The following is a 60,948-nucleotide window of genomic DNA, read 5'->3' as shown; positions in this document are numbered from 1 at the left end:
AACCCCAGGGACAGGGGAGCCTGGCAGGCTATACAGTCCATGGAGTCGCAAAGAGTTGGACACGACTTGGCGACTAAAAACAAACAATAACCAAAACCAGAAGTTGGGCTTCCCTCCAGGGCAAGAGTATAAATCCCGGAGCCGCCTCCTCCAGCACCCTTCCCCCTGGTCTCTCTGGAACTGGATTCTTTCTGGGATGAGCCTGCGGCGGGAACCTTAGGGTGAGAAGAGTCAGCTGGGCTCAAGTCACTGTCCTTCCACGTGTTACCTGTGCGGCCTTGAGCCTCGGTCAATTGGGGATTTTTCAGTTCAGTTCAGTTCAGTCGCTCAGTCGTGTCCGACTCTCTGCGACCCCACGGACTGCAGCACGCCAGGCCTCCCTGTCCATCACCAGCTCCTGCAGTTTACTCAAACTCATGTCCACTGAGTCGGTGATGCCATCTAACCATTTCATCCTCTGTTGTTCCCTTCTCCTCCCACCCTCAATCTTTTCCAGCATCACGGTCTTTTCAAATGAGTCAGTTCTTCGCATCAGGTGGCCAAAGTATTGGAGTTTCAAATTCAGCATCAGTCCTTCCAATGAACACTTAGGACTGATTTCCTTTAGGATGGACTGGTTGGATTTCCTTGCAATCCAAGGGACTCTCAAGAGTCTTCTCCAACACCACAGTTCAAAAGCATCAATTCTTGGGTGCTCAGCTTTCTTTATAGTCCAACTCTCACAACCATACATGACCACTGGAAAAACCATAGCCTTGACTAGATGGACCTTTGTCGGTAAAGTAATGTCTCTGCTTTCTAATGTGCTGTCTAGGTTGGTCATAGCTTTTCTTCCAAGGAGCAAGCGTCTTTTAATTTCATGGCTGCAGTCAGCATCTGCAGTGATTTTGGAGCCCCTAAAGATAAAGTCTGCCACTGTCTCCCCATCAGTCAGCACCTGCCCTTCTCCTCCCAAGCCCTCAGGTAAGGGGCAGGGGCACGCCACGCTGTTACTGGTGTCTCCAGGCGTGTCACAGTGCTGAGCCTCAGGGACTGAGGACCAAGTACATCAGTGAGTTAGACCGCATGACAAACCACACCGAAACTTAATGTAAACAGGGCCTTTATTTAGCTTGTACTTCCGCAAGGTGGTGGCTTCGCCAGAGCTCAGCTGGGCGGTTCTTTTGGCTTCACTGAGGTTCTCTGGGTCTGTGGTCATCTGTGAGCTGGCTTTGCTGATCCTTGCCGAGCACTCTCATAGGTCTGAGGTCTCAGCCCAGACAGCTGGGTGGATGACCCTGACCCTGACCTCCCTCCTCCTGCAGGCTGCCCTGGGCTTTTTCTCTCGGCAGTGGCAGAGTTCCGAAGGAGGGTGTGCACTGGGCCTCCTGAGTCCTCGAGGCGGAACTGGTGGACCACCGCTTTCATCATGTTTTATGGACCATACTAAGTCACAAGATCAGTTCAGAGTTCAGATTCACAGTGTGGGGGAAACAGACTCTACCTCTTGATGGGAAAAGCTGAGCATTAGGACAAAGAAGCCTGGCACACTGCACCCCATGGGGTCACAGAGAGTCGGAGGTAACTAAGCAGTTGAACAACAGACTGAGAGGTGAGGATACAGAGAGGTGAGAACAGTGGTGGCTTTTTTTTAACCAGAGTCGTCTTTATTATTATTTTTTAACGATTGGGCTTCCTCTGGTCTTAGTTGTGGCACACGGGCTTAATTACCCTGTGGCTTTTGGGATCTTAGTTCCCTGACCAGGGATCAAACCCACATTCCCCACATTGAGAGGCAGAGTCTTAACCACTGGGTCCCGGGGAAATCTCCAGTTGTGGTCATTTCTGCAGTCTTCCCTACAAGCTGGCTGTCAGAATGATCAGAGTCCGCCCAGACTGGTTCGCTTTAATATTTATTAGAATTTATGCCTCGTGACCAGGGGCTTCTAAACGTGACCAGCAACCTTGGATACCCCTGACTCGCCTGCCCCCACTCTCTCTCCATTGCTCTGGCGTCTTCCTGGCCGTGACATCCAGTGGCAGCCGTGGGCATGGATGTTCCCAGGCTCTGTCTCCTGAGAGGTGAGAATGGCACCGATGTTTTCCTACCTTGAGGTTTTCAGAAGGCAGAACTCCAGCAAAACGAGAAAAGAGTCCAGGTGCACCTCTCGGGGCCTTGGCATGTGCCCAAGACCTTGGCTCCAGCTGGATCTGGGAGGTGGGTCTGGTACCCAAGTCTGCCCAGCATCCCGATCTTGGGGTGGAGATGAAGGGGGCACTTAAGGCAGATGCCAGGGCCATCTCCCCTTTTGGAATCTTCCTGGGATGGGGGTACGGGATATCTCTCTACCTCGTCACTTTGTTTTATAGCTTCTTAGCACTTACTGTGGTTGGAACATATTGTTTATTTATATTTATGGTCTGTCTCCCTCAATCGAAGGCCCAGATTCTGTCTTTTGCACTTTTGATCTCCAGCCCTCTGATGCTGAGTGACAAAGGAGCACCCTGGGCCTGACCAGGGACCCTGTGGCCTCGCTAGCACTGGAGTTTGTGCTTGCCGCAGTGGGGCCGGCTGGAGAGCTGCTTGAAGTTCTTCTCGTAGGTGGGCAGGTTCTCTTTGAAGCAGTAGGCAGACTGAGTGTCACACTCGCAGGCCCGCAGCCCACAGAGGCAGCTGACGCCAGGACCAAGGGCACATTCACCTGCAGGGAGACAGAGGGTCACCAGGGGGCTTCCAGCCACCCCCAGGGTGTGGTTCTAAGGTTGGGGAGAGCTGGGAGCTCGTGGCAAGGGGTCAAGGGTTGAAAATTGGAAGGAAAAAGGAACTGGGAGTCCTTCTCCTTCATCTCAAGCCCTTCCACCATCACAGCTGGACAGGCCCTGAAGAGACACCTGGAAAGAAACAGGAGAAGGGGCAGGTGTGGGCTGCACGTGGGTGGGGGGAGCACTGAGTTAGTGCCCCCAAGCAGCTCCCAGGGCAAGGACACAGAGCCCATCTTCCCAGAACTCAGCTCCTATTTCCAGCAGCCTACCTGGCATCTCAACGTGGAAATCAATAGCATCGCCAGTATAAGATGCCCCAAAGGAAGCCCTTGAAGTAAGTGCCCCTGCCCTACCCACTGATCTGGCCCTCCACCCATACTCTCAGCTTAAGAATTGGTACCACCTCCAACCCAAGCCAGAAAGCTAGCAGCCAACCTTGGTTCCTGCCTTCCTTTCACTTCCACATTCCATCCACCCAAAGTTCCATGGATGTCTCTGCGTTAAAATATTTCATGCTCTGCCCTCTTCTCCCCATCTTCTTGGCCATGACCCCAGTCCCTGCCATCACCAGCTCTCCCGCCCTAATGGAAGGAAGTAAACAAGGACTGTCTCAGAATGAACGAGGTTCACTCTCTTGCTGAAAGCCCTGCTGTGGTTTCTATTTGAACCAAGACTTCCCAAGCCCTTGCCATGGGCTTGCCGTAACGGGGCCACTGCCCACCTCTCTACCCCCACAGCCCTGCACTCTCACCTTCCCTCTGCTCCAGGAACGCTGGCCTCTCTGGGTCACGTGCTCTGGTTGGTCTTGTCCCAGGCCTTTGCACTTGGCACTTGCTAGTTTCTTTGTCTGAAACACTTCTCTCCAGGATCTTTGAGTGGCTGGAGGCATCCCACCTCTGGGTCTTGGTCAGATTTCCTCTCTTCAGAGAGGCCCCCCCCCCACCGACCACTCCAGCTAAACCTCTCCAGCCACTTTCCCTCGCATCCCTGTCTGATACCCCGTACTTTTCACATCTCTCACTCCTCTTGTTACCTGCTTGTGTCTGTCTCTCCTTGACAAAGTGTAAGCTATGTGAGACTGAGGCTTTTTCTGTCTTGTCCCTCCCAGTGTCCCCAGGATGCAGAACAAACGCTGGCATAGAGTATGTGCTCAACTAACAGTCCTTCAGTGAATGAAGGAAACGGTAATGGGCCTTTGGGATGGGGTGTCTGCACTGTGGCCAAATGACCACTAGGTGGGGATCTTTTATTTAGTAGTCAGAGTTATCTGCGCTGTGGTGCTGTGTGTGTGTGTGTGTGTGTGCATGTGTGAGCATCACGGTCTTTTCAAATGAGTCAGTTCATCAGGTGGCCAAAGGACTGGAGTTTCAGCTTCAGCATCAGTCCTTCCAATGAACACCCAGGACTGATTTCCTTTAGGATGGACCGGTTGGATCTCCTTGCAGTCCAAGGGATTCTCAAGAGCCTTCTCCAACACCACAGTTTGAAGCATCAATTCTTTGGCGCTCAGCTTTCTTTACAGTCCAACTCTCACATCCATACATGACTATGATTCCCAATCTCTTTGGCACCGGAGACCAGTTTTATGGAAGACAATTTTTCCACGGCCTGGGGGTGGGGGAGGAAGGGATGGTGTCAGGATGATTCGAGGGCATCACACTTGTTGTGCACTTTATTTCCATTCCTATTCCATCAGCTCCACCTCAGATCATCAGGCCTGATTAGATCCTGGAGGTGGAGGACCCCTGGCATGGGGGATATCTAAGGCAGCCTCCTTCTAGATAACTCCATTCTTTTTCGAGGGTTTGGGGTGAGGAAGTGAGGCAGCCAGATCTCCTGATGTGTTGGCCTTGGGCAAGTTAGTTTCAGTATCATTTATAAGATGGTGATAAAAACAGTAGTGTCAAAAATAAACAGTGCCGTCTACTTCAGGCATCGTGAGGATTTTCTCTGTTGTTACAGGTGGAGAGGTCTGGATACGCCCGGAACACAGAGTCCTCTACTGACGCTGTCATTATGATGATGCTGCACATGTTGGAAGAGGAAGGCCCCTCTGAAGCTGGGCCAGTGCTGGCTATAGTCTGTTTGCTTTCCTTCTCCCTCTCTGAAGTCCGCGATTCCTGCAGGCAGCTGTCCTCCCCCAGCTCGACGGAGCCTGGGCTTCTCAAGACATGCCGACACCCAGCCCACGCCTCGGTAGCTCTCCACTCACCCTCAGAAAATGCACCAGGGATGGTTCCTGCCGTTCCTGCTGCTCCTGGTGCCTGGACCACCTTTGCCCTCGCACATGCGTGACAATTCTATGACACCCACAGGGCCCCAACTCCCCTGGGTCTCCCCGAGAGCCCCCATCCCATCCATGTCCAGGTCTCTCACCTCTGCTGCGCCCAGCTGCCCCCTGGATTCCCTCCCCAGGCAGCCACCGGGTAGGGGCCCCCGGGTCGTGTGGCTGCTGCACGCAGTGGGGCTACTTGGGCGCAGGGCTCCAGCCCATCCAACCTTGCTTTCCTCCCAAAGGGCCTAGTGCCTCGAGCTGTCAATCACCCGGGTGCTGCCTCTCTGGAAACCGGAAGGGAGTCACGTTTCCCACGCTTTCCTCTTTCTCCCCCTCCTCTCTCTCTGTTTCTCTCTTGGCCTCCTTTTCTTTCCCGTCTCGTCCTTCTTCCGTCTCCTTTCAGCAAGCCTCCCTCTTCCTTTCTCACCACGTCCCTTTCTTGCTTTGTCTTCTGGTCCTTTCCAAAGCACGAAGCGTAAATTTTCTCCTGACGATCAGCTCTATGTCTAATGACTGACCCGGTCCCCAGGCCTCGGGGACTGACACAGAGCAGCGGTCTATCGCTGTGGGCATCCCACAGCCGCAGTAGAGTCAGGCCTGTCACTGGCTAGAGAGGCAGCCCTGAGCCAAGAAATGCCATGCAAATCATCTTTTAACAACAAGCCCAAATCCAGACCCTGCATCCTTCCGTTTGTTGATGGAGAAACCGAGACATGAAGAACGGAACTGATAATGCTTTCTCATTTCCATGAAACAGACTGAAATACTTCCACCTGGGCTTCCTCAGCAGCGCTAGTGGTAAAGAACCCTGGTGCCAGTGCAGGAGACATCAGAGGCGTGGGTTCCATCCCTGAGTTGGGAATATGTCCTGGTGGGGGGCATGGGGGGCACCCCAGTATTCTTGCCTGGAGAATTCCATGGATAGAGGAGCCCGGAGGGCTACAGCCCATGGGTTGCAAAGAGTCGGACATGGCTGAAGCAACTTGGCACGCACGCAAGCACACACTTCCACCAATGAGATGGGAAGGTCTGCGCTCGTGCGTGGGCTAACCTAGGCTGCCTACCAGGCCGCTCCCTGTCTGCACCTCTGCCCTGGACTCTAACCTCTCTCCTTGGGTGCTCCTGTTTTAAAGCTCAGGGCTCTAAATACCGCCTGAGCACTGCCCACTCCTCACTTCTCCCTGCAGAGACTCCCCAGTTCTCCCTGCAGCCCTTTGAGCTCCAGACACCAATACGCGTGTGTTCACGTGACCGCACCCCCTCCCCCCACCCCTGAGAGTCCAGTGTGCATCTCAAACCCAGCACGGCTCATCCAGGCTCTTGCTGTGACTGCAGAGTCTGTGCGCCTCTATGCGCACAAGCTGGTAGACACACGGCTACTCACCGATGCTCAGACCCACGATGTCAGAGTCAGCCTCCCTCGCCTCCAGGCCTCACACCGACCCCCACAGCAGGTTCTGTCCGTTCACCTCCCAAGCACGCCCAGCGTCTGACACTCCGCCCCAGCTCCCGAGCCACACGACGGCCACTTCTCCCCAGTGCGACGGAGACAGCCCACCAGTGGCTGCCCCTCTCTCTTCCCTTGCTCCCCAGCTTCTCTGGGCAGGGGCCAGAGTCTTCTTTCTAAAGGAAAATTTGAGCTGATCACCGTCTGCTTGAAGGCTCCGCCCTGCGGACTAAAGGGGCAGGTGAGCCCCTCTCCCCATGGCCAGGCCTCGCCAGACCTGTTTCCCATGGGACAGGCACCCCCTACTCTCCGGCTAGATGCCACCCCCGCCCCCCCGAGAAGTCTTCCTCCACACCTGAAGGAGCCATCCACCCCCCACTGCCGCCCTCATTCCGTAGTGAGTGGCCTTATTTTAGAGGTGTAACAGCACTTGTCGCTACCCGAGTGTATCTTTCTTTCTGAATATTTCATGGACTGTCTCCCTGCCTGCACACAAGCTCCTTCCAGTCATGGAGTTTGTCTCTTTCTTGCAGATCTTCAGCACCAAACATGCAGTAAGGGCTCCATCACTGTACGCTGCTGCCTCGCTGGCTGGACTCAGACACGGCCCGCAGGGCGGTAAACAGAGCCCCCATCCCAAGAAATGGGGAGTCAGGTTCTGGGTCCAGATCTGCCGCTTGCAAGCTCTGGCATCTCACTGAAGTTGTTGCTCTCTGAATCTCTTCCCTAGGCTTTCAAACGAAGGTACAGGTTCATGTACAGACTGTTTCATGAATGTCTTTACTCATTCGATCATCAAACAGATACTGAGTTTCTAACACATGCCCGGCCTTCGTCCAGGAAGCAGGGGGACAGATCTGAGCGAGTGGACCCCACAACTGCATATGAGACTGAGCACCCACCCCCTCCCTGGGGCTCCCCATGGGGCTCAGAGGTAAAGAATCTACCTGCAACGCAGAAGACATGGGTTTGATCCCGGAGTCTAGAAGATCCCCTGGAGGAGGAAATGGCAACTCACTCCAGTATTCTTGCCTGGGAAATTCAAGGGACAGAGGAGCCTGGGGGCGGCTACAGTCCATGGGGTCGCAAAAGAGTCAGACGCGACTGAGCATGCATGCACCCCACCCCCACCCCCAACAAGTGCTCCCCAATCTCCTGGAGCTCAGGCTCCAGTTGAGGGGAGAGTTGATCCATAAGTAAACAAATAACTGAGCAAGATGAGATGATGGCAGGTTGAGCCAGATTCTAGGAAAGGAAAAGGGTGATGCGTCAGTGAGTGGAGGTGTTGTTGTGAGCAGTAAACTCAACAAAGGAGAAAGATCTTTGCAAATACAAACTCCAGTGGTTACCTGGTTCGCCCTCCGCCTTGGGCAGAGGGCAGAGTCACAGGCTCAGAGATGGAGGTGACAGAGGGGCCTCGGGCTGGAACTCTGGCTCTGGAACCACGGCCGGCCCCTCCCTGCCCAACAGATGCGGGCACACGTGGGTGGAGGTGGGGGGCGTCACCACTTAAAATCCCTCACGAATTCCAAGTGGTTACACAAGCCCACTCAACAGAGCACCAACGACCTTCCCGGTCGCCTGAGGGCAGCCGTCACCACTTGGCAAGTTGGCCCCAGGGCTTGGGTTCCAGGCCTTTCTCTGCACTGCTCTCCCACTGACATTTTGAGACATGGACAGACCAGGCTGTTTTTCTCCTTTCCCTTCCCTGCTCACACCAACCACATCCAGGAGCAGCTGCTGGTTGCTAAGCAACCTGGAACTAGGCTTGGGTGCCAGATTTCAGAACTGGGAGGCTTGGGAGGTGATTAACCCTTGCAGGGCAATTCTTTGAACTGCAGTGTAACTGGGAATCGTGGTGGGGGTTGGGGGGAGAGCTTTCATCCTATAAGGGGTTAATGATATTAGTTCAAGGGGGGACCAATGCAGAGGAGATGCTTCCAAGAAATCTCTCAACAGTGATAAAGAAAATCCCAGTGCTTTCCTACGAAGTAAAGGGGAAAAGGAAACTAGGGTTAAAAAAAATCAGAAGAAATCTCAACTTCTAAAAGGAAAGGTGTTAATTACGCACCCGCTCTGGGTCAGACCTCTGAGTTGGGGAGTGGTCAGTCTCTTGTGACCCCATGGACTGTAGCCTGCCAGGCTCCTCTGCCCATAGAATTTTCCAGGCAGGAATCCTGGAGCAGGTTGCCATTCCCTTCTCCAGGGGATCTTCCCCAGGAAGGCGAAGTCTCTTGCATCTCCTGACCTGGCAGGTGGGTGACTTCCCATTGGTGCCATCTGGGAGGTCCCTGCGTTGGGTTACTTCAGTCAATTCTTTAGTGACCTTGGTGACGTCACTCAGTCGTGTCTGACTCTTCGCGACCCCATGGACTGTACCTGCCAGGCTCCTATATCCATGGGATTTTCCAGGCAAGATTACTGGAGTGGGTTGCCGTTGCCTTCTCCAGTGACCTTAGAGACCTTAGGAAGTACTGATTAATAATTTACAGAGGAGGAGACTAAGGCCCAGGGTGGTCGTGCAATTAATCCAGCTGGAAAAGGGGAAGCTGGGATTCAGGCCCAGCTCTGCCTGACTCCAAACTATTTGCTGTCTCTGGGCCTTGCAGCGAGGTGCACGGAACTGGAACAGGAAGATCTGGGGCACTGCAGAGGTCAAGCTCCTTCAGCTTTCCTTTGCCCCATGGGCCGGAGCAGAACATTCTGACAGGCGTGCTTTGGACAACAAGACTTGCATCTGTGTGAGCCCCCAAGGCCAGGCCTTCCAGCAGTCTCATGCCAGCAGGGAGGGCGGTGAGAGGCAGGAGCACCAGCTGGGGTCAGACGACCTTGTCTGAGTCCCAGCGGTTCTTTCCCCGGCTGTGTGGCCTTGGCCATCTCACTTCACCTGTCTGAGCCTCAGGGTCTTCCTTGATAACGGGGAGGACAGTGCCCACCTCAGAGGCTTCCTGTGGATTCAAAGAGCTGAGTGCCAAGCCTCCTTCAGCTGCCGATGGACTTCAGCTATGGCGAGTGCACCTGCTTGATGGACGCAGAAACTCAGGCCCAGAAGACTCCGGCCAGCAGTGTGTTCCCAAGCACCAGTCTCAAGACACATGAGACTGAGTTTTCCTGGAGCCTGGGTCAGCCCTTCCCGCCTCTGGGCCTCAGGCTCCCCATCACCGCAGCGAGGGGTTGGTTGGGCTGGCCTCCAAGAGCACTGGCAGCAGGGCCCCGGGCTGCCTCGCTCTGTGCCCCTGGCCCTGGCACAGCACAGGCCCTGCATGGGCACCCCGTGGGTACTCACTTAATACTAGGCAAGGGAATGGATATGCTTGGGGTTCACTCGGGGTCTCAGCACACCAGCAACAGACCTAGGATTAGGAGCCAGGTCGTTCAGCTTCCAGCCCTGTTCCTGGAAATAGGGAAGCTGAAGCTCCAATACTCTGGCCACCTGATGCAAAGAGCCAACTCACTGGAAAAGACGCTGATGCTGGGCAAGATTGCAGATGGGAGGAGAAGGGGACGACAGAGGATGAGATGGTTGGATGGCATCACTGACTCGATGGACATGAGTTTGAGTAAACTCTGGGAGATGGTGAAGGACAGGGAGGCCTGGCGTGCTGCAGTCCATGGGGTCGCAAAGAGTCGGACACGACTGAGCGCCTGAACAAAGGTGGGGGTGGAAACAACAGGGGATCAGCCTGGTACTCACTGGGTAGGTCAGCTGCAGAAGGGGTTGCTAGTGCCCTGGTGAGGATGGGTAAATGTCCCTCCTCACTGACTCTCTTAGACAGGTGCTGGACTCCGGGATCCCTGGCCAAGCTTCAAGCGCAACTGGCCACTGCTGCTTGGCAGGGGCCAGCATCTGTGGAAAGCACAGCCCAGGCCACAGACATTCCAGTCCAGCTCTGAGACCCTGCCTTCACCTCCCACCACCCCCCAGACATGGTGTGCCAAGCAGGCAACACTTCCCATGCCACCTGCTGGGGCTCCAGCCTCTGCTCCAGGGTCACCTTCCTCCATCTCCCGGGGCCCCTGGATGTGGCTCCGGTCCCCACGGTGGAAGGTGAGGAGGGTTGCTGAAGAAGCTGCTCCGGGTGCAGAGGACCCAGGCCCGCAGGAGCAGAGGGCTTGGTCTGGGGCCTGGGACCACAGTGCAGGAAGGGCCTTTGCACCTACTGAAAACCTGCTTCTCTCTTCAGAGCTCTGTTCCCTCCCTCCTCAGTCCCTGTGATTTACATGGGAAAGAGCTCTTAGAGCGTATCTTCTCTGTAAGGGATGCCTTTTCAACCACCCTAAGGTGACACCTGACATGACAGAGGTCAAGGTCAAGGTGAAAAGAGAAGAAACCACGTGAAGGCAAGACCACCAGCCAGACAGAGAGGAGTCAGGGCAGCTTTTCTGTGTGCCCCTCCCCCACCAAGCGACAGACGGGCTCGCCCCCTTTCCCACCTCCGCCCCCAACACGTGGGGTCGGCAGGGAGGAGAAACTCGTTGCCACCACTTGAGGAAGTAAGCCATCTCTGAGATCCTCCTCCTCCAGTCCCCCCTCGCCCCCCATCCCCCAGACCGTGATCCCGCCCCGTGTCCTGGATGCGGCCGTAGGGGCCTCATAGTGGAGACACTTTGCTTTAGGCTGGAGGGTGGTCAGGAAGGCTTCTTGCGCTCACATGGGAAAAACAGCGTCCCTTCCCCGTCAACAGGCGGCCGGAAGAGGGGAGAGCGGAACAGCAGACTCCACTGAGGCTGGGCCTCCCACTCGCTTCCGGCTTCCCGGCACCAGAACCGGGCCGACCAAGCCAGCCTGACTCTGTGCGTCCGGAGCCTGAGCTCTGGGTGGGGGGCGCTGGGACATGAAGGCAAGGGAGGTGGTGTCCCCGCCTCGGGAGGGGGCAGGTGATCTCCAAGACACACTCACAGCTCTGAGTAAACACGCAAGGGAGGACAGTGGTTCCCGCGACTCCACAGGGCCGAGCGGAAGGTGAGTCACACACTCGAAGGGGCATTCGGACCACCCGCCCTGCTGAACTGAACGGCATGTGAGACCAGCCTGTGGCCTGCTGCCTGCAAGTGAGCTTGCGCTTTAGATCCAGCCTGCCCTACCCACCCCCAGCCACCCCGGATAGCGCTCTGAGAAATTGGAGCCCCTCCCCGCGTGCTGGACACTCAGCACTGGCCCACACTGTCCTTTGTCCTCTTCCCTGAACGGCCTCGAGGCCAGGTGGGCTCCCTACCCTGCTCCCCCATTCACGGCACCTACCCCAGAGCTTGGCACGCAACCCTCTTCACAAATATTTGTTCAACTGAAAGACAGCCGAACCGCTTTGTTAACACACAACAGACATTGGGAAGAAGCTTCTCAATAGCAACAGCTGCCAAACGCAGCCGCAAGATTCAGTGTAATCTTCGGTCAACAGCTACTTATCGAGCCCAGGAGGGACCCTGGGTGGGTGGCGGGGACTGTGGGCTGAAACCCGCACTCCAGGGGAGGGAGCTGGGGGCACAGCTGTGAGCAGGGACGAGGTGGGGGGACCAGGAGGACCAGGGCTGTGCTCTCAGGAAGCACAGATGCTCAGAATCGCCACTCTCCATCCCAAAGCACCTGGGGGAAAAAAAAGCTCCTTTTCCCAAAGCTCTCTGGGTCTACGAGGCTGAACTTTAAGAAAGGCCCAGGTTCAAGGACATTCTGTGCAGAGAGGACTACTCACAGACCACGGTCCCGTTGACCACACGGAACTGGTAGCCATTCAACACGGGCTGGCAGCCAAGGTGCTTCGCCCTCTCGTAGCAGCAGTCATGGGCCAGGCAGCACCTGCGGGCCAGACGGAGGGAGACGGGGGCTTTCCTGAGGACGGCTCTGGGAGAAGGCGGGAAAGGACTCACCTGCCTCCTTCCCGGATGACAATATGCGGAAGGCAGGGAGGTGACTTCCTGGTGGTGTTAAAAATCAGAGAAAGAACCCTTCTCTACCTACTGCTGGCTCATGAGCTCCTCACAGTGACCCTAGGGGTGCATTCCTTGTTCCCATTCTGTGTGGGAGGAAACAAGGTTCAGAGGTGAATTTCCCCAAAATCTAGGCTCCCGTGACATATTCATTCATTTAATGACTCGCCGTTGTTGTTCAGTCACTACGTCGTGTCCGACTCTTTGCGACCCTGCAGACCGCAGCATGCCAGGCTTCCCTGTCCATCACCAACTCCAGGAGTTTGCCCAAGTTCATGTCCATCGAGTCAGTGATGCCGTCCACCCATCTCACGCTCTGCCGCTCTCTTCTCCTTTTGCCTTCAATTAATAACTGAGCACCAACTACGTGCCCAGCCCTGGGAGAGGCTCTGAGCAGACAAAGGTCAGCACATCAGATGTCATCCTTCGGTCTCTGCTCTCTTGAGGCTGAGAGCCGGTGCAGCAGCAATGGGGTAGATGGAGCAGGGGCAACACTGGAGGAGAGAAAACAGCTGGGGATGGCCCCCGCCCGCCTCCCCAGCCAAGTCAGAGCGGCAGGAATGCAGAGACGGGGACTGGCCGATCCGCTGGGCTGGACGCTCAGTCTTCCGCCGTCACCATCTGCATCCACACGTGGGCTCCTGGTTGTCATCTTTGGCTAACAGTGTTGGAATGCTCGTCAGCCTTAGGACTTGGAAGGGGACGCACAGAGCATTAAAGGGCCTGGACGTTGAAACAAGGAAACTGGGGTGCAAATCCTGACTCCGCCGCTCAAGGGGCTGAAGGTCTCCCGGCTCTGCGGCTTTGTTCAGTGGACTCCTCACCACTGTCCCCTGTGAAATGGAGATGGTGGCCTGGCCTCGACCGTGCGCTAGGAGGAGTCAGCCGGGCCCTGGGCGCAGACCGCCAGTCCCAGGGCTCAGCGCGTGCCGGGCATTTCGTCAGTGTCAGGCTTCCTCCGGGGCTCTGGGGTCTTCCTGACTGGAACAGTCTGTGGTCTCATGAGCCCAGCCCAGAGGACTCAAGTTCCAGGGGTGATATTCAGGCCCTGCTGTGGGGCTATATTCATCCACACTACAGTGAGCGTGGCCAGGAACATTTTGCTTCTTATTTCTTCAAATAAAAAGATGCACAGACCGTTCTGTTTCCTACTTCCCTGTTCCCTCCCCAGATAACACCAACCTCCACCTTTTCTGGGAACTCACACCCCCCCTCTCCGTCCTGAGAAGTAGGCCTGGCAGACGGGTCTGTGCCACGTGTCCTCACCCAGATGGACAACTTCTCCAAACTGGGCCACTCAGATTCTCTCTCCTTCCTGCAGAATGGACTCAGGATGGGCGACAGCAGGTCAGTCCTGCTGCACTGCTAATCCTAAAACGTGAGGGCCCAAGAAAAGACGGCATTTGCCATGAGCACTGAGAGCTCTGCATTGCCCACATGGTTCTAGAGCTCTGGGCAGGGCTGACCATATGATCTGCAAAGCCTGGCACAACATGAAAACGAGAGGGCCCCTTATTCAAACACCGTCCAGCATCTCAAGATGGTGGCAGCAGAGCAGCGAACCTCCTGCAGGCCCCAGACTGCAGGAAGCTGGCCCCAGCCAGGGCTTCCCAAGACCTCCCTCCCAGTCCCATCCAGTTTTGTCCTTCTGCTCAGGCTCACCGAATTGGTTTGTTCCTTGCAATTTGCAAGTCTGAACATTCTCTCTCTCTTCAAGAAAGGATTTCGATGCAAATCAAATGACAGCCTCAGAGCCTCTGCACCCACCTGTCAGTGTTATCCACGGGGGTCCCCTTGCCCCCAAGCCCGCAGTAGCAGCCATATCCATAATATGAGAAGAAGGCACTCCGCCCTGTGATGTGCTTGACCATCCTTTGAAACTGCCAGAAGCTGCTGTGCATGGGGGCCATCACTGCCAAGAAGCAAATATGGAAGAAGAGAAGACGTGATGAGAAAGATTGCTTTCACATCCCCTAGCCGGAGCCCCCTAAACTGGACACCAGCCCCTTTAATGGGGACGAGAGAGGATCAGTCGGCCGCATCACACAGCTAGTTTCTTGCTAACCCAGGAGGAGAACCCAGTTTCCAGGACGTTTGGGACAATGCTGCCAACTACAGTCTTCTCCCCACAGTAAAAGACCACCATCCCGTGCAGAAACACCCTCAGGTCTGATGTTAATCATTAACAAGAAAGGTTCAAAGCCAGAAATGCCAGTCCCTGCAAAAATCGCCATGGCTTTTACAATCTCACAGGAGAAACAGAATACTTAAGAGGCAGAAAAAGCTGTCCTCAATTCATTTTTTTAACAGCAAATACAGGCGGCACAGTGGTAAAGAATCCCCCTGCCAGCACCGGAGATGCAAGAGATGCAGGTTCCGTCCCCGGCTAGAGAAGGTTCCCTGGAGGAGGGAATGGCAACCCACTGCAGTATTCTTGCCTGGAAGATTCCACGGGCACAAGAGCCTGGCAGCCCACAGTCCATGGGGTCACAAAGAGTCAGACATGAATGAGCGCGCACACACACACACACAAGAACTTAGCAATTTTTACTTCTACAAAGTGCTCAGGAAAGTGAGGAGTATATATATATATATGTATATATGGAGAGAGAGGAATGTTTGCCGCAGCATTATTTGTGATATCAAAAAATTGGAGACTACCCACATGCCTACTGACAGGGAGATAATAACTAAATGGCGTCTTGAAAACATACTACTTTTAATAGCAGTATCACTAGGCAGTGGGACTGAGGAAGTAGGTGGAGAAAAAAACAGGCAACATTTATCTTAAATACTTTTATGCTGCCTGATTATATATATCTTTTACAACAAGCCTATATTATTTTCTATTGAAATGTTGGCAACATATGTATTCAAAGGCCTGAGTGTAAGTCAATCTCTCAGTCATGTCTGACTCTTTGGGACCCCATGGACTGTAGCCCACCAGTCCATGGGATTCTTTAGGTAAGAATACTGGAGTGGGTTGCCATTTCCTCCTCCAGGGCATCTTCCTGACCCAGCGCTCAAACCCATGTCTCCTACTCCAGGGGATTTTCCGGACTCAGGGGTCAAATCTTCGCCTCTTTTGTTTCCTCTTTCGTTTCCAGGTGGATTCTTTACCACTGCCCCACCTGGGAAGCCCAGGTAAAGGCCTAAAAGGATGTATATCAAACTCTGAAGACTGTTTACATCGAAACGGATAAGGGTCTGTGAAAGATGAGAAGGGATTTTATCTTGTTACTCCACGCTAATGTATTTCACATTGTAATTACAAATAAATCTTAGTTTTACAATAAAAATAACAACATGAAGAAGAAAACCCAAAATGGGAGGTTTAGGGAGATTTTCCCAGGAGCCCTCCCATCTCTTTCTGTGACTTTGGATGCCTTGTGATCCCACACACTGCGGCGGGGGCCCAAGCCTAGGGGCAGGCTCTGCTGCCGGAGCAGCACCTGGAGAGAGGGTAGGACCATGCCTAGACTCCGCTCCTGGCGTGCACGGAGCGGGGGGCGGGGGGCGGGGGGCAGCAGTGGTCCTTCCTGCACACAGATCCCCTGCCTCTAGCATCATGATCTTGAAAACTGCCTTCCACCACTGACTAAGTGAACCAGGACCCCATTTTTGACATTTTGATTTGGGAACCCAAAAGTGATTGTTTCACAGCTGGAACGGATAGAAAAATGGATTTGGGCAAATCTCCACTCATCTAATCAAAGCAACACGTCAGAGAGTTTTCCAGCAAACCCAACACTGTTTCCCAGTAAGTTCTCTTTCACTTTGCAGAGATCTGTAATCTGCAATTATAATTGAGACTTATAATTGTGACTTATAATTACCCATTATTCCATAGGTCACCATAAGAATGCCTTTCTGAGGAGAATTAATCATTCCTAAACTAGCTAGTTGAGATGGCTGGATGGCATCCCTGACTCGATGGACGTGAGTCTGAGTGAACTCCGGGAGTTGGTGATGGACAGGGAGGCCTGGCGTCCTGCAATTCATGGGGTCGCAAAGAGTCGGACACGATTGAGCCACTGAACTGAACTGAAACTAGCTAGATATATACCCACGCTTTTGTTCTGGAATCCATACGGCTTTAAATGAAGGCAACTTAAGATGCAGAAAACAAACTAGGGTTACCAGGGAGGCCAGAGGTGAGGGATAAATCGGGAGACTGGGGCTGACACAGACACGCCACTGCATCTAAAGCACATAACTAAAAAGAGCCTACTCTAGCACAGGGAACTCCACTCCACACTCGGCAACGGCCTGGGTGGGAAAGAATCTGCAAGAGCGGGGACACGTGTACATGCGGTATAACACGTGTACACGCATGCATAATCACATGCTATGCGGGGAAACCAACACAGCACCGTAAACCAACTATACGCCAATAAAAGTTAATGTAAACATAAGTAAATACGGGCAACCAGCACCCAAAGACTCCTGAAAGGTATGTGTGTGGTACAAGAGTGGTCGGATGCCCTCTTTCTTAGCAAAAGGTTAGCAACCTTTGATTTGCTAAATGTTCTGTGAGATCCCAGCACTGGGCTGAGTGCTTCGTGCAGAAGCCGCGGAAGGAGGACTTCGGTGGGGGCCCACTTCACTCCGGATTCCCCTTTGAGCGACGCTTGATTCCCCTCACCTGACGCCACCTGAGGAGGGGTCGCCCCAGACACAGACACAGACAGGGGGTAACACCTTGGAGCTCGCCCCGCTGTAACTACTTACAGCAGGAAGCAAAGACCACGATAACCCCGAAGACCTTCATTCCCGAGGAGCTCAGGCGGCCCAAGGAGCCACAACCACACCGTTCTCTGTTTCCGAGGGCTCTGCCCGCTGAAGTCCTATTTGGGGAGAAAATGACCAAAATGAGGGATGCCACGTGGTACTGAAACCCACAACTACAGCGCAGGTCTTCAAAAGCCCTCAGTGGGGGGCTCCGAGCAAAGAGAACTTTTTAAACCTAATCACCTCTGAATATGATTCCCCCTCGGGTATTTAGACCTAAATATAAAGATAAGAATGGTTCAATTGTTTGAAAAGTCCAAGTTTTCTTTTTTTTTAATTTCTTTCTCTGGTAACACTAAGCCTTCACCCTTGTTTAGTTTTTTTGGAAGAGTCAGTATTTCCTGTGGTGCCAAGTTGACAGGCAATGCTACACGGCTTGTGATGGAAATCCAGTGTGGGAAAGTCTGGCCCCATGTACATGGCAGTCCCCCTGGGTTTTCCTTCCTTGATGACCAAGTAACTTATCCATAAACTTAGCCCCTCTGAATCCCAGTTTCCTCTCCTATAGAGACTAAAATTGCCTATCAATCATTTCAAACATTTATTAAGAAATTAGTTGGAATCTTAAAAAAATTATACAAATGAACTTATTTGCAAAACAGAAATAGACTCATATTCATAGGAAGCAAACTAATGACTACTAAAGAGGGAAGTGGGGGTGGATGGACAAATCAGAAGTTTGGGATTAACAGGCACACACTATTGTAAATAAAATAGCTAACCAACAAGGCCCTACCACACGGCACAGGGAACTCTACTCAGCACTCTAACGACCTACCTGGGGGAAGAATCTGAAAAAGAACAGATAGATGCCTAACTAGACGGGGCTTCCCTGGCGGCTCAGATGGTAAAGCGTCTGCCTGCAGTGCAGGAGACCCAGGTTCAATCCCTGGGTCGGGAAGATGCCCTGCAGAAGGGAATGGCTACCCACTCCAGGATTCTTGCCTGGAGAATCCCATGGACAGAGGAGCCTGGGGTTGCTACAGTCCACGGGGTCACACAAAGTCGGACACGACTGAGTGACTAACACATACCCAGGTCATTCTGCCGTCACCTGAAACTAACAGTATTGTAAATGAATTATACCTCAATAAAAAAAAGAAAAAACACTTTGAAGATCACTTATCACACCTATTTATTTCCAATAAAGTAAATTCTTTGAAGAAATAAAAAGAAACTAGTAGATGCCAGGTGCTATTTTCCTTAAGGGCTTCAGATGTGTTACATTATTTAATCCTTGCAATAACCTGAGAAACTCTATTATCAGTTTCGAGATGGAGAAACTGAGGCCCAGTGAGTTTGGACAACTTCCTCCTGCTCACAAAGCCCCCTACTGCATAGACTTGTGCAGATCAACTAAATAAAGCAAGTAAAACAGATTGGCACGGTAAAATGCTGTACCAGGTGACCACACCCTTCTTGTTACTATTAGCAACGGTGCATGCGTACCTGCTCAGTCACGCATGACTCAGCAACCCCATGGACTGTAGCCTGCCAATCTCCTCTGTCCACAGGATTTTCCTGGTTAGAATACCGGAGTGGGTTGCCATCCCCACTCCCAGGGGGGTCTCCCAGACCTAGGGGTCGAACCTGCATCTCGTGCATTGGCAGGCAGATTCTTCACCTCTGAGCCACCTGGGAAGGTCATTAGCAATGGTAATGGTGGCCATAACCGGCACGTGTCTCCCAGGATGACAGAGCAGGATGTGGGCTCAGGGTCCCATGTCCTCACATGGAGTCCTGCGGCAAAGTCCCAAGAAAATTTCAAAACCAAGCGTCCTGCTCGAGCATCCTGGGAGAATTTGCTACTTTTGCCCTCACTGGCAAGATTCTGGTAGATGATGAGAGGCTGGGCCCTGACCGGGCCTGGTCCCAGCCAGCCTTCAGCTCAGATGCTGCAAGGGATGTTTTTAAATTAGGTTCCATCTTACAGGCTGACTTCCTTTGTTTCTTTTGAGTGTGAAAAAAAAAAAAAAAAACTGTGTGATGGTTTAGCCCATGATGAAGGGACTCATATTTTTCAAAAGAGCGAGTGATGACACTTTGGTGAGAAGAAGAAAGGGACCTGGGTGCATTTCTGGCGATGAGATAGTACAGGCTCTTAATAAGCATCAACTATTCCCTGGTGGCTCAGCGGTGAAGAATCCGCCTGCAATGTAGGAGGCCTGGTTTTGATCCCTGGGTCAGGAAGATCCCCTGGAGGAGGAAATGGCAACCCACTCCAGTATCCTTGCCTGGAGAATCCCATGGACAGAGGAGCCTGGAGGGCTATAGTCCATGGGGTCTCAGAGTCGGACATGACTGAAGCAACTTAGCACACACATACCTTCCTCTAAGGAGACAAGATTGTGGCCCCAAGAGGGCCTCCAAGCTGGTCAGAAACCAAATAGGTACAGACCATATCTGGATCAAAAGCACCCCATGGGAAGAGAGTCTGCTTGGCTCTCCATTGCTTCCTGGAGGCTTGGCACAGTCTCTGGCAGGCCCCCTCTTTAGGGATGGGATATCAGCTGCTCTGACACTCTCACTCACTCGCTGGGATCTGCCTCTGTCTGCTCCAGGGTTGTGACCCTACCTGGCCATGATGGGAAGAGTAGCCCCTGGAGGTGATGATTTAAAGGACCAAGTCCCCAGGATGTTGAGGAAAGGGAATTCTTGGGCACTGCTGACGGGAACGTAAATTGGTGTAGCCAAACAGTGCGGAGGTTTCTCAAAATGTTAAAAATAGAACTACCATCAGTTCAGTTCAGTTCAGTCGTGTCTCAATCTCAACCAATCTCAATCTGAATCTCAAACGAGTCTCAGTCATGTGTGACTCTTTTTGACCCCACGGACTGCAACACGCCAAGCTTCCCTGTCTATCACCGACTCCCGGAGTTTATTCAAACTCATGTCCATTGAGTCGGTGATGCCATCCAACCATCTCATCCTCTTTCGTCCCCTTCTCCTCCCGCCTTCAACCTTTCCCATCATCAGGGTCTTTTCCAATGAGTCAGTTCTTCGAATCAAAGTGGCCAAAGTATTGGAGTTACAGCTTCAGCATCAGTCCTTCCAATGAATATTCAGGACTGATTTCCTTTAGGATGGACTGGTTGGATCTCCTTGCCTCACTACCATATGATCCAACTACTCCACTTCTGGGTAGTTATCCAAAGAAAACAGAAACACTAACCTGAAAAGACATATGCCCTTTATATCCACTGCAGCATTATTTACAATAGCCAAGATATGAAGCAACCTAAGCATTCCTTAACATGTATATATAATGAAATGTCGTTCAGTTGCTACGTCATGTCCAACTCTTTGCAACCCTATGGACTGAGGCCCTCCAGGCTCCTCTATCCACAGGGTTTTCCAAGCGAGACTACTGGAGTGGGTTGCCATTTCCTTCTCCGGAATGAAATACTACCCAGCCATAAAAAACTAAATTGTTTGCCATTTGCAACAACATGGATGGGCCTAGAGGATATTAGGCCAAGTGAAATGTCATACAGAGAAAGACAAGTGCCATATGATTCCAGCTATATGTGGTATCTGAAACACAAAACAAATGAACAACTAGACCAGTCACAGATACAGAGAACAGACAGGTGGTTTCCACAGGGAAGGGAGGTGGGGTTGGGCGAAGGAGGTGAGGGCATTGAGAGGCATGGACTTCCGGGTATCACATGGCAGGGGGATGTAACACACAGCATAAGGACTATAGTTAATAACGCTGTGATAATTTCGTGTGGTGACAGATGGTTATCACGGTCACCATTGCACAGCGTGTTTCATCAGCCACGACGGTGGGCTCCTGAAATTAACATGATACTGTATGTCAACTATACTTCAATAAAAAAATAAATAAAGGGCGGCCCCCTTTTCTCCTCCCGGACATCTCTGAAAGGCCAGCCCAGGCCCTGAGCGCCCTGGGGGACCACTTGTGGCCTCAGCAGCTGCCTCCAGGTGTCAGCTTCTCCCACTCCCCAACTCTGCGGCGTCCACTTTTGCACAGGTGTTCTCTCCCGGGAGCCCCCCGGGGCTGCACCCCTCCGCCTGAGCCTGGGTCCAGGGAGGCCAGTCTACGAGAGTGATGTGTGTGCCCTCTAGTGGCTGAGTAAATAAATGCCTTCGAGCTCAGAGAAGGGAGCCCTGGACTCAACTCCAAAAGGAAGGAGGCATTTAGGGGGGCCTTGAATGACCTCGTTTGTTTTCTGCATCTGTTTACTCCTCACTGCAACCCTTCCAGGACCTATGACTTCTTCACTTGACAGTTGAGAAGCCAACTCAGAGGGGAGGCATGGCCTGAAAGAGACCCACGCGGCTTACCGAGTTGCGGGGTGCGGTGGGGGGCAGGACAAGCCTATGTCCCAACTCCAAATCCAGTGCTCCTTCCACCTCGCTGGGCGCCCACTGCCTAGACCTCTTGCCCAGGAGGCCCTTTGAAGGCTACAGAGCTTTTCCACAGACACTGACCTCCACAGCTACAACTTAGGCAAGACGGACATGGTCCTCTCCCTTTGACTAATCATTTACGGGGGATTTGAACCAAAGCCAAGAGCACAGGATCAGAGGCATAGAGACTTGATGAAGGGGGAGACGGAGGGAGCTGTGGGCAGGCGGGTCCCTAAGAGCGACTCTCTCCAACCCATCAATTCATCTTCCGTGGACAGTGATAAAACATTGCTCGGTTTTTTCTCCCCATGGGGAACAGAAGGAGGAAGGAGCCTGCAAGGTCCATAAGGGTCACCATTATGCTGTTCACCGGGAGTCCAGCTAGCCCTGTGCCTGGCACCAGCTAGTACTAAAAAAGATGGCTAACGTGTATCACGTTTACTTTCCACGTGGCACAATTCTGAGCGCTTCACATATATTTACACATTAAGTCCTCATATCTCGTCCTCAGCTACATAAGTACTGTCATTATCTTTGTTTTTCTGATAAAGAAAAGTAGACGTGGAGAGATGTGCAGTAATCAATATTTGAGGATCGAATGAATGAACGGTCCGAGTCCTGCCATGCTTCACGTCTCATAAATAAAAGCAAAGCTGCAACCATGGAGGGCCAGAATGGGGCTAAGCCTGGCGCAGATGGTCCACCGCAGTGCATGGGCGATGGGACGGAGACTGGCAGAGGTTAGGTGTGTTGCCCTGCACACTGGCAGAGCCAGGGCTTAACCCAAGGGCGTCTCAGTCTGCTATCTTTTGTTTGCCACATCATGAGGCTTATGGGCTCTTAGTTCCCCAGCCAGGGATCAACCCCACGGCCCCTGCATCTGATCATCAGGGAAGTCCCCAGGTGTGTCTGACTCCAAACTCAGCACCCCGAACCCCCTTAGCAGTTGTCTTGCTGACCCGCGGGTCACTGAGCCAAGCCCTCTAACTATCCAAAACACGGCTGACAAAACAAAACTGAAGACAGCCCTGAGCATCCAAGCACATGGCACAAGGCTCTTACGGTCGACAAAATTCTGGCAGGAGAATCAGCCTCTTTTTCTCAGACCCAGAAGTAGGACGGGCATGACAAAAGGAGCGGCCGCTCTTAGCAGGAGGCAGGGGAGACGGAGGAATGATTAAAAGGATAACTGACCGAGCCCGTGAACCTGGGGCTGTGAGCGCGGGGCAGATGGCTGCAGTCACGTCAACAGTGTTTCACCTGGGGTGTAGTTAATGCCTTCCAAGCCCCGGGAAAACGTTGCATTGTGCAGAGTCGGCCACTTCTTGGCAGAGCCGCTGAAGCTCCCCCGAGCCTCAGAGTCTTCATCTGTGGGGCAGAGACAATAAGCTGGCCCCCCACGGACTGCCGGCAAGACTCAGCAAGCTCCCGATGGTGAAAGCACTTGGTCAACAGTAGCCAAGGTGAGTTACCATGCCTGGTATGCTTTGCTGGAGAACACTGGGAAGTAGGCGATACATTTTTGGATATTTTCCAACCATATGGCAGAAATAATATTTTTAAAAAACACCAGCTACAGTACTTCAAGGGGCAAATTTTATTCTCTAGAAATTTCTCTTGCAGTGCCCTCAGGAAGCTGACTCATCAGGAGGCACAACTGTGCCAGTCTCTTGGTCTCTTTACCAAAAGACCCGCCCAGCTGACCTTCTGCTTCAAGGCTGTGATCTCAATAGACTTGTCGAATGAGACTGAGGACAGACAGACTGGGCCACGGGGGCACAGACGCCAAAATCCACAAGTCTCTAATTGAAAAGCAAACAAACGAAAAGGCCAATTGGTCTCTGGGGACAAGCTGCTAAGAAACTGAAGCTCCTGCCTTCAGCCCAGCCCTGGGAGAGGTTATTTCCACTTCAAGCCACATACCCTCAGGGGGGATACCAATGGGCAGCATGCAGGATCTCTCGTAGAAAAGTCAGCTGTGCAATCAACATCACCTCTGCCCTTACTCTAATTCTCATTTGCTACGCACCCACCACAAAGCAGCGGACACAGACGCAGGCAACTTCCTGCCCACAGGGAGCTCATAATCGCCTGAAGGGGAGGTGCCCTGTGAACCCAGAACAACAGCGCAATGGACTTAACCCTCACTGAGCATTTACTACCGGCCACACACTGTGCTAAGACCTGTACACGCATTATCTCATCTCAGCCTCACAACAATCCAATTCTTATCATCTCACTCTAAGATGTGAAACTGAGGTCCACAGCAGTTAAAGCATTTACCCAAGATGGCCAGCTAGCAAGTGGTGGAGCTGGAATTCAGACTCAAGCCTTGACCCCAGAGGTCACACCTGCCACCTCTCTTCCAGCACAAGAGGCAGGCACAGGGCGAGTGCCAGGTGGGACGCCAGGGGTGAGAAGAGGCGCAGGGCACACAGTGGGCTTTGGAATCAGCCAGACTGGGGTTCTAACACTCCTCTGCCAATCATTAACTTGGCGGGGGGGGCGGGGGGCGGCGCTGAGGCTCAGTTGTTTTTTGCAACTACATTGGTAAGGAGGAGAGTGATGAAGATCAGAAGAGCTGACCTAGTAAAGTCCACGGTGCCATCTCTGGCAGGTTCCCCTGGACTGAAAGGGATTAGAGAAAGCACAGGACGGTGTGGGGGGCGGGTATGGTCAGGAAAGGCTTCAAGAAAGTGGTGATTTTTAAGAAGAGTCTCAAAGGGTCAGTGAATTTGGATTAACTTCAAGGAAGGGACCAAGGTCCGGGCAGGCAGGCATGAAGACCCTGAAGATGAAAAAGCTGAGGGTGCATTTGGGGAACAAGCTGGCTGGAGCCCAGGAAGAGGGCTGGGAAGCAGAGAGACCCCGGGCGGGAAAGGAGGTAAGTCCACAGGCACCCCACAGGGCAGTGATCCATGGCCCTGTTTACTGAGAATCCGCCTTGTATGTGTGCCAGAGACCCGGAATTACAGGGTTCATCCTTTAAAGGCATCCTCTTCAAAGAAGGAGGCGAGACAAAGGCACAGAGTCAGCCTTCTCTTTAAAAAGCAGGCAGACACAGCAACTGGCTGGCCGGCCTCCTCTGCTTCCCTTCCCTGCAGCCTCCCCTGCCCCCCAGAGCTGTGCATTCCACAGCCCCTTGGAGCAAAAGGCACAGGCCGCTAAAGATGAAACAGACCCCAGGCATAAGCACCATTTCCCTGTGTGCCCACATGGGGATACATCCACACCCACAAACACGCTCACTCACACACACAAACGGGGTGAGAAGCCAATTTGATTTTCCAAAGGATTGCATAATCCTTAGGTGATATTAAAATAGCTGATGAAGAATCCACTTTCATCTTTTTTGGGGTGGGCGTTGAAGGGCTGAAGAGCCTGGCTTAGATATTTTCTGACAGAATCATTTACAAGAAACAAGCCAGCAGCACAGAGCTGCAGAACCATCAGCTCCAAAAACCTCCACCTTCTGCACCCTCGTGGGTCCTTAGGTGCCTCCTTGGGTATGCAGGGCAGGTGAGGGGGTGACCCGCGCAGGAAGCCTGCCCAGCCTAGGCCCCTCTCCAGCTGCTCCCGCAGAACAGGTGCTTCTTTTCTGAGATGGGAAGAGACACCTCTGGTGAAACAACCCCCTTCCTCAGGCCCCAGGAGAACTTCCCATCCCTGCCAGTCACTTGTCTCATAATCACATCCGGCCCGGGCTGCTCTTCCAGCCATGGCTCAGACTGTGCCGAGAAGGATCTGCTTTGTAACTCCTTATGGCTGTGCGACTTGTCTTCTCAGCCAAGTGTGAACACCTTGCTGGAGGGTCAGGGCCATGCTCCATTAGAGTCCTGGGTCCACGTATCTGAGCTAGCCACAGTAGCAAATGTATTGCCATCGGGCTACACAGTGAATCTGAACTCCTTCTGATGATATACGGCTCTTGAATGTCTCCTAACACGATCTTCTAACAATCTGTGTGAAAGTGGTAGTTGCTCAGTTGTATCCGACTCCTTGTGACCCTGTGGCTTGTAACCCACCAGGTTTCTCTGTCCATGGAATTCCCCAGGCAAGAATACTGCAGTGGGTTGCCACGCCCTCCTCCAGGGGATCTTCCCAACTCTGGGATCGAACCCAGGTCACCTGCATTGCCAACAGATTCTTCACTGTCTGAGCCACCAAGTCCTCAGATGATACAGTCGCTAGTCACTCCTTTGGAATTTCAAGAGTCTAGAACAGGGCCTGCAGACTAAAGAGCCCAGGGAGGATTCCTTCTGAGGCTCCCTTAGTTCCATCTTGGAAGAATACGTTCATCTATTAAGTTGGGATTTGAAGGATAGGTGGGCATGAGGCAAAGGAAGGGGATGAAGGGTTGCGGAGAGTGGAGAAGAACGTTCCAGGCAGAGGAGACAGCAGGAGCGAAGGTCTGGAGTGTGGGGAGGCTGCGGATGGGTGGGGCCCCGTGGACAGGGTGCAGGCTTCAGGGCAGCCCTGGAGCAGCCGTTGGTCTTAGAATCAGAGGATGGGTCCCCTCTCACTGGAACCGGAGGGAGAGAGAAAAGCAAGGAGACAGAAGTAGGCGAGTCTGCGGCTCTGAGGGCAGAGAGCTGAGGAAGCTTCCATCTGACGGCTTCTATTTTCTCTCTGAAGAGGGAGAAAGGTTATCTTCTGAGCAGGAGGAGGAACAGGGAGAGGTGAGAGATTCCAGGAGAGAGGACAAGGTTTGAAACAGCCAGTGAGAAGAAAGGAGTCAGAACTGAGCTGGAAGGATTTCTGTGTTAAGGCTGAGGGTCCGGGTGAGGTTGGAGGCTGCACGTGTCCGTGACATCACCGCCCATCAGGATTTCTTCAGGACCTTGGTGTGGGTGGACTGGCTGGGATTTCATCCGGTGGGAGCGATGGAAAGACTGCAGCACAGGGCACGGGCTCTGGCGAGGGAACAGCTGAGGCAACGGAGCTTGGATTCGACAGGGTAGGGAAGACGCAGGTTGAAGGGGAGGAAGCAGAAAAGGCGATGAACCGGCCTCTGGAAGGTGTTGGAAGACAAGCATGGTAGAAGTGGCTGGAGTTAACCAAAGCAGAAGGAGCGGTCAGGAGGGTCAGCCGGCTGCAGATGTAGTTACAGGAGGGTTTTGGATGTGGCCTGGGAGTGGCAGGCTGATGGGGAAAGGAGGTCAAGAGGCAGCTGTTGGCAGGCTGCGCTGAGAATAGGCGCATACATTAGGCGGACAAGCGGTACCAGACCCAAACAGATGCCCTTACAACAGCGGCTGGGATTCGCGGGTTCCCAAGAATCAGCCAGTTCAGCAGCTTCATCTGAAAACCCCGGACACTGAGGAGGGTCCGGGCCTAAGCCACTGCTCACAAAAAGGGTTTGAGGCAGGCAGGAGGCCGCTCCCAGCCCTAGGCCAGGGCTCCCCTCGCCTGGTGCCCTCTCCCCGCAGGAGATGAGTGGAGGCAGGGGAGGCCAGGCACGGGTCCCAGCCCCAAGTCTCCCAGGGACAACCCCCTCCCCGCCACCGCGCCCAACCCCTCCCCGCCCTCTCTGGCTGTTCCGGTCAGACCGGAAGCACGTGGCCGCCCACCCGCGTGGTTGCCCCGGAGACCCGGGCTGTTTACCCGCGGGCTGGGCCCTGCCACCGACAGCAGATGGAGCCGCGCGGGGAGGTGAGCGCGGCCGGCTGGGCCGCTGGGCGGGCCCCAGGGTCTGTCCTCTGCCTCCCCGGGGGCCTGGAGGGGCCAGACTCGAGCCCCGCAGGGCTCGTCTGTTCCCCCATCCCGGGGAAGGCCTCCCCAGAGCAGAGCCCAAGGGCGAACCCCGGGAGACAGGCTGGGGTTCCAGGAGGGAAGGGGCTACTCCCCAGGGGCAAAGCCAGCCCAGCTGGCCAGAGCTCACCGTTGCCGGAATGGGACGGTTCCCGGGCTCTGCTGAAGCCGAGGGGCCTTGGAAACCGTTGGGCCATGTCCTCCTGGCTGGGCAGTACAGACCGGACGCAGACTGAGAGGGACAGGCGGACGTCCTGTGACTCTGGCAGAGGCCGGAACCAGCTCTGAGCCTCCCCCAGACCAGTGCTCTTTCACCCAAGTCAATTGGCACTTTCTAGAGGCTCTTTCTTGCCCCTCCTCCCACATTGCTCCTGCTGCCCAAGCTTGCTTCCTTCTGGAGCTGCCTGTACTTGGAAAAGAATTGAGCTCTTCCCCTCCACCAACCCCTGATCACCGCTCCTCACTGCTGTTGGAATCATCCCCAATTCCTTTTCCAAATCTTTGATCACTTGGTGGCCTTGTGGTCCAGTTTCTCCACGCCCCCCTTTTGAACTTGGCTCTCTGCGCAGGACAGTGTATTCTAATCATTAGTCCCGGGCAGAACTGGGAATGGTACCAAGGTGTTCTCATTTTCAGGCCAGCTGTCCTCTCCTGCTGCTTCTGAGTGTTTTCATCCTGAAAGCCTCACAAGGAGGGGTGGGGGTTGGCAAGGGAGAGTATTAACTGATAAACGTTTTTAGAAGACCAATTCAAAACAAATGTATGTATCCTTGGTATATACCAGCAGATGGTATGTGGGTGCTTATTATTTTCTTGCATTTATCGTAGGCTTAGATTTGGGTTGTGAGTGATATAGGGTGGTTTGACCTGCTGTGGGGAGGTCGGGGCCTTTGGGAAGCAGGAATATGACTTTAGCTTCTCCAGTCAAAATTCTCCTTCTTTCCAGCTGATTTGGTATTAATCCTAAGAAATGGGCACCTGTCCTTTGGTGGTTCCTTGGGAACAGTTATCAGTGTTTGTTTTCTGACTCCTAGCAGGCCTCTGGGTACAGCTATTATGTTTTAAGTAAACAGGCCACTTGCCTATTCAGCTGGCAGCTTGACAGAAGCCTACGCCTAGATCCTGTCAAAAATCACTTTGTGGTTGAGAGTGTGCCAGGCCTAGAGGTGGTGAGCTGAGCCTAGCAGGGTTGACGATGGCTGTGGCAGAAGCCTCCCAGGTAGAGCGTGAGACCCAAGGTGAGAATCGAAAAGCACCGCTGGCCCAGGTCCCCAGACACCTGTTTCCCCCACCTCCCCTCTCCCTGCGGGAGAAGCTGGGGAGAGTTGGTGTTCCCTCCATGTAGCAGATGGTCCCTGCACTCGCGAGGAGGCAGAGGGTTATGAAAGCAGGTTCGGTGGAACGCTTTTACCTGAAGGAGGTGTTAATCTCTAAATAACCATGAGTGGGCTTAGAGGAATTAGTCATAATTGAGGATTTTTTCCCCTCTGAGATAGCTCAAAGTCATGTTATCTTATGACCAGGGTGTCTTGACTATGACACCCCCTGAGCATGGATAATTATATAGCACCAAAAGGTATAGAAAGTGCATGCACGCAGTCAAGTTTTACTGTTAAAAATAATCCAGCAGAGAGCCTGCGAGAACACGTGACTTTCCTCATCAAAGTTGTTAAGGAAGAGGTTTCTAAGTTACCAAACTTACTGACAGTTAAACCTTCCCCAGGCATGTGTGGGAGTTAGAAGCCAAGTCTGTGATAATTCTGTAGAAGCTGTGGCGAATTAATAGCCCTTCCTCGAGGAGGGGAGGGTGGGCAGAGAGGGGGAGTCGGCTTCCCAGTTGAGCTTCTCTTTGGCAGAACAGTTGGGCAATTCTGACCTTCCCATGCCGCCCTGACTTCAGGTGCAGAGCTGCTTAATTACAAGTGAAAGGCTTTAAAATTAAAGGGGAAAAAACCCCACATTCTTCACAGTTGATCAGAAAATAGATTAAATTAACAAGGAGTTGGGCAGGCTTTTTTTTTTTTTTAATGCTGAGAAGGCTCCCAAACTCCCCAGCAGCCAGATTGAGTGTGAAAGACGAAGTGGGAACTTGGGAGTGTGGAAAGGCTCAGGCTGTGAGCAGAGTGGAGTACACACAGGGCCTTGCAGTTAAGACAGAGCAGACTTTGAGCTGAGTAGGACTTAAGGGATACATAGGAATGTTGCGTGTTTGTTTTAGCTGTGGTTTTAGTATCGAGGAAGGCCATACACCCTCAGATTAGGCAGGGATAGTAATATGCACAGAATGGGAATACTGGGGTACAGAACTAGGAGGCTTTGAGTTGAGTCACTCAGGGTTGTGTGATGAAGGTAGCTTGGAGTAAGTCAATGAGAGGTAAGTATATGATTAAAGTGTGGGACTGGGAGGACGTCTTGGTGGCCCAGCGGTTAGGACACTGTGCTTTCACTGCTGAGGGCCCAGGTTCGGTCTGTGGTCAGAGAACTAGGATCCCACACACCTTGTGGCGTGCCCACAAATAAATAATTAAAATGTGGGAGAAGAAGGGACACATTAGAACACTTTTTTGGAGATAGTTCCATAAGCAGTAGCTCGTTGGAGTCCACCTTCTGGCATTTCTGAGCAGTGAAGTGGGTAGACATGGGGCCCGTGAGTCACCCAGCTAGAGGTAACTGGGAGTGGACCCACCACAGGACCCCCTGGAAAAGAACTCTGAGGCAGCCGGTAAGACTTTTGGACCTTAAATAATTGAAAGCACTAAACAAAGAGGAAACCAAAAGCAGAAAAGCCTAAGCTTTTACAAGTCTGGTTTTTATGGCCTTACCTACTCTGCTTCATATTACTGTCCTCCTGTTGCAGACAAAGAGACTGAGGTTTAGAGCTAGTTACATAATGTTTTCAAGGTCATGCAGCTACTTCTATAGATGAAGAAAGCAATGCACCAGAAATGTCAGCAGCTACTGAAGAAACAGAACGTGATCAGTGGTGGGGGAGAGGCCAAGCTCGGCCCTTGAGAATTGGGTGTTACGGACCTGGGTTCTGTTTCTCAGGCTGCTTGATGGCCTTGGGGCAGCACTCTGCCTTTCTGGGTTTTTTTTAATACTTGTTTACTTATCTGGCTGTGTCTGGTCTCAGTTGCATCACGTGGGACCTTTGATGCAGTGCACAGACTGGTTACAGCACGCAGGCTTAGTTGCTCCACGGATCCCCAAGCAGGGATGAAACCCACGTCCCCTGCCTTGCAAGGTGGATTTGTAATCACTGGACCACCAGGGAGAGTCCCCACACTCTGTGTGGCTCACGAACTAACAGGGCTTCCCTGGTGGCTCAGACGGTAACAAATCTGCCTGCAAGGCGGGAGACCTGAGTTTGTTCTGGGTCGAGAAGATCCCCTGGAGGAGGGCAAGGCAGCCCACTCCAGTATCCTCGCCTGGAGAATCCCCACGGACAGAGGAGCACAACGGGCCTGCAGTCCGTGGGGCTTGCACAGAGTTGGACACGACTGAGCATGAGCTAACAACTGTGTTTAATGGTTGAGAAAAATAGAAGACTCTTCCGTGCCACATGAAAAAGGGTACGAAATTCAAATGCCAGTGTCCAGAAAGGCAGTTTTCTTGGAGCAAAGCCACTCCCGTTCATTTCCACACTGTCGATGGCGGCTTTCACACTACATGGGCAGAAATGAGTAGCCGCGACAGACTGTGGCCCACAGAGCTGGAAATATTTACTCTCCGGCCATTTATGGAAAGGGACTGCCGGCCCCGGTCTGGAAGCCGAGTCCTCCCTGAGTTCTGGCCAGTGAGTGGACCAGCAGTGGGGTCTCCTCTCCTCCCCTAGCCTGGTGACTGAGAGCAGCAGAGGGTCATTGCATGAAGTGAGGTGCACCGAGCCACACAAGGTTGAATGAAAAGAAGCTCTGAGGAGGTGGGAAAAGAGGGAGGAAAGGATAAAGGGAGGGAAAACCGGGGTGGCAGAGAGGGGCTCTTCCTCAGTGAGGACTGGGCCCCTCCTCTGTAAGGAGTGCACGCCGCTTGTGGGTCTAACTTTCAAGTCTTAAGTGAAGCTGGGCATGGTTTCCTGGCTGGGCAACCGAACAGGATTCCTTGCCCTCTTTGGAACAAAGGGAGCCCCTGGTGGCTCAGACAGTCAAGAATCCACCTGCAATGTGGGAGACCTGGGTTCTGTCCCTGGATGGGGAAGCTCCCCTGGAGAAGGGCATGGCAGCCCACTCCAGCATTCTTGCCTGGAGAATCCCATGGGCAGAGGAGCCTGGCTGGCTGCAGTCCCTGGGATTGGAAAGTCAGACATGGCTGAGCATCCGGGCACACCTGCTTCGTAGGCAGTCTCCTGCGGGCCTCCTCCGCAGGCCTCCCAGGCGGGCTCCTCACCGCTGAGCCCCCGGGCCGCCCGGTCACTCTCTGGTGCGGCACCTTTACTTTTGCCATACCAGTTGCTACTCTTTCCTGTTTGCTGTGGGTTTAACACCAGCCTCTTCTCACTGTAATATTTTGAGCTGCAGGGTCTTGGGTTCACTGATAGCTCCAATGCCTGGAGTGAATGCATGAATGACTTGCAGCTTCTAGAGAGAAGCTGCTCTGCACCACCCCTCCCCCGCCCCCACTGTGGCTGGTCCTTAGGCTGGCCCGTGCGGAGTGGGACGGCTCAGGTCCAGAAGTCCCAGAACATTTAACGCATGGCCTCCTCTTTTCTCCTGCTTCCTTAGGGCTGTTGAGAAGCTATGGCCACCGAAGCCCCTGTGACTATAGCCCCCCCTGAATGCAGCCCTGTTGGCAGCACGGCGACCGACAGCTTCCTTTGGCAGCCAGACTCACTCAACATGCATGTCACGAGGCCCAAGTCTGCCAAGGGACGCACTCGGCCAAGACTGCACAAGCACCTGGGCACAGAGGGTGGTTCCGGCCGCGCCCCAGCTTCTCTACCTCCAGCCATTCCCTGCGAGTCGCCGAGCAGCCAGAAACCCGGAGCCTGCTCCCCCGGATCTCCAGGTCAGGGAGCCCCCAGTGAGATCCCAGAGCTGCTGCAGCAGGCGCCCTTTGGGGCGTCCTCTTCCCTCAATAAATACCCAGTCCTCCCTTCCATCAACAGGAGGACCCTGGAGGAGGGCGCCCTGGAGACTGTCGCTAAGAAGGCCGGCTCCCTGCAGCTCAGCAGCGCCCAGGCTCTTTCCCAGGAGGAGGCCTGCACCATGAAGATGGGTGAAAAAGATCCCCAGGCTCACACCTGTTCCCCAGAGAGGAGAGTCCTCATGCGGACCAAGAGACAGACCTCCTCCAGGGCCGGAGACCTGAAAGAGCCATCAGATGAAGAGCCAAGGCTGCTGCTCGCCATCCGCTCACCCTCAGGCCGAAGGTTCGTCCGCCACTTCCGGCCAACTGATGACTTGCAGACCGTCGTGGCCGTGGCCGAACACAAGAACAAGGCCACCTACCAACACTGCGCCGTTGAGACGATGGAGGTGCCCAGGAGACGTTTCTCTGACCTCAGCAAGTCTCTGCAGGACTGTGGAATCCCCAACAAGTCGGTGCTGGGCATCTCCCAGGAAGAGGGGGAAGGTTGGTCCTGAGTCTGCAGCCATTGGACTGGGGTCCTGGGTGTCTCAGCGAGGTGCATGCATGGGTGCCACGGCCTCCCCGGCAGCTTGCTTCCAAGTGCCATATAGACCTGCTGCACCTGTGGCTCTTGGGATGCCCGCCCTCCAAGCATCTTCTTCAGAGCCGTGAAATCTACACACGCACCAAATGCGTTAAGAAGATTCTCTTCCTGTTGTTCAGTTCTCTCCAGCGCTGGAGTGAACTGGCGAGTGACTGAGGCTGCTCCCTGAAGAGCCCAGCCCTCCTTTGCTGCTCAGGTCCTTCCTGGAGCACCTGGTTGCCTTTGTGATGAACTTGCACTCGCTGGAAGCCAGTGGTTCGCCTTTCTGTATTTGATGCAGGATTAAACACTTCCCAGAGAGGATTCTGGTCTGTTAAATAACCAGGGTTGAGGAAGTACTGCACTGGCATTTGTGTTCCTCGCAGGCATCTTTAAGAAGCAGGCAGCTGACTTTGTTTGGGGAGGAGCCCCTCTGCCAGTCTCGGGTGGCCCGAGTTCTCGGGGATTACCGTTCGTGTGAGGTGGTTTCAGGGGAAAGAATAGGTCTTTTGCTAATACAGATCCCCGAGCACATCAACATTTCCGAGAGAGTCCAAGAGCTGGAAAATAAATCCCTTCCATAAGCAGTGAGTAGCCAGGGGCCACTTTATATTTTTAACAGAGTCTGACCAGGTTTACAATTTTTGGTAGCTGCTCTCTGTGCACAAGATTTTCCCCAAACTGAGAAAAGCCAGCAGCATCTGACATCCTTGGCATTTGCCAGTGGTGGTATCGTTTGCTTTTAAATGACACAAAGGCCCACAAGTCTGCACAAGTTTGTAGGAAAGGCCCCCTTGGCTGATCTAGGTGTGGATACGCTGTTTTATCCCCCAGTTTCAGGGTCTCCCAACTTCAAGCGCAGAGGCGCCCTGGAGGTAACACAGGTGCCCACGTTCTCTGAATTAGAATCCCCTGGAGGGAGAGGGCGCCTGGGTTTGGTGTTGCTTTGCTGCACCTGTGCTGAGACCATGTGCCCAAGTAAATGCCCGGCCAGTCAGCATGATGCCTGCAGCTGCGTGGCAGACCCCCGAGCCTTGTTTCTCCAGCTCTGAAGTGCTGACGTGGAAATCTGCCAAAGTTTCCTCATATGGTGAGCTCAGCAAGGCTCCCATGTCGCATCTGGACCCCCTTTATGGCCAAATCGCCCTTCAGAGTGGGGAACATTTGTCCTCGCAGAGCCGTGCTGTCAGGAAGCCCTGAGTACTGATAAGCACCCCGCTTGCTAGGTATACAGAGGAGGCAGGGCTTCTAGAAGTATCGCAGCAAGTACATCTCAGCACTTCTCTGGTGGTCCAGCAGATAAGACTGCAGGCTTCCAAGGCAGGGAGCGCGGGTTCAATCCCTGGTCAGGGGACTAAGATCCCACACGCTGCCAAAAAAGCCAAACCAAAACCAAAAACAGGTGCATCTTGCGTGTAGATAAGGCCTGCAGTTGGAAATGTTACTTCCAGCAAATCAATAACACAGCCCCGGAGATTAACACCAGCATCATTTCTCTGAAGAAGGCTTACCTTGTCCCAAACTGCATCCCACACCACCCAGATCATTCTAGAATAGGCTATTTTGGAATGTTTTGCAACATTTCTTAATGCCATTTTGGTTAGCCGCTCCTCTGATTGCAAAGGTCAGCCAGGGCGGGCAGTGCCTTGGTCAGGCCCCCGCCACTGGCCCCATCCTCCGGCCGCTGACCCTGCAGGGGGGCCAGGGGCCAGGTAACTCGTGCCTGGTACTCACAGTCCAGGAGTTTCGCCTCCCACCTGGGACTGGAGCACAGAACTCTGCCTCTGATCTCCGAGGAAGATCAGGAGGAAGAGCCTCCCACGAAATCACACCTACTCTGTGGTAAGAATAAAATCCCACCCACCTGGGACTTGGTAATTTCTCCAGGCAGGAAATCTTTAGCAAACTGCAGTGAAATGGAGCATGCTTAAAGGAGTTAAAATGTTGTGCACTTAGGGATTTGCTGCTGCTACTAGCTTAGAATTTTGGGGTGGTGGGAAAAAAAGTGGAACACACAAAGCATAGAAATATTTTAGTATATTTGGGGATCTGTTAATAAAGCTAGATTTGAAACTCCTTAATGAGCTTTTTGTGTGTGTGAGAGGGGACAGGACATGACAGTACTAACAATAAAAGTCAGTTCACATGAAGATGAGTTGGTGGAGATGTGCGTCTTCTTGTTTCAGCCCAAGACTTCGGCCACCACACTTGGCTCGCCAACAGACAGCTGCCTGGACCCGGTCTGCAGTGTTCTCCTTGGCAAAGCACTTGGCTCTGCTGTGAGTTCCAAGTCTTCTTTCCCAGGCACTCCAGATGCCTACCCTTCCCGAAGCTGCTGATCTCAGCTCATGGCAGAGCACGGTGGTGGTTTAGCCACTAAGTCATGTCCAGCTCTTTGCGACCCCATGAACTGTAGCCCGCAGCGCCTCTGTCCAAGGGATTTACCAGGCAAGAATAATGGAGTTGGTTGCCATTTCCTTCTCCACAGGGGCTCTTCCCAACCCAGGGAACATACCTGATCTCCTGCATTGCAGGGGGTCTCTTGCATTGCAGGCAGATTCTTTACCAACTACGCCAGCAGGGAAACCTATCAAAGCATTAAGCTTGTTTGTATGGAAAGAGACTTCTGAATTTCTCCCCCAGACCATTCCAGTACTCACTCTCCTCTTGAAGTTGTCAAGAACAGACTGCATCAGAATTTCAGAGTTCTTGGCTCTGTAGGTGGTACTGCCCATCAGGTGCCCTGTCCCCACGGGCTAAGCCGAGCCCAGGACCCAACTCTTGGTGGCCCTGGTAGGTCTGAAGTTGACCCCCTCTTTGGCAGACCTGAGTTACTCGTTTAACCAACAGTCACCCAGGGCTTGCCCTGTGCTGTGCTTGCTGGCCAACGATGGCACCCTAGCATGACAGCATTGGCAAGAAAATGTGGAACCACCTTAGACTGTGGACTCTAGCCAGGTGAAGGCAACAGCTGTCACGCTATCTGGGAGGGCCCTGGGGTGAGGGCCAGGCTGGATGGCGTCTGATCATCTCTCCGTCTTGTTGAAACTCAGGGGAGCCTCCTCCCCACCTCTTCTAGCACTGGCCTTGGGACGATCGCTCATCAAGGACCTGAACTTCGCACAGGACAAAGCATTGCATGCCGAGCCACTCCAGCACATCCCCTGATAAAGTCCAGTAGGTAAATTCATCCTGGCAGCAGAAGGAACAGCAGGAGAAAGAAGTGACTCATCCCGTAGAATCCAAAAAATTTTCACCAACAGATGGCAGGTGGTTCTGACACAGCAGTCCTTGCCCTGAAAGTACCCAGGGACCCAGCCCACAGCCGCAAATCCAGGGCAGTCCTGCTGAAGAGGCGAGGTGACCGCGACCACGGGCCAGCAGCCACCCCTGCTGCTGCTGCTGCTGCTGCTGCTGCTGCTAAGTCGCTTCAGTCGTGTCCGACTCTGTGCGACCCCACAGACAGCAGCCCACTAGGCTCCTCTGTCCCTGGGATTCTCCAGGCGAGAGCACCCCCTACACACACACAACAATACAACAAGGCTTGATTCCAGTGCAAAACTTCCAAGACTAGTGATGGATCTCTCTCACTACCAGGCATGACAAAAGCAAGGCCTCCCACACACTAGACTTTGCTTTTGTTCACGCTCTACAAGCTTTTGTCTGATGGCAAAGAAAGCCACCTTGCCCCAAGAAGCAAAAGAATTTCTCTTTACGCATTGTTAAACTAAGGGTTTCATCATAAGTTGAGATAAAAGGGCGCACAGTTCTCTGTGGTTCAGGTATACCTAAGATGAGCCTTTTATATAGTCGGTGGATCTACTTTTATGCCTCTTAACAGAATTTCAAAGAAAACTAGATCACTTTGCTTCAGCGTTAGTTTGGAGATCATTCTGAGAATAACAGGCATATCTGTTTTCTTAATCCCACCGGGGCAACGCCCCACGATAAAGACTTTGAGCATGTTTACCCTCGCCCTGAAACCAGAACCGACCAAACTCCAGCAGAGAAGCAGAGAGGGCGGGGGGCCACTGTGGAGGAGTTAGCACCCTAGAGGAGCAGCCTCTTGGTGACTCGCTCATCAATGCACAGGACGGTTGCTCACAGTACAAACGTGAAGCTGGGTGTTTTATTTTGTGTCCACACTGGCGATGCGACATTTTCCTTTCCTGATGAGGGCCGTTTCCACCAGCCCTGGCTGACATCCCTCTGTGTGCCCCTGTCTTCAAACGCTTGAGGAAACAGCAGCCACCCTGAACAGCTGATGCACCAGCCCAGGTCTCTGGAAGTATTTTTGGACACACTTAGATCTCATCTCAAGAAGGTGAACAGCTGATATGACAGCTTCCAATAGGTTCAATGGAGCGAGCCTCAGTCCCACGGTCCAGTGGAGTCGAGCAGACTGTAGGGGTCGGGGTGGAAGAGGAGAGACCAACTCCTGGACGTTGTTAGTAATCAGGGACGAGATGGTGGTGGCTTGGGCCAGGGTGGTAGTTATAGACTTGATGAGAGATGGTCGGATTCTGGATACATAATCCATTTTCTTAAAAGACAAGATAGTTTGACAAGTTGGGATTTACCTGAGTGGACTTTGTTATTGTTCAGTCGCTCAGTCGTGTCCAATTCTTTGCGACCCCATGGACTTCAGCACACCGGGGTTTCCTGTCCTTCACCAACTCCCAGAAGCTTGCTCAAACTCATGTCCATTGAGTCAGTGTTGCCATCTAACCATCTCATCCTCTGTCACACCCATCTCCTCCTGCCCTCAGTCTTACCCAGCGTCAGGGTCATTTCTAATGAGTTGGGTCTTCACATCAGGTGACCAAGTATTGGAGCTTCAGCTTCAGCATCAGTCCTTCCAATGAATATTCAGGACTGATTTCCTTTAGGATGGACTGGTTGGATCTCCTTGCTATCCAAGGGACTCTCAAGAGTCTTCTCCAACACCATAGTTCAAAAGCGTCAGTTCCTCAGTACTCAGCCTTCTTTATGGTCCAAGTCTCACATCCATACATGGCTACTGGAAAAACCATAGTTTTGACTAATGTTGGCAAAGTAATGTCTCTGCTTTTTTATATGCTGTCTAGGTTGGTCATAGCTTTTCTTTCAAGGAGCAAGTGTCTTTTAATTTCATGGCTGCAGTCACCATCTGCAGTGATTTTGGAGCCCAAGAAAACAAAATCTGTCACTGTCTCCATTGTTTCCCCATCTATTTCCATGACATGTTGGGACCAGATCCCATGATGCTTGTGTTTTGAATAGTCTGCCTGCAACTGGTTGGGCACACCTGTTAACAGTGGGCTGGGGCCGGAGCAGACGCAGGATGTCTGTTGGTGGTACCCACCAGCCAGAGCAGATACACGGTCCCACCTCTCTGCTAGAGGGTGACGTCGGAGAGGGGCAGCTGTCAGCTGGCCCAAGGCCTTATAGCACAGATCTCCTCATTGCAAAGAACAGAAGAACAGGGGGGCGTGGAAATTATGAAACAAGGAGCTTCGTTAATTGCACCAAAGACAGTAGTTTTATCTGCCCTCTTGAGAGGAAATGCACCCCAAATCGGATGTTGGATTTGGATGAATGGAATGAACACAGGCAGGGGAGGGAGGCATGGAAGAGGTCTAGATAACAATGTATTATTTTACTGAAACAAGGATTTCTTATAAAGTAACCTTGGCCGGTAATCACACCCCTAGAGTTAGATGGTAATTGAGTTAAACTGTACATTAAGTGGAGCAAACATTTACTTGCATCTCTTAACACAATTAATAGCTTTGAGATTCTCTACACACTTTATCAAAAATACTTCATACATTTCCTTCCTGTGCACATTGGCTTCTGGTCAGGGTTTTTCTCCAGCCCAGGGATACTGCAGGGTCAACCCAGACCTGACTTCCATGGGCCGTGTCCTGAAGACTCTGGATCCAGACCCTGTAGACTTTGTTAGCTTCTCCAACTCAGGCCTGGACCTCAGCTCGGTTTTATCCGCCGTTTTTTTGTTTTTTTTTGGTTTTTTTAAATTGTTTGTTTCCTGTTGCCCTGGGTCTTTGTTGCCGTGTGGCCCTTCTCCAGTTGCACCGAGCGGGGGCCACGCTTCCCTCCAGTGCGCAGGCGCCTCACTGCAGCGGCTTCTCGTTGCTGGCACCGGCCCCCGGCACGCAGGCTTGGGTAGCTGTGGCCACGGGCTTAGCTGCTCTGCGGCACGTGGTATCTTCCCGGACCAGGTGTCGAACCTGCGTCCCCTGCATTGGCAGGCGGACTCTCACATGCTGTCCCACCAGGGAAGTCTGCTTTTTACCTTCTTAATGAAGCTCCTAACAGGAACTCATCTTATTTAAATTAGCTGTAGTTCAGAATATATTTATAGGCACCTAAAAGACAGGCATGTTTTAAATCTATGAGGGAAACAGAGCAAACCCAAGTTTCCTTCCTTGAGGGAGGTTGCATTCTAATGCCTGAGACAGAAAAGAAACAATATATATAATAAATAATATACGGAGCAGTGTGATAGAGGATACAGGTGATGGAAAATGGAAAGCAGAGCAAGGTGAGGGGGATCTGGAGAGCACGGGGGGGAGGTGGTTGGTCCAGGCAGACCTCACAGACAAAGCAACGCCTGAGCGGCAGAAAACCTGAGATGAATCAGCCATGCTCCTGGGAGCAGGGGGTCGGGGGCGAGGACTCCAGGGACGGGGAGCCTGCTCCCGGCAGGGGGGATGCCCAGGTCCCAAGGAGGAAACGTTTCTAGCCTGCTGGAGGGAAGGGCAGTCAGTGTGGCCGGAGGGAGGAGTGGGTAGAGCTTTCAGAGCTGGGGGTGGGGAGGCAGAGCCCGTGGGACCTTTAAGGCGCTGCACCTCCGGGTACAACGGGAGTCCCCGCAGGGTGCTGTGGGAGGGTCGACCCGACGTGTGCACTCAGACCAGCGCTCCAGCTGCTGTGCTGAGACCAGACAAGAGCGAAAGACGGGAAATCAAGTGGCAGCTGTTACAGCCACAATCCAGGTGCGCGTTGGAGACCAGAGAGGTAGCCACAGATGTCGTGAGAAGCAGTCAGCTTCTGGGTATCTAATCCGCTTACTTTTTAAAGAGGTGATACTTGATTTTATTGTAGAGATAGTAGTAGAGTAAATGCTAACCCTCAGAGTGTATCATCATCATAAATGATATATCCAGGCTGAAAAGGCTGACTCCGGAATCCATTATACTCTCCCTCCAAAACAAAACACATAGGAAACTTGAAGGGGAAACTGAAAAGCATCCATAATCCTTTCAGGCAGAGATACCCATTGTTAATATTTTGGTATATGTTATCTCATTCTCAAAGATTTCATTACTTTGCACAGTATGTTCTTGCCGGTAGGCACACAGGCATATTTTTAACATTTGTAAACCCAGCAAAACCAGCAAAACTATGTTCCTTTTCCAAATTTCTATAGTCTTCATAATTATTATAAGATTGAATAAGATTTCAATGTGTTGGTCTACTGTAAATTATTAAGTATTTCCTTTTGGGGGAACATTTGCACTTTGCCAGATTTTTTTGTTTTTGGTCCAGAAGTCAAGGCTGGAATCTTCTTTTGTGTAGCTTTTTGCAGCTTTTGAATTATTTCTTTAGGACAGATTTGCAGGAATAGGATGTGAAAGTGAAAATTGCTCAGTCGTGTCTGACTCTTTGCGACCCCATGGACTATACAGTCCACGGAATTCTCCAGGCCAGAATACTAGAGTGGGTAGCTCTTCCCTTCTCCAGGGGATCTTCCCAACCCAGGAATCAAACCCAGGTCTCCCGCATTGCGGGCAGATTCTTTACCTGCTGATTCTTTACCAGCTGAGCTACCAGGAAAGCACAAGAATACTGGAGTGGGTAGCCTTTCCCTTCACCAGCAGATCTTCCCGACCCAGGAATCGAACTGGGGCCTCCTGCATTGCAGGCAGATTCTTTACCAACTGAGCTGTCAGGGAAGCCCTGATAGGTAGGCTTCTGCCACTCTGATAGGAATAGGATAGGTTGGTGCAGTTATATATACGCAAAAAAAAAAAAAAAAAAAACCTTCATTTTTCTGCTTCGCTTTTTGAAGGGTTATATAACAAGGACCTAACAGTTTCACTGCGGCTTCTTTAGTTTTGAAGTTACTGATTTTTCGAATTTACTTTTGCTGAAAATAGAACCTAAAAGTTTTTAAAACATATTTTTCATGTCTTTGATTAGTCTTAACACCTTTTACCAGAGAAAGAAATGGCACCCCATTCCAGGACTCTTGCCTGGAAAATCCCATGGACGGAGGGGCCTGGTGGACTGCAGTCCATGGGGTCGCTGAGAGTCGGACACGACTGAGCGACTTCACTTCACTTTTCACTTTCGTGCATTGGAGAAGGAAAGGGCAACCCACTCCAGGGTTCTTGCCTGGAGAATCCCAGGGACGGGGGAGCCTGGTGGGCTGCCGTCTATGGGGTCGCACGGAGTCGGACACGACTGAAGCGACTTAGCAGCAGCAGCAGCAACACCTTTTACATGTCCTTCAAAATATTTTTAATATTAAAACTAAAATTCAAGGTGCAGTTAATTTGATGTCATAATCTGGGACACTATTCCCTATTCCAATACTTCCTTCCAGCCAAGGAAAGTGGGGACTGATGGGGGAGGTCTGAGAGAGAAATTTGTTCTTAATATTCATATTTGTTGATATGTGCATTTTTGGTGACAGAAACATTGTACTTTTCTATATATGGAGAGAGAGTCGTGACCTAAACTACATTCATGTTGGGTTTTTATGACTCAAATCTTGGTTGAATGCATGTCTTCTCATTGAGCCAACAGATCGGACACGTAGACACAGCGGACACGGAGCGCAGAGGTGGATCAGGCGGGTCTTTGCTCTCAGGGAATTTCCAGCCTAGTGGGAAGAGGCATGTAGATTTTTAAGAACTACATGTGGTAAGTATCATACCTGTCATTTATCTCCTTTGACTGTGGTCTGAAACCAACTAAGCACCAGAGTGGCAGAAAACATCCCTATCGATTCTGTGACTAATGGTCTTGCAAGGAGGTCTCCCTGTTCAGCTGCCCAGGAGCCTGGCCAAAAGCATGAGTGACCACCCCACCACAGTCGTCTAACTCCTTTTACTCTGGGTTTTAGAAAGAGGGTGGAGGCAGCAAAGGCCAGTGTGGGAGCGCAGGAAACCAGCTCCCATTTGCCCCCACTGCCGTCCATCCTGGAGAGGGGCCATGGAGGGGACAGTCCAGGAACTAGCCCGAAATGCTCCCGGATGCGGTCCTGGCTGGGCATGCTGGGATACGCCCCTGCCATCCTCCCCCCAATACCCCACCAGCCACGGCATCTGGCACCAGCCTGTCTAGATTCCTCAGTTCCGCCTCCAGGAAGTTCAGGGGTGAGCTCAGTGCTCAAGAGAGACCAAATCGGCCTACAGACTCAGAGGCAACCTGCCCCTGGGTGTCTGAAGAGAGGGAGGCCCAGTGCGTCCAAGAGTAAGGGGGCGTGCAGCTGGGAGAGGCTGCAGGCTCTGGGCGCGGTTCAGACCACCCCCAACGAGCCTTTGACTCAGCACAGCCACGCCACCTCCCAAGCGGCTTTGAACTCTACGGCTGCGCCCAGTAGGCAAACGGACTTTTAAAGGGGGTCCCAGCAGCCCCAGATCTTCTGGGGATGCAGCCTGGTAAGGACACTTTTAGAAGCAGCCCCAGGGAATGGTAAGGGTCCCCAGGCTGCGAGCTGCTTGGCTGGGTCATTCCAAGGTGCCTCCCAACACCTGTGGTCTCTGATTCTCTTCAGCGCCATCTCCGTGGGCCAGACCAGGGACTCAGTGACTAGCCACCGAACCTCGGCAGGGGGCTTCCTCCTCCCTCCCCCTGCAGCCTTGGACCCAGCCCTCTCTGCTGTTCTCTGTGGGGAGTGATCTCTCCGTGTTCCCCTCCCCCCAGCACTCCCATAAGGGGTAGAAAGACCACAGGATCCGACACCTAAAGTCCCCTCCTGCTGAGATGCTCACGCTCCACCCAAGCCGCCACCTTCCCGCCGCAGATGAAGACAAGTGCATCTCAAGGGACTGTGGTGAAGAATCAGATGAAGCAGCGTTTATTGAGAATGTTTTGACACCTGTAAAAATAGAGATAAATGCTCGTTTCTGTTTTAGGACGTACTCCTCTTATACTGTTGCCATTTCTCTCTTCATTTGCTCCACAGACATTTATGGAGCCGCGGCTTTGTTCCAGGGACTGGGGGACACAGAATGAAGATGTGCTCGCAGTCCTCAGGAAGCTGCCCACCCAACCCCCTCAACGCTGCACTGAGGAAGGCCAATCGATGCACAAAAAACTGTCGAATCACCGGATTAGCATGACCATCTAAGCGGCGCCTGGCACACAGTAGGCACTCAGGAAGCACTTGCGGGGGTTAATGAATGCACTGAAGGACACGATGGAATCACAGATGGAGGGTGGGGGAAGCTTCTGGAGGCTCCAAGGGCCCGGAAGGAGAGAACCAGCCAAGGGAGGAGCAATGTTCCAGAACCAGTGCACAGCTGGGCTCTCTGACTTAGAAACTGGCCCATGACTGGTGGACGTGTACACCCTGCTATATTTAAAACGGATGACCAGCAAGGTCCTACTCTATAGCACAGGCAACTCTGCTCAATGATATGTGGCAGCCTCGATGGGAGTTTAGGGGAGAGTGGATACATGGATATGAACAGCTCAGTCCTCTTGCTATTCAACTGAAACCATCACAACATTGTTAATTGGCTATACTCCGATACAAAAAAGTATGTTGAAAAGAAAACTGGCCCACAAAGCTTACATCCTGTGTTCCTCTGTGTGCTTAGCAATGGGGCTGCCCATGGTAGCTGTCAACATCTCGGAAATGAAACTGCCTTAAAAGATCTTGCCTTCGAAACAAAACACGTATTCAGCAGCAAAGGCATAGAACTGGCTCAGGTCATTGGGTCACCCAAGCCCTTCAGCCTGTTCCCAGTGACACGTCTCCATTGTGCCATCCCCCAGGAGCTTGGCGTGGCCTGCAAAATCCCTGCAGTGTGCTGGCGAGAGCTGGCAAACACAGATCAATTCCGTCCATCTGCTTTGGCCCGCATCCACGTATTTCAGAGCGCGTCCTTCATTACCTTAATCAAGATAATACATTCTTAGGGGTGAAGACAGGGAGGTTCCTGTTCTCAAAATGCTTCCCATTTTCACAAGAACAGAAGCTCAGTCTGCAGGGGAGATAGCTGCTGGATATCAGATAAGGAATCCAGTTCTTAATGACCTTTGCTCAGGTTCCTTTTGGAGAGCACATTTCTGAATGGAAACACTGGAACCGGAGACAGAGTGTGACCCTGAGGACAAGGGGGCGGGGGGAGGGGGGGGGGGGGGGGGGGGGGGCGGGGGCGGGAGCGGGCGGTGACTGCTTTTGGGGGCCCTCTATGACCTCTGCCCTTAGACACATTCAAGAAGAGAAATAGTGCCTTGGGACCAGGAGGGTTTCCACCTTCCCTGTCTGAAGGCAGAGGCTGGGCAATCTCTCAGTCGTCCTTCAGTTCTTCGGTTCTGCAGCCCGCAGGGGCTGGGTCTTTATTGCTCATAGCTGGAAATTTGGCTGAGAGTGAGAACTCCTGCCAAGCTGTAAGCATGAACAGGCTCCTTCCGGCAAAATGCTCAAAACTGAGGTTCAACTTCAACAACTACCACAGAGCCCTCTGACCCGGCCAGCTCTCCAGCCCAAATGGGCCTGCATTTCTGCACCACTTACACCTGGGGCCAGGTGAGCAAGTGAGGTGCGCAGACGGCCTGCCCGAGCTCCAGAACCTCTGGCACTTGGAAAACAAATCTTCTCTTGTTTAACCTGTGCCTAAACTGATGTTATGCCAGGAGAGGTGGTTATACGAGGGTGCTGTCCAAGTCAGATGACCTTTCCTCCTCCGGAAGGAGATCACAGAACTTGGAAATGTGCGGAGCAGACTTCATGCAGGACGATCTTACTGCACTGACCTGATCACTCTATTTCCCCTCCCCCTCCTCCAGCCACTGTTCAATCTCCATCCCACTAACCTGCTGTGTTGTTCAGTCTCTCAGTTATGTCTGACTCTGCGACCGCGTGGACTGCAGCACTCCAGGCTGCTCTGTCCATCACCAACTCCTGAAGTGTGCTCAAATTCATGTCCCAGAGTAAAGAATCCACCTGCAGTGCAGGAGACCTGGGTTCGATCCCTGGGTTGAGAAGATCCCCTGGAGAAGGAAATGGCAACCCACTCCAGTACTCTTGTCTGGGAAATCCAACGGACAGAGGAGCCTGGCGGGCTGCAGTCCACGGGGTCGCAAAGAGTTGGGCACGACTGAGCGACTAACACACTTTCACGTCCATTGCCATTCAACTATCTCATCCTCTGTCATCCCCTTCTCCTCCTGCCCTCAATCTTTCCCAGCATCACAGTCTTTCCAAGGAGGCAGCTGTTTGCATCAGGTGGCCAAAGTATTGAATCTTCAGCTTCAGCATCAGCCCTTCCAATGCATATTCAGGACTGATTTCCTTTAAGACTGACAGGTTTGATCTCTTTGCTGTTCAAGAGATTCTCAAAAGTCTCCTCCAGCACCACAATCTGAAAGCGTCAATTCTTTGGCACTCATCCTTCCATATGGTCCAACTCTCAGATCTGTACATGACTAGTGGAAAAACCATAGCTTTGACTATACAGACCTTTGTTGGCAAAGTGATTGAACTTGGGTCTCCTGCATTGAAGGCAGATTCTTTACCATCTGGGCCACCAGGAAGATCCCAACTTGCTTTTCTTTTTTTTTCTTTTACTTTCTGAAATTTTCTTATTTATGGATTTGCTTGTTAGCTGTTTTCCCAACCCCAGTATAAAGTTCACAAGGACTGGGAACTTGCCTGTTTGTACCCCTGGCACCCGCTGCCTGGCTGGTAAACATTTTGGGAAGAAGCGAACGCAAGCCCTACAGGCCAAGAGCACATGCCAGGCACACTGGGTTTGGGCTTCTTGAAAATGGCAACCTAAAGGTCCGTCATCCATGAGGCGGTGGAATCTTCAGCCTCCTGTGGTATCTTCTCTAGGCCAGGGCTGCTGCTTTACCCTCAAGCCACTGGAGGTAACCTGAAAGGTATCTAAGCTGTTGAGCAAAGTCAGTTCTTTGTGTGAGGAGGTCAGGCCACCCCGGCTCAACTCTCTGCCTCCCACCTGTGGCCAGGTCACCTGGGCAACATTTCGCCTCTCTGTGCTTCAGCTGCCAGTGTTTCTCGTTGGGGTGGTTTGTGTGCTTAGCTCCCAGGGTTGTGAGAATTGCCAGGTAACACACATGAAGCTCCTCTGGTGGCTCAGACGGTAAAGAGGCCGCCTGCAATGCAGGAGACCTGGATTGGACCCCTGGGTCAGGAAGATTCCCCGGAGGAGGGCACGGCAACCCACTCCAGTATTCCTGCCTGGAGAATCCCATGGGCAGAGGAGGCTGGCAGGCTACAGTTCATGGGGTCACAAAGAGTCAGACACGACTGAACGGCTAACACACACATTCACACAAAGCACCTAGAATTGAACGGGGCACACTGTCAACCACTCTTGTCAACAACTCTGCAAGGAACACAGATAGAAGTGCTGTGGCTGGTGCTCAAATGAGTCAGAGGCACCTGTGCAAGGCGCCTGTGCCCGATGGCACGTGGGCCTCCAAGGGCTCCCTGTCCCCCCGCCCTCCCCAGCATCTCGCCCTGGTCGGGCTTCCGGCCCTTCTCGGCCTCTGGTTACTCCACAGCGCCACCTGGTGTACTTCCTGGAAGAGCGCCTCATCCCATCCCAGACCGGTGTACACCCCACGAGGAAGTCAGCGGGCACACCAGGGCCACCTCCGCCCCTAACCCCCGGTCACAGACATGAGTGAGAGCTACAGAGCCCCTTGCCATGCAGCGTCTGAGCTTCTCCCTAAGCTGTAGAAAGAAGAGGAGAGGGGGCTGCACTTCGCCCCAGGGCATCCCACCCTCTGGCCTCAGCGTCTCCTTGTGCCACAACTGAGGACTCCCTCCCATGGGCGCCTGTGGGACCAGGGAGAATTTCTAGCTGACGCGAGGAAGCGGCAGGAGAGTGGGGCTCACTTGTTCTTAGTGTCTGCTGAGAACCCTGGTAGCCCAGCTGGTAAAGAATCCGCCTGCAATGCAGGAGACCCGGGTTGGATTCCTGGGTCAGGAAGATCCCCTGGAGCAGGGAATGGTAACCCACTCCAGCATTCTTGCCTGGAGGATCCCCATGAACAGAGGAGCCTGGCAGGCTACAGTTGGGGTCTCAGAGACCCCAACACAACTGAGCGACTAAGCACGGTACAAGAATCTCGTAGGCAGATTCTCATTGATCTTCAGGGTATTCCTCTGAGGCCAGCGTCATCTGCTCCCTTTCACAGATGGGGAAGTGGAGATCCAGAAAGGAGGTGTGACTGCCCAGCACTCGGGTGACTGATACTCAGTGACTAGGGCAGGTCATAGCAGGGAAAGGGGTGGGAGGATTGGGTGCAGCATCCAGTCTGTGTCAGCAAAGCCCAGGATGCCCTCACTCCCACCTCCAGTTGAGAACTCCTGCCGGAGTTCAGTGTGTATGTGTGTGTGTGTGTGTGTGTGTGTGTGTGTGTGTGTGTGTGTGTGTGTGCTCAGCCATGCCAGCTCTGTGTGACCCCAGGGACTGTAGCCTGCCAAGACCTTCTGTTTACGGGATTTCCCAGGCAAGACTACAGCAGTGGGTTGCCATTTCCTCCTCCAGGGGATCTTCCTAACCCAGGGATCGAACCTGTGTCTCTTATGTTCCCTGCATTGGCAGGCGGGTTCTTTAACCACTCTTTAGCTACCCGGGAAGCCACCGCAGCTCAGAGCACATTGCGGTCCTAGGTCCCAGTGATTCTCTGTGTCGTTATCTCAGAAACGATGAGACCTTTTAATGGCATTTAATATCCTCTAATCTTCCATTACACAATTCTCATGCCTAGGACAATATTTGGGGTAAACGTTTACCCTAAGTTCTCCTAAGGAGGCTGAAACGGAAAGTGTGTGACGTTTCTCAAGGCCAGGCTGCACTCTTCAGAGATACCCAAGCCCCGCACAGAAGTTGGGGGTTGGGGGGCAGGGGCTGGCCCTTGAATAACAGGAAACATCTTGGCCTTCACCAGGCAGGAGGCTCCTGGTGGTCAAGGAACCACCAGGAACGAACTTCTGCTTGAGAATGTCAGAGGAGACACGTAGATGGCGCTCACCTTGCAGCTGAGTTTTAAATGATGAAACAGGAGGTTCCAGGCAGAGAAGAGCGGGTAGGGGACAGCCTGCCAGGCAGTGGGATGGGTTTGGAGCCAGGAAGGGCCTGCCCTGCGTGAATGATGCGTGCAGAGGACCCGGGCTGTGTCTTTCTTGGGGGATGTTATGTGGGGTGATTGTCAAGGGGCCCTGACAGCCATGTGCACTTGACCACTTGACCCTTGGAGGTCAAAGGGGAGCCTGCAGAGGTTTTCAGAGAGGAGCGTGCATGTGGGCATGCTCAGTCGCTTCGGTCGTATCTGACTCTGTGTGACCCCAGCCTGGGTCCCCTGCACTCATCATCACGCAGGGCAGGCCCTTCCTGGCTCCAAACTCACCACACTGCCTGGCAGGCTGTCCCCTACCCCTCCTCCCGTAGCCCGCCAGTCTCCTCCGCCCATGGGGTTCTGTAGGCGAGAATTCTAGAGGAGGTTGCTGTGCCCTCCTCCAGGGGGTCTCCCTGACGCAGGGATCTAAACCATGTCTCCTGCATTGTAGCCGGATTCTTTACTGCTGAGCCGCCAAGGAATCCCCAAAGAGGAGCGTTCAGTTCAGTTCAGTTCAGTTCAGTCGTTCAGTTGTGTCCGACTCTTTGTGACCCCATGAACCACAGCATGCCAGGCCTCCCTGTCCATCACCAATTCCCGGAGTTTACTCAAACTCACGTCCATTGCGTCGGTGACGCCATCCAGCCATCTCATCCTCTATCATCCTCTTCTCCTCCTGCCTTCGATCTTTCCCAGCATCAGAGTCTTTTCCAATGAGTCAGCTCTTCACATCAAAGAAGAGTGTTTCATGACTCAAATCAGAAGTTGATTCTAGACAGGCCTCTTGGTGGCTGCGTGAAGGGTGGAGGAGGGTGAGACGGGGAGGTCTACTTGGAAGGCCTGAGCTAAGGCTGTTGCCACATAGAGTGGGTTGGCTCCCAGCACCCGGCAGTCGACGAGCCCCTTCACAGAGGACAACGGGGGCTCTTTTCTATTAACCATGCTGGTGGGCCAGCAATGCTGCCTGAGGGCAACCTGGACCCCCAGGGTGCTCGGAGGAGGGCCAGGTTGCCATGAAATAGACCCCAGCAGGCAGCCCACCACCCTGCAGGCTGGGCTTCGTCCAGCACCATCGCTGCAGTCAGCCTGGCCCCTGACACACCAGGCTGAGGCGGCTGGGGCCCTCTGCGGGAGCCGTGGGCAGCCGCCCTCCCTGGCCCCTCCTGAGAGGGGCCACAGAGAGGGACACATCGCCTCCCTAAATGAGGATGTCATGAATCTCCTAGACAACAAACACCCTAGTCACTGGCAGCGTGCCAGGCTCTCAGGTGCAAGCTTTGTGCAGAGTCTCTCTTTCAACCTCACGACAACCCCAGAGGGGTGGCTCCAGAAGAGTCAGCGAACGCCAGCATGACAGGAGGGTCCTTGCCGAGAAGAGGGAAACAGTTTGGAATCATCTGAACCCAGAAATCCCAAACTAGCAGCTCTTTGATGTCCAGGGTACATCATCAGAAGCCTCTTCCTTCCTCCTCACCCCTCTCATCCTCTCCACACCCCTCTCATCCTCTCCACATCCCACCAGAAATCGGGGCTATTTTTAAGGCCCCTGGTGAACGCTTTCTGTCTATCAAACTGTCTGCTGAAAACCTATGGCACTTTTCCTTTTACGTTCTGCAGTGCTGGGTGGGGTAGCCTTTCCCTGAGAATGTTTCGCTTCTGCCCGACCTGGGCCATGGCTCTGAGCTTTAATGAGGTGGTCTGCGGCTTTTCCAGTGTGCCCATTAGTTACACTTCTCAATTCTTGGTTTTAAAAAGACATTAGATTCCTACAGGCACATAACGAATTGCTTCGCCCCTAACAATCTCACCCCTATGTAACAAGCCCCTGGAGAGGGGCTGGGGGGTGAATGGTCTCGTCGGAGAGTTTACTGCACGGAGCAGTGTTGGAGGACGCCGGTGTGAGCTACAGCTGGTCCAGCTGCTCAGAGATGAGTCCAAGCAGGATTCCAGTGTGATTCTCTCAGGAAGACAGCTCAGCTGGCAAAGAGAACCAGAATCAGGATTCCAGACAACTGTATTGGCAAATTTCCTCCTGCGCCATTTCAAGGGAGGCTTCAGGATTAGCTGTTGACAGGTGCTTTTCAGGGATGGAGGTTTGTGTTGCTAAGTTGAGGATGACGGTTCTTTGTTCTTCAATGAAAAGGCCAGCAGAAGATCAGAGCCTCACTAGGGCTGTTTGCCAGAGATTGTCCGGAGCCATGCCTGAGAAGGGGAGAAGGGGAAGGTCTTGGGGTTTGGTCAACACTTCCTCGTAAGTCAGAAGCCAGAGCGTGGCAGAGAGGAAAACAGCCTCCGGCGTCACTGCAGCAGAGGGGGGACCAGGGAGCAGAGCCTCCGAAGCTCCTAGCACATGGTAACTGTCGCTTCCCTGGGAAACCTGGGATGCTTAGGGGATCCGGTTTCGCTCTGCTCTTATTGAAGCAGAGTCGGGAACTGCCTGGAAAAACGCCCACCAGGGTTCTGTGGCCCTGGCCTATCGAGAAATGTGCCGGGACGGCCCCTCTGAGTTACTAATAAACCTAAAGAGTTTCCCGAATAAGGTGGGACGAGACCACAGACACACGCTTTCATGAGTCCCACTGCTGAACTGACCCGGGCGATCAGGAGACACCCCACACGCTACGGGGTGATGCAAAGACTCCAGCCTCAGCAGGAGACCCCACACCTCCGGGCTTGACTGTCACATAGCAGCCCAGAGCCTTTTTTTTTTTTAAAGGGGGGCTTCCCTGGTGGCTCAGGGGTATAGAATCTGCCTGCCAGTGCAGCAGACAGAAGTTCGATCCCTGATCCAGGAAGATCCCCTGGAGGAGGAAGCAGCCACCCACTCCAGTGTTCTCGCCTGGGCCATTCCATGGACGGAGGAGCCTGGTGGGCTGCAGGCCATGACGGAGAGAGAACAGCACCGACAACAAACAGCTGGCTCACATGTATTGTCAGCCTCCAGTGAACGGCAGACTGGACCGGCCACATGTGTGCATATGCATATGTTCGCTTTCTAAGAAAAGGGTTCTCTCCCCATACAGGCCATTAGAGGGCACTGAGTAGAGCTCCCTGTGCTATCCAGCAGGCTCTTTAGTTACCTGTTTTATGTGTAGCAGTGAGTGTACGTCAATCCCAATTTACCCCTCCCTCTCCCTTGTTCCCTGGTGACCATAAGGTTGTTTTCTACAGCTGTGACTCTGCTTCTGTCTTGTAAATAAGTTCATTTGTATCCCCCTTTTTCAGATCTCACATAGAAGCAATATAGGGCTTCCCAGGTAGCTCAGTTGGTAAAGAATCCACCTGCAAAGCAAGAGACCCCAATTCAATTCCTGGGTCGGGAAGTTCCCCTGGAGAAGGGATAGGCTACCCACTCCAGTATTCTTGGGCTTCCCTGGTGGCTCAGATGGTGAAGAAACTGCCTGCAATGCAGGAGACCTGGCTTTGATCCCTGGGTTGGGAAGATCCCCTGGAGGAGGGCATGGCAACCCGCTCCAGTATTCTTGCCTGGAGAATCCCATGGACAGAGAGCCTGGCGGGCTGCAGTCCATGGGGTCACAAACAGTCTGATATGACTGAGTGACTAAGCACACGTAAGTGACACACGTAAGTGATACATGATATTTGTCTTTCTGTGTCTGGCTTACTTCACTCAGTATGATAAAATCTCAGATTCATCCATATTGCCGCCAATGGCCATCATAAAAAATCTACAAACTAAATGCTGGAAAGGGTGTGGGGAAAAGAGAACCCTCCCACACTGCTGGTGGGAGTGCAAACTAGTACAGCCACTACGGAGAACAGTTTTAACTGTTGCTTTTTGACCTGCGTACAAACTTTTGGGGGGCTCCAAAATCACTGCAGATGGTGACTGCAGCCATGAAATTAAACGACGCTTGCTCTTTGGAATAAAAGTTATGACCAACCTAGACAGCTTATTAAAAAGCAGAGACACTACTTCACCAACAAAGGTCCGTCTAGTCAAAGCTATGTTTTTCCAGTAGTCATGTATGGATGTGAGACTAAAGAAAACTGAGCACCGAAGAATTGATGCTTTTGAACTGTGGAGTTGGAGAAGACTCTTGAGAGTCCCTTGGACTGCAAGGAGATCCAACCAGTCCATCCTAAGGGAAATCAGTCCTGAATATTCATTGGAAAGACTGATGCTGAAGCTGAAACTCCAATCCTTTGGACACCTGATGTGAAGAACTGACTCATTTGAAAAGACCCTGATGCTGGGAAAGACTGAAGGCAGGAGGAGAAGGGGACGATAAAGGATGAGATGAGAATGGCACCACTGACTCTATGGACATGAGTTTGAGCAAACTCCAGGAGTTGGTGATGGACAGGGAGGCCTGGTGTGCTGCAGTCCATGGGGTTGCAGAGTTGGACACGACTAAGCAACTGAACTGAACTAATGGAGAACAGTATGGAGGTTCCTTAAAAACTAACAGTAGAACTGCCATATGACCCAGAAATCCCACTCTTGGGTGTATATCCAGAGAAAGTCATAATTTGAAAGCATATATTCACCCCAGTGTTCATTGCAGCACTATTTACTATAGCCAGGACATGGAAGCAACCTAAATGTCCATCAGCAGAGGAATGGATAAAGATACAGTACAAACATACACTGGAGTATTACCCAGGATAAAAAAGAACAAAATAATGCCATTTGCCTGGAGCCTTTTTGAGCCATTTCATTCTCTACAAAGTGAAGATGTTACCTCCTCCCCGGCCCACTTTCCAGAACTGTTCTCTGGAACCAAAGGGAGAGAATAAGTATGGTAGCGTGTTGTACCCTGTAAAAGCCTGTGTCCATGCCATGTGAAGAGGTTAAAGGTCACAGAGGTTGAAGGTCACTTGAACCGAGGGGCTTACGGGACTCAACGGGAGCCCCAGAGCCTCCCGTTCTGCTTGACCAAATCCCTGCCATGAGAGTCCTTAGAGCTTGGATGTTGATCTTAATTTCTGAGTTCCCCAAATACTCATTTGAAACTGGCAAATCTTTACAAGGGTGAGCACTCAGAAACAAATGAGAAAGAATCTCCCACATTCATGCCAGAAAACATCCCGTGTCCTCAGGAGATGGGAGTATGATCCAGGCGCCCCCACCTGGACCCGGTGCATAGAGCAGGATGGAGCCCCCCCCCCCCCCCCGTTTCATGACCGTCCACCAGAAGGTCAAGGTTAGACGGCTCCTGAGCCACTTCCTCTTGGCAGAGAGGTAGATGTCAAGGCCAGCTGTCTCCAAAACCAAGGGCAGTTGCAGGGCAACCAGGTGGTCATCTGCCCAAAGATAGAAAGCAACCCTTTACCTAGATTCTGCCTCCAGAAGGGACTGGCATTTTGCTCTTGGAAAACGACTTCCCGGCTGGGAGCTGACCTACATTGCCGCCCCTGCCTACACAAGTAATTGTTTGCCATGGGGAGCCTGTTCTCCGGCCACCGGCCGTTCTCCGGTTTCCAGCCGGTTGATTGGTTTGCAGTGGTTCTGTTGCCGCAACCATACAGAACCCCGCTCTGGGGTCTGTCCACTGGCTACCCCGAGGGAGTCTAGGGGGAACAGACGCCCCCCAAAGGCACTGCCATGACCCCAAAGGGGCACCCTCCTGCAACAGCCCTCTTTGAAGAAGGGGTCACTTGACTGTTGCTCAAAGCTATGTATGAGCCCAGGGAAACGCAGAAGGGAGGCCGCAGGGGGGATGAGATGGGAAGGCAGGCCGGGTAACCCGACGCAGGGGCGCTCTCCTTTCTTTCTTTCTGAAGAGCAAAACGGAGTCAAAGCAGGAAAGGGCTACGAGGGAAGAATGGGGAGCTTGGCAGGAACGATGACCCTGCTTAAGGAGAGTCAGGGGAGGTCGCTCTCTTGGCTGGGAAGCCAAAGACGCAGGGGAACCAGGGCCACAGATCAAAGCGCCCCTGGAGGGTCGCTGGGAAGGACTCCGGTGAGGAGCCGGAACCAGAGGCGCAGAAGTGACTTAGCCGGTAGGTGGAAGCATCTGGCCCGGCTCCTCAGACTTCCCAGCTCCCAAGCCAATGAATGGTCTTTCCAGTCATTAGACAGATGCCTTTATGCCTTCCCCTCTCGAGCTGTCTGTGGGTTTGTATCTGCTTTATTCACAGCTATATCTGAGTGCCTTGGAAAGTGTCTGGCTCATAGAAAGAAATCGATAAATATCTTCAGAGTAAATGAATGGCCCATTTAGCTATACTTTTCTCTTAAAGCTGACTGACCTGGAAGTACATTATATGGTGGTGGTGGTGGTGAAGTCGCTCAGTCGTGTCCGACTCTTTGTGACCCCGTGGACTGTAGCCTACCAGGCTCCTCCGGCCGTGGGATTCTCCAGGCAAGAATACTGGAGTGGGTTGCCATTTCCTTCTCCAGGGGATCTTCCCAACCCAGGGATCGAATCCAGGTCTCCTGCATTGGAGGCAGATGCTTTAACCTCTGAGCCACCAGGGGGCTTCTTTACGTGCTAATCATGGTCCAGGATCAATAACATGGGGAGGGAGGCTGTTAGGGTGATCTAGGGGGCTGCTTGTCACAGCAACGATGGTGTCACTGTGGGGGCTGGCGGCGAAGGAGGGCAGAGGAGACTGTGAACTGAGCTCGGAGGTTTTCCAGTTAAGGGCGTTTGGTGAGAAAAGGAGAGCCGGATGGTGTGAAGAGACTGAAGGATGGAGATCAAAGCCCGGAGAGGAGATAAAGGGACCCGGGCGTGTGTGCTGGGAGGGGCAGCTCAGTTAAAGGAACACTGAGTAATGAGCTGGGGGCCCTGCCAGCATCCAGAGCGGAGGACTTGTCAGAGGCTGTCCTCTGATGGATGACTACAGAGGCTTGGGGACATACTGGCTTTTACGCCTTGCAGCTGGATATCTCGGTGATTCGTGCGGTACCAGGTCCCTGCTCAGAAGCACACCCAATTATAACAGTGTCCCCATGGGAAATAGCTCCATCATAAAGTACCCTCAGTAGCCCCTTTCCCAGGGATGAAAGAGAAAGTGAAATTCGCTCCGTTGTGTCTGACGCTTTGTGACCCCATGGACTGTACAGTCCATGGAATTCTCCACGCCAGAATGCTGGAGTGGGTAGCCTTTCCCTTCTCCAGGACATCTTCCCAACCCAGGGGTCGAATCCAGGTCTCCTGCATTGCAGCCGGATTCTTTACCAGCTGAACCCATGAGGGAAGCATTCCTAAGAATGCGTTGGCCTAAAAAGCAAGACTTCTACATCTCAGCAGACTCCTGGACACTGCCACACAGCCCAGGTGTGACCACACACTTCAGAGGACGGTGACTTTGGGGCAGCAGGACAGTGAGGCTAGGGCAGAGACAGAAGCAGGTGAAGGCAGGACCTTGCTGGGGGCTGGACTTTCTCTTCAAGGGCTGCAGGACAGGCTTCGGCACTTGGCCTCAGAGGCTGTTCCGTCATCCAGGGAACTTAGGTGTGCTCGCCTGGGGTAAGCCAGGCCGTGTGAGGCCGCACAGTGACTCACCAAGGGCCCTGGGCACCGAAGGTTTTATCAAATCTTGGCCAGTTCAGGACATTCCAGTCCACAAAAGTCCCTGAGTCAGATTCCCTGGGTTGGAAAAACAAATGAAAAAGGTTCCTCTTACCCTAATCAGCTTTAGAGACATTGAATGAAGAGAGTGAGCACAGAGGTTACCAGCATGGCCTTCACAGCCACACTGACAGCTGAAGGCTCTGCCAGCGCCCTAGAATTTAAGACAAGATGCGCTCATCTTTCCTGCTGAAGCGATGACCCAGGCGTCAAGGGGGGGCCCAGGCTCAGAGGAAGAGAGCGCGACCCAGAAATTCTTTATCCACGAGGCACTAGACTCGAGATCTACCTCAAAGCACAGCCATGCGTTTCAAGTCAGGGTTTAGGATTTTATTTCCAGGGAATGAAGCTAGGCAGTGGCTCTCACCTTTCTTTCCACCCCGCAAGCTGCCACTGAATAATGTGCCTGCGTTTCCCCCTCCACAGTCTGCCCGATCTGGTCGCCTTTTCGCGGTAGACCGGCTGAGAAGCCCACACTCTGTGCAGCTCCTCACAGAAGCCTCTGGAGGGCAAGAAACCGGGGTGCTGCACCCCATTTCCACTCCCACTTCTCTTCTGGGATCTGCGGGACCTGGAAAGAAGTGCACATTTTTCCTGAGCTCTAAAAACGCAGTGGAAAGGCGACTGGCAGCCCACATGCGTGCTTGCTAAGTCACTCAGTCGTGTCCAGCTCTTTGCAACCCCATGGACTGTGGCCCGGCAGGCTCCTCTGTCCATAAGGTTCTGCAGGCAAGAATACTGGAGTGGGCTGCCATACCCTCCTCCAGGGGAACTTCCCGACCAAGGATCGAACCTGCACCTCCTGAGGCTCCTGCATTGCAGGCGGATTCTTTACCGCTGAGCCTCTGGGGAAGGCCTGACAACCCGCAGGCTCTTTCTAGTCTCTTCCCTCTGGGCGCAGGTGACCTGTGGCATCTTCTGCTCCGTGACCTCGTGCCATGGGCGTGGTCTGATCCTTGAGCTGAATTCTTGGCGGGTCTGTGGGCGGTGGAGGGGGCGGGGAGACTGAATTTGTTAGGAGCCCAGCCAAGGCATTCTCTAGGACAATAAAAAAACCACGCCTGCTCATCAGACATCAGCCCCTACGTGTGTTCACCTGCACCCTGGAAGAGGTCTGAAATGCTCGACCGAAACTGGAAGCTCTTTTATCTTCCGGTTTCTTTGCTGGGTAGTGCAAAGAATGCTGAACCAAGGCTCCGGTGATGAGATTCTGCGGGGTCGATGCTGCCACGAGCCGGCTGTGTGACATTCGGGAAGCCCATTTCCTTCCCTGATTCCCAGGCTCCTTTGGTATCAAATGAGGGCCATTGATTTCTTTGGTGCACTTCAAGGATGCTCTGCTGATTTTTTTTTTTTTTAAGCGAGGGAAGGATTTCTGTTGTTTCTCCACTAGATGGCGCTGTGTCTCCAACTGCAGCTGGCCGGGGCCTGCGGCAGTCTGGCGGGTGTTTGTTCAGCGGTTCCACTTGGCCCAGCACAGCGATGGCGAGGGCGGGGCGGGGACGGGGTTCGCTCTTCCAAGACCAGAGAGAGGTGGTGCGATCTGGCTCGGCAGGTTGAATCAGGGAGAGCAGGAAACGGTCATGAGCTTACACTTCAAAAAAGCAACGTGATTTAAAGGATGGCGCCCGGGCTCAGGTTGCACAGGCCAGGCAGGCTCCTAAGACAGCTCCTGCCCTCGGAAACCTGTGTTGCTACATGGACCCGGATTTCACCAGGACAAGTCCCCGGAAGATTATGGTGCAGGCTCTGTGCTGGAGCTCCGTTTACAGCTAAGCTTTCTGGAATGTCAGCCACACAAAACAAAGGCTCAGAAGCTTCAGGAAGAACCTTAAGGTCAAGTGCCTGCTACCGCAGAATCCCTGCCACGGAGTTCCCAAGTGGTGGGGGTCCAGGCGACCTGGGACTGGCAGGTTTCTTCATGTCTGTTCAAGTCAAACACGACAAGACTGACATATTTTCCCTTTCTGCGACAATCTCAATGGTTTTGTTTTTTCTTTAAGAGAAGGTCAGATATTTCAAGTCAACAAGTGTGCCAGAATAACCATGCTTTTAACTGTAGTCAGTAAATCCTTCCCCGAATACATTAAACAATACAGTATTGTACAATATAAGTAAAAACACTTACAGCTTTCTGTGGGAAGAAAGCTGTATAAATGTATCTAAAGCTATGTTAAATTTTGTGTGTATGTGTGAGCAAATATTAGAGTATAAGGAACAAATCCAAAGATGGTTTGGTTTGTGGCATTTGTGCGTTTGGGGGGAATTTTTCTTTCTTATTTAGAATGTTCTTAGTTTTGCTCTGATGGTTGAGAAATACCAGTAGAAGTTCCCTAAATAGACCAGGATCTTTTGACTTCTAAAAATCTTCCTGTATATCCCTAAAAATTTGTTTCTGCTTTAAAATCCTTTTCAAGTTCTCTACCCAAAGGTCAGAATTTCCATCAAGTGTGACTGTTTCTGAGTTATTTTTAAAGATTCCCTTTCTCAGCCTCACTGAGATGCTTTTCCCATTGATATTTTTTTAATATAATGTTTTGGCTATAGCAGAATCATTATTTGTTCTTCTCTCTTTAAACTGAAGGCAATGCAATATTGAAATATTTCCTAAAAAAATAAAGTCATCACCTCACCTCTATAAAGTAACTCTCTTCCATGAATATTCCCTTCTGGATGCTGGATATATATATGTCTCTTTTTGTATAGTTGTAATCACAGAATACATGCTATTTTGCAGAATACTTACTTTTAAAAACTTGCCAAAATTTATCCAGTATCTGGCTGACATTATTTCCAAAATGCCGAAAGTCTCAGTACTAACCCAAAGATCCTTCAGAATGATAATCACTTAAAGCTGAAATGATACTGGGGAATTACATTGCCCATCATGATCTTTTTAGCCCTTAGAAACAGTAACACCTGTGGGTTTTGATCAGTAGAAAAGGACTCTGAGGCGTCCACATCCATGGTTCAGTGATCCTGCAGACAGGTCCGCTGAGTTAGCTGCCCCTTCCTCTGCACTCCCCCGGGTGTCTCTATGTAGTGTTTTGAACTTCTAATTCTTTGTTGTTGTTGTTGTTGTTTAGTTACTAAATCATGTCTGATTATTTGGGGACCACCATGGACTGCTGCCCGCCAGGCTCCTCTGTCCATGGGATTTCCTAAGCAAGCATCCTGGAGGGAGTTGCCAATTCCTTCTCCAGAGGATCTTCCTGACCCAGGGGTCGATCCCAAGTTATTATTTATCAGTGTGTGATGATGCTGAGGCAGTGTGTTCTATCCTGGCCCATCGCTGAGTGGAGCGCCTCACCATCCACAGTTTAATGAGAGAATCCCAGGAGGGCATCTCCTTTTGTCAGAGACAATGGGCAGCAATCTATGGCAGAAACTGGGCTTCTGAGAGAGGTAAGGAATAAAAAAGAGGCTTCCCCCAACTCCCAGTGGGAGGGGAAAACTAGAAATAGTTCTCAAGTACCCAGATTCTGCCTCCCATCTCCCACTTGGCAAGGAGGAATCTCACCAACCACCAGAGCACACTCTTTCACTTATACCACGGATCGCCCCAGTCCTTCTACAGACTCAGTGATATCCTTCACCGATCTCTGCAAATCTAGAGAATCCAAAACAGTTCCTTTGCTGCCTGATCACTGGCCCATCCCTTAGGCTCTCTGAGGCTCCCCAAGACAGGGCAGGAGTGATTTCAATTAACTTCTGGTAGGAAAGAGGCAGGGGAGTCACTTCAACACCAAATATATTTCTGGCTCTACAAAGAGATTCAGAAATCACTTTAGAGCACAGTATTTTTGCTTTAACTACCCAAAGAACAAGTCAGGATCAGTGCTAATGTTTAATTAAAACAAATACAAAATAAGCTACTGTTGTGTCCTTATATTCTGCTCAGAACAGCCTTGCAGATACCAGTAATGAGACATGGCAGGCCAGTAATTAAAATGTAGACTTTGCTTTCATGCCATTACAGGGTAAGAATGGGCACGACTTGCTAAAATACTTCCACACGGTGGTAATTACTTGATACTTTTCTGCAAGGTTATATTAAAGCATTCCATGCAACCTCAGATGCCAGGACAAAAGAGGCACCTTTTAGTAAAGCGCTATCACATAGCCATCTATTTATACTCGGCCTTGACTCAGAAAGGATCTGAGGTAGCCAACAAAAACAATGATAGGAGAAAAAATGCTGTCATTTGTGAGTAACTGTTACATGCCAGACATTGCATACCAGGTGTTTTATTTACATTGGCTATAATTTTTCAGAAAACCCCTAAGGAGAGATGTCATTAATACTTGGGAGGCGACAGGCATAGAGGTGAAGTACCAGGTCCTGGAGTCAGAATCCTGGCTCCATCACTTACTAGCTGTGAGACTACAGCAAGTGGCCTAAACCCTCTGTGGCTCAGTGTAGCATCTGTACGATGGAGACATTAGTAACTACTTCCTAAGGTTTAGGGCTAAATGGAATCAGCATGTAAAGTAGTTATGAAAGTGCCTGGCACATAGGAAGGGCTCAGTTAATGTTAGTAAGGTGGCAGAGACATTTGTTGCAGATGCAATGACCTATGTATTTTCCTAAACATCCCATCCCCTTGCAGTTAAGCAAAGTCATATGACTAGTTTGTGTCAATGAAATATGATAGGAAGTGACATGTCATTTTCAGACGCAACAGTTACGAGACAGTGCCTGACTTTTTAGCTCTCACTTCCCTGGCTCAATGACCCTAGAAGCAACATATTAGGTGACGGCAACGCTGGATGGAAGGTACCTGCATCCCAGAGTCATCGGATCAAGGAGGGCCCAGGTAATGCGCATCAGATGTTACAAGAGCAAAAAGTCAATTTTCACTGTTCTAAACTACTGATATTTCCAGATTTACTTGTTATTGCAGCATAGCTCACCATATCCTGAGGAACGTAGCACTATTACGTTATTCTGATCACCTTCTTTTTGCACTTTGAAGAAACCAAAGAGAAAACATCCATTTGAACCTAGGTACCTATTAAGCGCCAAACGTTGTATCTTCATATGAACATTTGCCATTGTGGGAGTTCTCACAAACTCACGGATGCTACAAAAAAAGTTTCCAAAAAAAGTTTA

General features: G+C 52.2%; 2 protein-coding genes across 10 annotated transcripts; one reads left to right on the top strand and one right to left on the bottom strand.

Annotated features, from left to right (window-relative positions):
* Positions 1-1,085: 1,085 nt before the first annotated feature.
* Positions 1,086-27,791, bottom strand: PLA2G2C (phospholipase A2 group IIC). Of its 6 annotated transcripts, none has more exons than XM_060410745.1 (6): positions 27,439-27,731; positions 17,121-17,236; positions 14,157-14,301; positions 12,155-12,258; positions 7,412-7,458; positions 1,086-2,681 (listed from the first exon to the last, which is right to left on the bottom strand). In XM_060410745.1, exons 1-6 carry the CDS (start codon positions 27,672-27,674, stop codon positions 2,394-2,396), a joined length of 936 nt encoding a protein of 311 aa, XP_060266728.1. In that variant the 5' UTR covers positions 27,675-27,731; the 3' UTR covers positions 1,086-2,393. The 6 variants fall into 6 exon arrangements, with proteins under 6 accessions (XP_060266728.1, XP_060266731.1, XP_060266730.1 ...); XM_060410748.1 differs by lacking the exon at positions 27,439-27,731 and adding an exon at positions 21,492-27,089; XM_060410747.1 differs by lacking the exon at positions 27,439-27,731 and adding an exon at positions 22,752-27,089.
* UBXN10 (UBX domain protein 10) lies at positions 24,085-35,108 on the top strand. Of its 4 annotated transcripts, XM_060410749.1 has the most exons (3): positions 27,160-27,209; positions 32,030-32,312; positions 32,413-35,108. In XM_060410749.1, the coding sequence occupies exons 2-3, from the start codon at positions 32,083-32,085 to the stop codon at positions 32,888-32,890; spliced, it is 708 nt and encodes a 235-aa protein (XP_060266732.1). In that variant the 5' UTR covers positions 27,160-27,209; positions 32,030-32,082; the 3' UTR covers positions 32,891-35,108. The 4 variants fall into 4 exon arrangements, with proteins under 4 accessions (XP_027821380.1, XP_060266732.1, XP_027821379.1 ...); XM_027965579.2 differs by lacking the exon at positions 27,160-27,209 and adding an exon at positions 24,085-24,441 and having other exon boundaries at positions 32,030-35,108; XM_027965578.2 differs by having other exon boundaries at positions 32,030-35,108.
* Positions 35,109-60,948: the final 25,840 nt, after the last annotated feature.

Source organism: Ovis aries, chromosome 2 (genome assembly GCF_016772045.2).
Source record: "Ovis aries strain OAR_USU_Benz2616 breed Rambouillet chromosome 2, ARS-UI_Ramb_v3.0, whole genome shotgun sequence".
Classification (NCBI taxonomy): Eukaryota; Metazoa; Chordata; class Mammalia; order Artiodactyla; family Bovidae; genus Ovis; species Ovis aries.
The sequence above is the reverse complement of the archived record's forward strand: the minus strand, read 5'-3'. Positions and strand labels throughout refer to the sequence as shown.

Excerpts from the sequence above, each read along its gene's own strand:
- PLA2G2C (XM_060410745.1), bottom strand. The coding sequence starts at position 27,674 with ATGTGGGAGGAGGGGCAAGAAAGAGCCTCTAGAAAGTGCCAATTGACT. Across the intron at positions 17,237-27,438 it reads ACCGTCCCATTCCGGCAACG|GACTTCAGCGGGCAGAGCCC; the intron begins GTGAGCTCTGGC and ends CTCCCCAAATAG. Across the intron at positions 12,259-14,156 it reads CCCGTGGATAACACTGACAG|GTGCTGCCTGGCCCATGACT; the intron begins GTGGGTGCAGAG and ends TCTGGCCCGCAG.
- UBXN10 (XM_027965579.2), top strand. The coding sequence starts at position 32,045 with ATGGCCACCGAAGCCCCTGTGACTATAGCCCCCCCTGAATGCAGCCCT.